The sequence below is a fragment of the Rhinolophus sinicus genome, chromosome 17, assembly GCF_057876585.1.
Source record: "Rhinolophus sinicus isolate RSI-liver-muscle chromosome 17, RSI-T2T, whole genome shotgun sequence".
Taxonomy (NCBI): Eukaryota; Metazoa; Chordata; class Mammalia; order Chiroptera; family Rhinolophidae; genus Rhinolophus; species Rhinolophus sinicus.
Window position 1 is genome coordinate 100,151,778 of NC_142517.1, and position 72,089 is coordinate 100,223,866.

At 37.7% G+C, this 72,089-nt stretch overlaps 2 protein-coding genes across 5 annotated transcripts; one reads left to right on the forward strand and one right to left on the reverse strand.

Moving 5' to 3' along the window:
• Window positions 1-2,818: 2,818 nt before the first annotated feature.
• EIF2A (eukaryotic translation initiation factor 2A) lies at window positions 2,819-40,180 on the reverse strand. 4 transcript variants are annotated; one of them, XM_019748894.3, is made up of 14 exons: window positions 40,040-40,180; window positions 30,987-31,056; window positions 26,078-26,152; window positions 23,446-23,564; window positions 22,297-22,396; window positions 21,844-21,926; window positions 19,050-19,123; window positions 18,761-18,905; window positions 18,436-18,552; window positions 13,266-13,837; window positions 9,822-9,935; window positions 4,718-4,849; window positions 3,825-3,890; window positions 2,819-3,216 (listed from the first exon to the last, which is right to left on the reverse strand). In XM_019748894.3, the coding sequence occupies exons 1-14, from the start codon at window positions 40,065-40,067 to the stop codon at window positions 3,151-3,153; spliced, it is 1,761 nt and encodes a 586-aa protein (XP_019604453.3). In that variant the 5' UTR covers window positions 40,068-40,180; the 3' UTR covers window positions 2,819-3,150. The 4 variants fall into 4 exon arrangements, with proteins under 4 accessions (XP_019604453.3, XP_019604456.3, XP_019604457.3 ...); XM_019748897.3 differs by lacking the exon at window positions 23,446-23,564 and having other exon boundaries at window positions 40,040-40,176; XM_019748898.3 differs by lacking the exons at window positions 23,446-23,564; window positions 40,040-40,180 and adding an exon at window positions 39,778-39,919.
• Window positions 40,181-40,303: 123 nt separating this feature from the next.
• SERP1 (stress associated endoplasmic reticulum protein 1) lies at window positions 40,304-44,905 on the forward strand. The gene is made up of 3 exons (XM_019748899.3): window positions 40,304-40,850; window positions 41,110-41,185; window positions 42,389-44,905. Exons 1-3 carry the CDS (start codon window positions 40,767-40,769, stop codon window positions 42,427-42,429), a joined length of 201 nt encoding a protein of 66 aa, XP_019604458.1. The 5' UTR covers window positions 40,304-40,766; the 3' UTR covers window positions 42,430-44,905.
• Window positions 44,906-72,089: the final 27,184 nt, after the last annotated feature.

Here is a 72,089-nt window from a genome sequence, read left to right on the forward strand (position 1 = left end):
GGGCCGTCATTTGCTGAGTCCTGGGCCACAGCATCCTCCGTTTTGAGGCGGCGCTGTATCCCATTCTATTGTTAAAATATTTCCCTATTACAAACATCACTAGGATGAACGTTATTTTTTTGTAGTAGTTTTATACAAATCTGTTTTCTTAGGACAAGTATCTAGAGGTGAATTATTGTGTTTCCCCAAAAATAAGACCTAGCCAATCAGCTCTAATGCATCTTTTGGAGCAAAAAGTAATATAATATAAATCTAATATAATATAAATCTAATATGATATAATATTATGTAATATATAATACCGGAGTCAAATACTGGGTCAAAAAGACATGCCAAATTCTAAGTAACACTTTCTTTGACTTTTCTTATCTCCCTTGTCTTTTCTTAACTTCCTCCACTTTTTATTTCATCCTCTTTCAGTTTCAGTTCTTTTGATTTACCTCTTTTAGCTTCTCTTTTTACATACCAGGCCAGTGGACGTGTGATTGACCCAAATGATTTTGTCCCACCTACTCAACTGAAGCTGAGAAGGCCTGTAAAGTTGATGGTGTTGCTTTCCCTACTTTCACTGAGTTTACAATGAAAGATGAATTGCTCTACTCAGTGTGAGTGCACTGGATTGGCAGAATACAGATGTTATAATGACACACAAATGAAAGAGCAAACAACAGGATTGTAAATCTTTCCATCACCGTTTATATGGAAGGAAAGCTTAAATGTTAGATTCTGTCTGGACTGGGCTTGTCCTCTACTTAGCTGCCAACCATGATAAACATGACAAACCACAAACAAAGTAAATTACTTCCTATATAGAGCACCCCAAACAGATCCACATTAAATCTTAGTTTTGTTTTGTTTTTTTCCCCATGAAAACTTCCCTGATTAATTGGTCGTCCTTGAAAACAACCTGAAATGTACACACCCACCCTGTATTAGTCTGCCTAGGCTGCTGTAACAAAACACCACAGGCTGGGTGTCTTAAACAATAGAAATTCTTTTCTCACAGTTCTCAAGGCTGGAAGTCCAAGATCAGGGTGCCAGAACAGTGAGGTTCTGGGGAGACATCTCTTTCTGGCTAGAAGACAATGGCCTTCTGAGTGGTCACATGGCAGAGAGAGATAGAGAGCAAGCTTTCTCATGTCTCCACTTATAAGCACAAATCCCCCTGATGGGGGCCCCATCTTCATGACCTCATCTAACCCTAATTACCTCTCAAAAAAGCCTTGGTATATAAAATGCAGACCCAAAATGTGATTTTATGTTATACATGTATAGCATATTTCTGCTACATAAAGTCAGTTAGATGGAAGACAAGAATCATATTATTTCACTCACATGTGGGATATAAAACAAAGCAACATATGAACAAACAAAACAAACAAAAAACCCTTATAGATACAAACAGAATGATGGTTACGAGGGGGTGGGGGATGGGGGGAGGATGAAGAGAATAAAAGAAGTCAAATAAATAAATGGTGACCAGATTTCGGGTGGTGAGCATACAACAGAGTACATAGATATTATATTATAGTTGTACACCTGAAATTTATATGTTATTAACCAATGTTACCCCAATAAATTTAAAAAGAAACCAACTTAACACTAAGAAAAGATGGAATTTATTAGGTGTGCCAAAAGTGGAAAATACTTAGCATCAGATGCCCACAGATTTGTTGATTTGTTCAAATGTAAATAAAAAAGTACATGAAAAGCATATGAAATATTATATAGTGAGTAGTATGTCATTGGGTAAGATGTAAAACATATTTTAAGCTCTACAGAGATGAACACACCTTAAACAGGAAAAAAAAATCACTTGACTTTCACACATATTTTCAAGAATGTATTAATACTGAATAGCACAGGCTAGGTCTGTGGTTCCCAAACTTTGCTAACACTCTGGAATCACATGGGAAATCTTTAAAGAATACGGATGCTTGATTTCCACGACCAGACATTGTTATTTAATTGGCACGAAGGGGGACTTGATCTTTGGGGGTTGTAAAAGCTCCCCAGATGATTCTAATGTGCAACAAAATTTGGGAGTCACTGGGTTAAGTTATCCTGGGGGATAAAAAGCATCTCCAAACTCTCAGTGGCTTAGAAAAAAGAAAGTTTCTCAACCCCAGGCCCCAGGGTCCATCACAGCAGGGGGAGGCATGAAGAATCATGCATTGGCTCTTACACGTTTTTGCTCAGAAATGACACACTTCACTTCTCCTAACATTTCATTGGCCAAAGCAAGTCACTTAGCCATGCCTTACTTCAAGAACATGGGTTAGTACAATTCTCCCACATGCCCAGGAAATGGAAACAAAAATATCAGAGTAGTATCTCCCATCTTTTTAAAATCTATATTGAATACTTAATGATTTCCCTTGGTGCTAAAGACTGAATGTTTCTGTCATGCCAAAATTTATGTTGAAACTTAATTTCCAAGATGATGGTATTTGGAGGTGGGGCCTCTGGGAGGTGATTAGGTCATCAGGGCCGAGCCCTAATGAAAGGGACTAGTGCCCTTTATAAGAGAACCCAGGGAGTTCCCTGCCCCTTCTTGCTGGCACAGCAAGATGGCCCTCTATGAACCAGGAAGTGGGCTCTCACCAGACACCAAATCTGCAGGTGTCTTGATCTTGGACTTCCCAGCCTCCACAACTGTGAGAAATAAATCTCTGCTGTTAATAAGCCACTCAGTCTATGGTATTTTGTTGCAGTTGCCTGAATGAACTAAGCACTCAAAGGACAATTTTCCCAAACTTGCCTTGTAAATTAATAAAGGATTCCTTGAGTGAGGAACTCGTAACAAAACCAAAATCGATTAAATTTAAAAAGTCTTTATTCATTTATATGGTAAATACCGTCCCTTACTAAAAAATAATGACATCTGTCTTTCAATAGATCAAGCTTAGCTAGAAAAATCCATGTGTCTCTTTTTTATACCATATGTTGAAATGGTAGAGGATGCAGGATGCAAAAATCAATATAATAGGCATCATTAAATAATTTCATACATACGCAGAATCTTAGATAAATGGTTAAAATTATAGGTGAACATTAAATGTGGGCACATGGATATTCCGTATATGCCAATGAACTTAACAGAAGATGTCTGCAGTGATTTCTGGTAACCAACTTGCTTCCTGTGAATCTTTAAATACCCAATTCCAAATTTTCCAGCTCCTGGAGAAGGGCTTTCTCTTTCTGAATTTTCTCCAACTAGAAAAGTTTAAGACAATAAAGTTATTCAACAGGAAATAAAATAATTATTGGATCTATAGTCAAATAGCAAAGAAAAAAACATTTAGAGAGTATTTCTGACACTTTATCAGACCCACTAGTAAACACAAATTTAAAAATGCATATTAGAAACAAGTTCTAAATTGTTATCTGGTATGAATCAAGGGGGCAAAGGACAGAAGCTGTCTTACTGCATTCCTTTAGGTCCAGTAAATTTTCCATTCTACACTTGGGCTTAAAAGTGCTGAGGAAAGGAGGAGGAAAAGGTGCAAACAGGGCAGTGCAATCTGAGATACAGGAAGGAAGGAAATCTTGTATTTGTTTAACATAATAAATTGCCTTAATTTTCAGCAGCAATAGCATTAATGCGCCTGTTTGGAATAGCAACTGTGTCATTAACCATGATCTACATTATGTCTCCTCCTATCCATCCCTGTTTAAGAGTAAAAACTTTACAATATATATGGCACGTGATTTTCAAAAGAAGTTTAAATCTATGTGCTCCCTTACCCAATTAAACAATTGCTTATAAGAAAAAGGGAAGGGTAGTCGTGATTATGAGCCCAAATGAAAAATGCAGAAGAGACCTGATTTTTTTCCAGCTGTTTTCCAGTTGCTGCTTGTTCTTTCAGCTGTTCGATTGCTTTCAGTTTCTGCAAACATCAAATATGTTATGAGTCAAGAGGAAGGAAGAATGTTATTTTGGAATGCAAATTTTCTTATTAACAACTCAATCATCTGAATAAGGAGAATCAATTATCTTACATTTGTATCAAAAATAGTTTGTTAAAATGCTAAGGTGAATTATTTTGTAAGATTAATTGAAAATTTTAAAAATAAATAAATAAAATATGCTCCAACTCTGAAAATTAAAAAAATATGGGATTTAGTAAAATATTTTTCAAGCTTGTAATTGTTATGAGTATATGTATACATATGTGTATATACATATATGTGTCAATATGTGTGTTTATATATATGTAAATATATCACCAATTTCACCATTTATTTTAGCACCTCATTGTACCTGGATGATACTTTGGCTTTAAAAGAAACTTCATAGTGCAGCCCAGGGAAAGCTCCAGAGACCTGGTTTTACCTCCACAAACTGGTTGTAATTTGACAAGTTAATAAACTTCTTTTTGTCTCTGTTTAAAAGTGGGATAAAGATCTGTTCCCACCTATCTCACACTGTTTAATGAAATACTGAGTATAAAAGTGTTCAGCATATTTCTGTACAAATGTACATTATTTCTTATTACTCCAAAAATCAGTAATAAAAAGACTAAGAGCCACTAAACATTTTGTCAATAGAAATTAAATCAGCACCATTCCTGAGTTAAAGTATTTTGTAGAAAGCAACGATGAGAGCTGCTACAAACGTCTTAGATTCCTGTCTTTAGGCATTTAAATATTGCTTTATAGGATTCTCACGTATTTTTTTCAATAAACATGTCTTATTTTCATTTAAATCACTCACCTTCTTTAGGTTCTTGATTTTTTTGTCTCTCTCAGGGTCTCCAGAAGTTGACTGAGACACAGTCTTTTGTGCTGAGCTCTGTGGGGCAGGGGTAGGTGCTGAATCTGGTGAGCTCTTGTCACTTCTTGCTTCCTACAGAAAATATTTTCAAACATTCAATTTTCTAAAATGAAAACATTAAAGTACTTCTACCAAAAAAGCCTTGGTATATAAAATGCAGACCCAAAATGTCATTTTATGTTTTATACTACAATTTATATAAAGAAAGGATCTAAACTGAAGGTCTCATAAAGTATGCTACATTGTTCCATAATAAATACAATGCGGTTTAAAAAACAAAATCACAGTATGAGACAAAAGGTTTTTACTATATAATCGTTATTGAGAACACTTTGTTAGATCTAGAATTTAAAGTAACCTAACAATAAAATTTTAAAAAATAGTATGTTAGTAGTATAATGAAAATACAAATGAAAAGAAGTGAAATGACCTTAGCAGAGTAAACTAGGAGATTTCTGTATCAGCCAACGAGCATTCAAAATTTCTGGATCTTTTGGGAGATTATATGGATGTTTTGGAAATGTGAGAGGCTTTTTTTTTTTTAAAGATTGGGGGAGGGGAACAGGACTTTTATTGGGGAACAGTGTGTACTTCCAGGACTTTTTTCCAGGTCAAGTTGTTGTTCTTTCAATCTTAGTTATGGAGGGTGCAGCTCAGCTCCAGGTCCAGCTGCTGTTGTTTAATGCAAGGGGCACAGCCCACCATCCCTTGAGGGACTCGAGGAGTTGAACTGGCAACCCTGGGGTTGAGAGCCCACTGGCCCATGTGGGAATCGAACCGGCAGCCTTCGGAGTTAGGAGCACGAAGCTCCAACTGCCTGAGCCACCGGGCCGGCCTGTGAGAAGCTCTTCCGATTAAGGTATGTGAAGTTTCACTCCTCTGATATCCTTCCAAACTACAAGTGTGTATGGCCAAGTCCATGTAACCGATGATGCCACAGGATAAGTCCTACAGAGACTTATTTATAACCAGATCAATTCCACTCTGCAAAGTTCCATGGAAAACTTTTGTCCTGAAAGTACATTGCTCTCCATGTGATCAGACCTCTGATGAACCTTTCTAGTCTCATCCCTCCTCACTGAGGAACCATTGATTCTGAACCACTCTGATTTCCGCTAAGGTGCTGTGAACTCTTGTTACCCGGCCTTTGCACTTACAACTCTTGTTTACTGTTCCTTGTGCCTTGAATCCCTTCAGGTCACCTGGCTGACCCTACTTATCCTTTAGGCCTCCCAGCAAATGACCCCACCTCCCAAGAGACCAGATTAGTTGTACATGTGGTATGTATCCCTATTGCAACACCACACTGCACTAGCCCCCATTATTCAGTACCTGAGGTTTCCTTATTCCTGTTCTACTTGTGCCCCCAGCATAATACATGCTTTACTGCACATGCTAAATAAATGAAAGAGCAAAGACTGACTCTCCTTTTGTAATTATGACAAGATGTATGTTTTGACAAGGCGGGGGGGGGGTCGAAGTTAAGTCTTTATTGGCCTAGAGATAGAGCTCCTGCCTCTTCTTCATAGAGTTCCCAGTGGAATACACGGAACCCCGAGAATTCAAAAAACCTCTTACTCAGAATTCTGGGTGGAATACTCTGAATTCCCAAAGCATCGCAGGGGAACATGGTACAGGGTATCGCTCCTAGATAATCTGACTCTAAAAATGTCTGCTTCAGAGTGTTTAGAGAGTTTAAATTAGAGTCACCTTTTCTTTTTAAAGTCATGTTGGTTATACTTTTTTTTGTATACTCCAATGCAACAAACCTTAATTCTATGTGAAAGCATACTACTGAGTGCTTTAACAGAGTATTCAGAAAGAAACTATTTAGTTTCTACTCTTAAGGAGCTTATAAGTACTGATAATGTGCAGTTTTGTATTCTTCATAAAATTAAAGAAGAGTGGATAAAAGAAGAAGAGATACTTTACCTATCAAAATTTACTTTTGACATCAGATTCAAAAATTTTTTAATTTAGTTGTTTGTAATGAATTGGGAATCTTAATTTTTCTATTAGGAAGGAAGAAGGTTAATGTTACAAATGTGAAAAACTATTAAAGTTAAGTGAAGTATAAAATTTAATTTTCTTTCTTTTTTTTTTAAGGAGGGCGCAACTCAAAGTGGACCATGCGGGAACCGAACCGGCAACCTTGGTGTTATTAGCACCATGCTCTAACCAACTGAGCTAACCAGCCACCCCCAAAATTAATTTTCTACCATATTTTAAATAACCGAGAATAAGTAAAAATGTCTGCATTATTATACGTAAATTCTGGCCGTTCTCTGGAAAGAATATGTATATGGTAAGATTAAATTCTTAGTTTCAGTTCTTTTTGGTACAGTTGACAAGCTTATAAAACCATCACCAGTTTATAAAAGTACTTGGTTAGATTATGCACATCTGACTTCTTTATCCTTGGTTACTTAATTGAGAGTCAGGGCCGAGAAGGTGTGGTCAAGGTGAGATACTGTCATGGACCCTTTACCTGTGTTCTATCACACAACAAAAATTTTTACTAATTCCAGCCAGTTGTCTCAAAGTGCACAGTGAAAGGATTATCTTGCAAGTAGAAAACCTTTGCCACCACTGGGAAAACATGAAAAGAGCAACTCCATAAATTACAGATCAGTAGTATCATCTTTAGTAAATAACACACGTGGGTAATTGCATGGTTGGTTGTTTTTGTAATTATTATGTTTTACATTAATGGCACTGATTATTTTTTCCAAACAACCATAAGGGTGGCCGGGTGGCTCAGTTGGGTAGAGCACGAGCTCTGAACAACAGGGTTGCCGGTTTGACTCCCACACGGGCCAGTGAGCGCTCCCTACACAACTAGATTGAAGACAACGAGCTGCTGGTGGGGCGGCAGGATGGCTCAGTTGGTTAGAGCGCGAGCTCTGAACAACAAGGTTGCCGGTTTAAATTCCCTCATGGGATGGTGGGCTGTGCCCCCTGCAACTAAAGATTGAAAAACAGCGACAGGACTTGGAGCTGAGCTGCGCCCTCCACAACCAGATTGAAGGACAACAACTTGGAGCTGATGGGCCCTGGAGAAACACACTGTTCCCCAATATTTCACAGTAAAATATTAAAAAAAGCAAAACAAAAAAAGAAACCAACCATAAGGGCTCTCTCTAAGTCCATATATTTTAATATTGATTTTTCTAAATAAGAAATACTAATTCTATGAACACTGACCCAAATTTTATGTGCTCAAATACCAGAAAAACATACAAAATAAACAACTAATATTTTATTACAAAGGGACCTTAGCTCAGTACCAGTGATGGTCATACTAAAAAGATCTGATAAAAGGAAGAATTATCACTTATAAACAGGATTCTAAGATGAATGGGTTTTATAGAAGGCCCTTAAATCTCTATTAGAAGGAATTTTGTACAGCCACCTGGAAAACAGTATGAAGGTTCCTCAAGATATTAAAAATAGAGCTACCATATGGCCCACCAACCCACTTTTGGGCATATACCCAAAGGAAACAAAATTATAATCTCAGAGATATCTGAACTCCCATGTTCATTGCAGTATTATTCATAATAGCCCAAGTATGGAAACAGCCTAAGTGTTCATCAACGGATGAATGAAGATAATATATCTATACACACAGTGGAATATTATTCAACTATTAAAAAAGGAGAAATCCTGCCATTTGCATCAACATAGATGAACCAGGGGCATTATCCTAAAGGAAACAAGCCAAAGAGAGAAAGATAAAATATGGCATGGTATCATTTTCTATGTGGAATCTAAATAAAAGAAGGCAAACTCATAGAAACAGAGTAGAACGGTGTTGCAAGGGGCTGGGGGGTGGGTGAAGTGGGGAGAAGTTAATACAAACTTTCAGTTATAAGATGAATAAAGTCTGAGTATATAGTGTATAACACGGTGACTATAGTTGATAGTACTGCAGTGTATCAACGAAATTTGCTGAGAGTAGAACTTAAGTGCTCTCAGCCCCCAAAAAAGATAAATATGTGAGGTGATGGATGTATTACCCTGGTTGGGGGAATCCTTTCACAATGTATATGTGTATCAAATCATCACATTGTACACGTTAAAATTTTTCTTTGTTAATTATATTAGAAAAAATATCAGCTATAAAAAAATAGCTAGGAAAAAAAACAACGGACTCTTACCTACTAGTAATTATAAGGTAACACTCAGGGCCCACAGAGGTCTCTAACCACAATGAGGAAAGGACAAGTTCTACTTTTACACAGGTGTAATACATGGAGTGGATCATTTTACTCAGAATGACCTAACTTGAGCTATTTAAAGATATTTCTGGAGATGAAATATATGAACTACAAAAGAGCATACTGATTTTTTTAAGCCCAGATTTTAGCACAATATGGTTACATAATGCAATTCTACACCTTAAAACAATTGTCCACCAAAACACATAAGCAACCTAAACTATCAGAATCAAGCATTACCAGCACAACCACACTGTTTGAACCTCAAATATGTCGTCACTGCTAATCAGATATTCCCAGCCCAGCTAATCTCACTATCACACCATCACAATTTGTCAACTATTACACTAGTGTGGTTTTTCAACTACAAAATCATATAAAAATCAGTTTAGAACAATTCCATTGTTTGGGTACTTCTGGTGCTTAGATTTCTAATTGAATAATTTCTTATAGTACCACAATATTGCGTGACAAAATGGCTTTATAGTCATGTACTTTTTGTTCTCTCTTAACAAAAACATGTTTTCAAGAAAGCAAACACTTCACAAAGTCTCCACCAAAAAGGTCTATATAAAGTAACATACTATATAATCCCATTAGGGTTTCAGGTTTTAAGGTCAGATCCAATTTCCTTAATTCCACATTATATACACAGGAATACTTAAAAAGTCATAGGCAAACACAAAAGAAAGACATTCTGACTAAGTCTAATTCCAACTACATTTTATAACAGTCAAGTCTTTCGGACGTCAAAACCTTCAGCCTTAAAGCTAATTTAACTGATTTTCTTTGTTTTGTTTTGAAGGGATTAGTGCCCCAAATACCTGTTTTGCAGCTTTCTTAGCCTCATGCTTCCTTTGATTTTTAAGGGCTGTTTTTGATAACGGCTTATCATTTCCTGGTTGTGGTTTCATATTCTGAGGTGGTTCCTCCTCGTGCTACGGAAAATGTAAAATAAACGATTTTGAAATAGTCCATGTTTTCAAAAACATATACTACAAAGTATACAATTTTGCTAGCATGAGATAAACTTATTTTAACATCACTGGCAAATATTTCAAAACTCTGATTAGTAGTAGACACACTCCAACTGTCAGCCTGGATTTAATGATGTACTTCCTATTAGTTGATAGTTACCTTTCAGATTATTTATCTGGCAAATAAGAGCTGGCAAAATTCACTTTGGTTTTGTTGAAACAATGGAACTTTTCTTAGTATTACCACTGACAGATGATTCTTATAAAATTAGACATCAACAACAGCTTCTTCTGAAATCTTTTTGGATCTGACTACTGCCAACAGAAACCCAGTTCCCTCATTTGTTTTCTTTGCCCAAAGAATTATTTGCTAGACCTTGACTTGCAAAATCAGATACTAGAATTTAAAAACAAAAGCACATAGAAACACTAAAACAGACTATTAGAAAATAGATGAAACAGGGATAACTGCATAATTATAAATCCAAGAGGCCTACAAAAACCTAAGTAACTTGTCAGACTTTATGAAACCAGACAATTGATTCCATCATCTGATATTTATACAACCATCTATCAACTATGTTCCACAACAGAAAGAGGGTGAATTAAGTACAGGATCAAGGAGGATCTAATACAGAACATGGGAATTATACTGTATTGAATAACTGAAATTTGCTGAGAGTAGAATGCAAATGTTCTCATAAAAAAAAATTCATCTACTGATTCTGTCTACACTGCTATTATGCTAGTGTTCAGGGTCTCGTAGACTCTACCACACTCAGCACATCAAAAGGACGAGATCTCCATGAAGTTTCTTGAGTACTAGATCTGTGTTGTGCTTGTAAGTGCTATGAGGAAACGGGCAAGGCTCAAACATTTAAGATACGGAGGAATAAATAAGAAACCATAGAGTGACTTTATCTTCGCAGCTGCATTAACTAGTTCAGGTCATTAAAATTCTGTGTGTGTACATAGCCTACTTGAAGCAACTGAATATATGAGAACGCACATTTGTAGAACAAATTTGGAGCTCAAGACTCTTTTACTTATTTTTTATGTCTACTACACACAATGTTAGTTAAGATATACTACTCTTTGCTGAACATTTGTTTTACACATCAGAATTCTTTCAATAGTGGGCTATTCTACAGCTCCTTGCTTTGGCTGAAAGTTTCTACTCCTGAGAACTTCAAAAAAGGACAAAGCAATAAAAAATGATGCAAGAAGAAAGGATAAGCTACATATCTCTTCCACACTAGAAGCATCATGTAGCTACTGACAGACATTCATTTTAGACATAAATAAATAAATAATCCCACACAGCTTCTACAGATCATGAGCTATATACTTTTTTAAACATAATTTATATATGAATTTTTACTTATAAAAAAAGTAACGTTTTTCTTCAAGGGAAAATCTCAACACCTTTTTTTCCCTTCTGCTGTGTAACCCTCCTTCTTTGTATACTGTGTTTCCCCGAAAATAAGACCTAGCCGGACCATCAGCTCTGATGAGTCTTTTGAAGCAAAAATTAATATAAGACCCGGTCTTATATTATATTATATATTATATAAGACTGAGTCTTATATTATAATTATATATTATATTATATAAGACCGGATCTTATATTCAAATAAGACCAGGTATTATATTATATATTATATTATATTATATTATATTATATTATATTATATTATATTATATTATATTATATTATATGACCTGGTCTTATGTTAAAATAAGACCAGGTGTTAAATTAATTTTTGCTCTAAAAGACTCATTAGAGCTGATGGTCCAGCTAGGTCTTATTTTCGGGGAAACACTGTAGTTATCAACTAGAACATTTGTGTTTCTAAGTAATTTCTTGACAGTATTTTCTTTGCCATTTACCTAATTTCTGGAATTAGATAGAAACAAATTTTTTTTATTAGTGGTTACTTCAACTAAAATCATTTGTTAAGATCCCATAATCACCACGTCCCATACAAAAGCAAAAATTAAGTGGAAATCTTAAATGTTAAAAAGTTCTGGTTTTAAGAAGTTCTCACCTAGTTTTATTATCATTTTCAAACTATTATCTTTCTATATTAATTTCTCTACCTCCTTTCACCAAAACAAATTAGTTTTATGGATCAGAGAATTAAAATATACACCAATTCAGAGTTTCTTTCTTTTGTGCTAATTTACACATATTTAGACGGCAGGATAGGCTGAGGTAAGTTACTGTTTTTATCTTAGGTAAAGAAAATTTCAGTACACTGATGGGACAAATCTAAAGAATACAATATGCTTTCTTTTATGAACTAATACAAATATCATAAATAGGGCTTAATTTATTATATAAGTTTATATATATTTACAAAATAGCTTAATATGACAAAAATGTTTAAACAGAACATTTCAGTGAAGTCAAGAAGTTAGAGATCACCGCTACATTTTATGAGGACAGGTTGTTCTTTTGTTTTTTCGAGAGGGTTAGAAGTGGTATTGTACAAGGGAGGCACAGGAGTATCTGTACCTTGGAAAAGTATTTACTTTCCCGAGAGCCTAATAATTAAGGAACTACATATCCCCATTTACTTGGAAGCCCCAGTTTACGCCTACAATACTGTCACTTTTCTAATAACAGAAAGACTTACAGAGCTAACTTTATTTCTTAACATCATCACGGAAACTCAGGTCATTTATAAATATTTTCTCCTGAGCTCTGAAATGCTACCATTTTAAAGCAGATAAGAATCTGACCAATATTCTGGTCATAACTTTACAATAGAGGTGGGCTGATGGCCTATGGAAAACAAGTGTGTTTTCTTTGAACAACAGCGTTTTTAGAAATTGATAACTTTCACATAAGCATCCAGACTTCTTGTCTTAAAAAAAAAAAATCAAACATTTTGGCAAACTGGGCCTCAAATCTCCTACGGAAACAAGCAGCTACTGCTGTGGGGTGGCCATGGCCTTCAAAGATGGCACATTTTCTCCCTGTCACCATTCTCTCCCAGACATCATTGCCTTAGATCACCAACCTTGCCTGACAGGCATTTCAATTTGAGCCAACGATCTACAAACCAATATGACATATTCAGTTAATTGTTTTAAACTAACTACTTTTACAACTTAGCAATATGAGCTGCCCGCCCTTTTCAGCAATAGGTTCTCCACTGTTTCTACCCCTAGAGTATATATTCTGATCAGGTGCCAAATAACACAAGAACATGCATGAGGAAACAATCTAGAGAACTCCACACACTGAAAAAGCTTTTCCTACCAAAGTACTAAGACTTTACTTACCAGTTTGGAATTGGTGATTGGTTTATTTCTCAAAGCTGGGGGTCTATAAGCTGTTGCAGTTTTAGGTTCTTCACTGGGTAAGTCACTTGGAACTGCTTGGTAAGTTATTGTTTTTTTGGGAAATATTCCATCTAAAAATGGCTGCCAAGAAATCTGCCATAATTCTGCATTTGATGGCACATCATACTTGTGTAAGACAGAGCCGGTATAATGCCAAATCTTGTACCCATTATTAACTCGTAGCCTGGGAGCACATGTGGCTGTTAAAATATGCTCACCATCTGGGCACCAAGCAAAAAATGTAGAATCAGAGGCCACTGGTTTAGAAATAAGTTTGTAGTTTTTAACATCCCACACTTCCATTTGTCCCCTCAGATTTCCAAATCCAGCTAGAACTAATATATGTCCATGAGGGCTATAGTAGGCTGCATTACGAGGACCAGTTCCAAAGTCAAACACAGGGTCACATTTCAAGTTGAAAATTGTCGCTTTGGCGGGCATAAAACCATAAACAGCACAGAACTCAGTAGAATTAGAATTCCAAACTACATCATAAATGGGGCCGTTTTTTGCTAGAAAAAGAATATAAAACCCAAATTAGCAATAAACAATTGCATGAATATAATATTTATTAGCACAAACTATAATCATATGACACTCATAAACATGTCAAACAATAAAAAAATCAAAAAATTTCATGGTGTGTCAAAAATTAAAATATTTTTCTGTGATATTCTATAGAGATTACTGTATTTCCCCGAAAATAAGACCTAACCGGAAAGTAAGCCCTAGCATGATCTTTCAGGATGCTCATAATATAAGCTCTACCCCAAAAATAAGCCCCAGTTAAGATCATCAGCCAGACAGATGCATTTAGTACGTCCGTTGCAACACATGACGGACGTACTGAATTATAAAATAATAATATTAATATATAAATATAAATAATATTGACATTAATACTTAAAATAAATGATAACATACATTATAATTAAGTATTTGTAAATACCCAAGCGGGCGCCTTTGGACGCCTATGTAAACAGATGAACTCGAGACTTATTGCTGAATGACCAATCAGAGTACAGACACAAGGCATGAGTAATGTGCACACTTGATAACGAACTGACGTGGTTGTGTCTCACATGAATTTTCATAATTCAATACGTCGTGCGTTGTAACGGATGTACTTAATGCACTCGTGTGAAATAAAAAAATGTTTTCTGAATTTTGGTGCCTGCAATTTTTCGTCACTTTTGTGTGGACCATCATTCTTAATTGTCATCATTTTTGTTGCCACTACTGTCTCCTACATCTTCAATTAACACCTGATTTAACGGCAGATTTAAAGGGAATACTATTTGACCCCCAGACAAGATGAGTGCAAAAAGAAAAAGCTATTCCGTCAAGTACAAGAAAGGAATTGTGGAGGACTCCAGGGGCAAGAATCTTATGGCTTTCTGCAAAGAGAAGAAGTTGGATCTCCAAATAGTCTGAAAATGGCAAGCAGAGTATGATAACCTCAGTCAACAGGTGGAAGAGGGAAATGCTAAGAAGCCCAAGTGTGGATCAGGTCGGCAACCATTATTTCCTGACTGGAAGAAATCATCTGGGAATGGACTGCTCACAGGAGCGCAAAGGCTTTGGTTGTGCGCAGGGCTGATATTCAAGCATTTGCTCTTGCAATGGCACTATAGTTAGAGATATCCCCAAAAGAACTCAAAGCATCACAACACTGGCTAGATGGCTTCCTTCAGCGATATGAACTGTCTCTAAGATCGACAGCACTGTCCAAGCTGGAAGATACTGAAGTTATTAAACGTGCACTTGCATTCAAGTCCTTTGTTGAAGGACTTTTCTAAATATCAACTCTCCAACGTGATTGCTATGGGTGAAACTGCAGTGTTTATGGGCCAAGGATCTCAAATGACAATTGATCAGAGGGGTGCCTTGTCAATCTACATTCCCTCCACTGGTTACAAAAGTGCATGTGTTACCTGTATTTTGGCAATTCGTCTGGATGGAACGACTCATCTCTAATCATCACTAAGGGCAAGAAAGATAAGGTTGAACGTGTTTCAGGCTTTTATGTTCTTGAAAACAAAAAAGCGTGGTGCACACAAGCAGTTATAAGCAAGTGGGTCAATTTAATGCTGCCACTTGTTTTGCGAGGTGGCCAAAGAGGTCTGCTAGTCTGGGATTCAGCCAGCCCTCACCGCGCTAAAGACATGAAGAACTTCCTTGCAGAGAGAAAAATAGATCAAATAATGATTCCTGCAGGAATGACTGCCTGTCTCCAGACTCTTGATATGGCAATAAACGAGCCATTTAAGGACCACTTGCGCATGGAAATCAATGACTACACTGAAAATAGAATGGAGAGAAATCAGCGTGGAAACTTTGTGAAGCCTAGCCTGCAAGAGGTCATGACTTGGGCGAAGAATTCATGGGATAAAATCACTGACAGCTGTGTTGCCAATGCACTACAGGCAGGCTACATGGACAAAACGTGCTCCTTTAAGGAGAGCTCTATTGCTGAACATGAGTGACTGGGGACAATGGTTCTACAGGAAATGGAGTCACAAGAAATTCAAGCCAGAATTTGGGGTTTGGAGAGTTATGACGATGTTCCAGAAAAAGATGACATGACTGTATTTGAATAAATGTAGATTTTTTTACATGAATAGATGTAGATTGTTATGCTTGAATAAATGTAGGTTGTTGTACATGAAAAAATAAGACATCCCTGAAAATAAGCCCTAATGCATCTTTTGGAGCAAAAATTAATATAAGACCCAGTCTTATTTTCGGGGAAATACGGTAATATGTAATCATAAATTTACTTAAGAACTGGAAATGAATCTTAATTATTTCTTTTACACTTTGGCAATGTGGGTTCATAGCAGCATAAGTTATTACTACTATTAATAAATAGTTTTTATTCAAAGAGATGGTAATATATGCACATAGTAGTAAAAACATAAACTATATAAAAAGACAAGCCACAAAAATAAGTCCCTCTACACAAAGGCCAGATTAGATTTCTTGGATGTCCTTTCAGAATGTTATCGTTGAAATTAAGTATCTCTCGCTGAACGCGCGTGCACACACACACAAACCTCCAAAGTTCTAAACCTTGTTGTTGCATTTAATACTCTATCTTAGAGATTTTTTCATATAAGCACATTAAGATCTGCCTCCTTAATTCATTCATTCATTCAATCATTTATTTATACCTCATTCTTTTTCAGTTGCACTGTATTCTATTACTAACCTTGCTGCATATACTCCACTGTGAGTGTTCAAATACATCTTTAGGAGTGAAACTGCCTGGTCAAAGGGCGTATCCACTTACTTGAAAACATACCATCAAGAGGCCCTTCAAAGAAATTGTACCAATTTACACTATTAATAGTGTTTCATAGTACAGATTTCCCCCTCACTCTTCCTCATGCTGTGTAGTTTCATATTTTATCTTTGCCAGCCTACTAAGGTGAAAAACTGTGTCTTGTTTTTCTTCCTATTTCTTTTATTATAAGCTAAGTACCTTTTAATATATTTACACATAATTTCATTTCTTTTTCTGTGGACTACTTTTTACTGTCTCATGCCTATTTTTTCTCTCCAGTTATTGGACTTTTATTGATTTACTTGATATAGTAACAGAGTTCACCTTTTCTCATACTTACTCTTTGCCTGTCTAAAAAACGTTTTCCCCAATTTTTTGTTTGTTTTGCTTAATTTTCTTTTCTTCTCTCAAGCAGAAATCTATAATTTTTATACATGCAAATTTATCACATTTCCCTTATGACTTATGCCTTGTTTAGAAAGTCTTTCTCTACTTTAAAATTAGAAAAAACAAATTCTCAAATATTTTTTTCTAGTTCTATAGTTTTAAGTATAATTTTTTGGTCCAATTGAAATTTACTTTGGCGAAGAGGCAGCATTATTAACTTTTTATTCCAAACAGCTAGCCAGCTGTCCCCATACCATATATTAAATAATCAATATTTTCCCCCACTGATTCAAATGCTGACTTTATTATGTATCAGCAGTTACACAACTCTGGATCTATTTCTGGATTCTGTTCTGTTCCACTGATTTATCTGTCTATCCATAAGCCAGAGCCAAACTGTCTTAATTACAACTGTCTTATATTTTAATATCTAGTTGTGTCAGAACTCCCCCTGCCCTACTCTTCTTTTGCAATTTTCAAAACATTCTTGCATGTTTATTTTTCAATATCAACTTTAGAACAAGCCTACCCAGTCAAAAAAAAATTTTAAAAAACAACAATCTGCTGGCATTTTAATTTAATTTTAGATCAATTTGGAGAGAAATGACATGTTTATAAAATTCTTATTAAAGGTCACAGTTTGTCCCTCAGTTTAAGTTTTCTTCCCATCAGCTCTACATATTTCTTGTTTTTGTTGCTGCAATATGGAATCTTTCCTTACACTATGGTTTTTAAGTGGCTGTAGTTTATACTGTGACTTCATCTAGATGAGCAGGGATGATTTTGATTTCTCACTGTACAACTATATACTTTATCTTTTGATCAGTTACATTGACTAGGTCTTTCAAAATGTTAAATAATAGTAGAACGGGGAGTCAGCCTTGTTTTGTTTCTAACTTCAATGGAATACATAGTTTTTTGTAAGGAAGGTTACCTTTTACACATTTTATTCAAAATAAAAAAATTAGGAAGTTGCCAGAATTTTAAGACTGTATTATTTTACAGTTATTAGGTTGGTGCAAAATTGTGGTTTAAAAGGTTAAAAATAATTGCAAAACCTGCAATTACTTTTGCACCAACCTAATCATTTAGCTCATCAAAACAAAAAATGCAGTACTAATATTCTTCAGTTGTGAAGATAGCACTAACCTTACTAGATGAATTTACTGCCCTAACAAGTTAAATAAGTCCCAAGAGAACAACTATAATGGAATCACCTCACTCAGCAAGCTCTCTAATTAAGTGCTAGCAGAACTAAATCCTGTCAAAATAAGGTCTGTTTGGAGATGATTTTAAGTTTCTTAAGTGGAAGTTTATCTCAAAGGTTATAAGATATGTGCGTTTTAGCACTTGATCAAGAATTTCGGTGACCTCACTTTTATGGCACAGTATTTCTTACCATCATTTTTATCACAGGAAGACTGTTGAAATACTCACGTAATTGCACTACAGCACTCTCCCCATTGGTTGCAATGTAGTGCAGCGTTTGTTCCCCATAGTAGGAAGCTCCTGTCTTGTCAACTTCCGTACTGGCTATTACCAACACAGCAGTAGCTGTAACAGAAAAAACTTTAATTAGATTTAAAACACAAATTACCCTAATGGTGATTAAAAAAAATAACATGAAAAAATGTAACAGAATCATGTAAGTTTTCATTACATAAGCACTGGTACTTTTTTTCTATACACACAGGAATACAGGAATACAAGTCTAAATCAATACTTGATTAACAAAATGAGAGATAAAATATATTTATCATACCTTTTTTGTTCCACAGCATTGTAACCTTATCTGCCTTAAAGAAACTTTTATTGGCTAAAGCTGCATGGGGTCCATCAAAGTTGGGGTACTGATATAATCTAACAAATGAAGGTGCACCCTTACTTCCTGGAACATAGACGGCCACCTAAGATACACAGATGTAAATCGTTATTTAATTTCTTGAAGCATTTAAACTAAGATGGACATGTTTTTTTTACAGTCACTAAAGACTAAAAAAAGGTTTAATCTCATACTATTCCACATGAGCAGACAAAAACATAGCGATTACCTTGTATGGTTGGGGTCCAGGTGATAACACAAAATCATTAATCTTTTGCAAATGCAATTTATTTGTAATTGTATCTAGAAAAAAAGTAAATGGTTTTAGATTAATGAGAGAAGTTAATAGTATTATGTTAAATTCTGAATGCGTTATAAAAGGTTAATATAACTATACACTAATACTGCTCATTGTAGCCTCATGTAGGTGAGAAAGAGCAACATACTGGGAAAAGCACGGGCTGGAAGCAAGACAGACCTACACTTCAATTCCTACTCAGTCACTTCCTAGCTGAGTGACCCTGGGCAAGTAGTGGGATTATATACCTAACTCTCAGTGATTGATGTTTAAGAGCACAGTGCCAGGCACACAGTAGGTATTCAATAAACGCCTGTTCTCTTCAACCTCTGAAATAAAGTAGTTTTAGAGCCCATTAGATGAGAATGAGGACTCTAGCCTGATACTACAGAATGTGGCTATGGAAGTTCTGTAACTAATTACATGATAATGATGATCACAAGAGTAAAAATGGTTGGTATTTGAGTGCTAACTCTGTGCCAGGCAGTCAGAACCCGTGTTATAAACAATACTGCTCCCCTTGTTAATGGGATCAACAGCTACTACTCTTTCTTTCTTCAAAGTCAGAGATCCACAGCTGTTCAAAGCAGCATACCAAACTGCCCAAATAGCAGTTTCCCTCCTTTGGCCATGCTCACAAAGGGGCAAGTAAGATAAGCAAGCAAGCGAGCACAAAATCAATGGGGTAGAAACGAGTCTCAAAACCAGGAAAACGAAGTGTACGGCTATAATGATTGAACAATACTTCAAATCAGCCAGTATGCCATCTTTGGTACAAGTGAACAGAGTTATCAACTCCTATTCTACTTTAATATACTCAAAAGTGTACAGTCATTAATGGGCTAAGAACAAAAGGAGCTGCCAAACTTTTTCTTTCAATCATTTTCAGTAATCATGTTATTGGTATTGTCATTCTCAGAACACCGTGTGGTTCATGTGGAACAAAGCAAATGAGAAATTATGTGAATGTGATATTCTCAAACTCTCACCCCTGGTATCCGAGAGAACCAGGTTTCTGGTGTTGGCAAAAAGCAATACAGAGATTAAGATAAAAAAACAAAAGAAAAAAAGGCCTAGAAACAATGATTAACCCAGTAGCAATAAGAACCTCTTACACCCAGACTGTGGTCTTTAAATGCCATTTTTCACTAAAAGGAATCAGAGTATCTTGAAGAATTGGCTGATTCTAGGTGTACAGTGGGAAATATACAAGATAATCCTAGAACACCTTAGGTTACCATATAGCAAAGGAGTCATTAAAGACTAATTGACCACGGATAGGATAATTTGAGCATCAATAAGAATAATAATTGCAATGGATTGAAACATATCATATATGTTTAAATCTACAGTTCATGATAATGGGGGTGTAGGGAAACTAATTGGTTGCAATGAAGATTGCTAGAGAAAGAACTCATCACATTAAAAGTGATAAAGGGAAAGAATATTATCCTGCCTTTCCTATGTAAATGGTACCACTAGGTAACCAAACAGTAGATGGGGGAATTTCTCTTTGTAGAAGTAGTACACCTAATAAGCGAGAGGGGAGGAGGGTAATCAGAATATCACCAATTTGCAACCACTCATGAAATAATGAATCGAGGCATAATGTCAGCTAATCCTAAAAAATTAAAGACAGTAAGACAAAATGTGCTTCTTGATAAAAGAATTGAATACTGGCTCATGATACAGCCTTGCCCTCATCTTCCCAAAAAAGAACTTGAAGCTGACCAATTCTAGATTCAAATTAGCTACTGACAGGGGACAGATGAACATTTTAAGTTATAAGATGGAATACAATAGCAAAATTCAAACTATGAGAAGATGTATCGCATAAGTAATCTTGTTTAACTAATAAACTGCAAGGGGAGGAGATGGAGAGGTAACCTATAGCTTAAAAAAAACCTTAAAAGATGTTATCAATCAATTGCAAAGTGAGGAACTTGTTTTGGATCCTGAGTTTTTTTTGTTGTTTTTTAAATTTTTATTTATTTATTTAAGTGTGTTTTTCCAGGACCCATCAGCTCCAAGTCAAGTAGTTGTTTCAATCTACTTGTGGAGGGCGCAGCTCACAGTGGCCCATGCAGGGATCGAACTGGCAACCTCATTAAGAGCTCGCGCTCTAACCAATTGAGCTAACTGGCCATCCCCTGGATCCTGAATTTTAAAAATATATATAATATTTACAATTATTAGCAATTTAAAAACACTGAACAGGTAATTTATAATCTGTGATAATGGTCTTCTGTCTAAATTTTAAAAATTAAAGAGTCCTAACCTTCAGAGATACTGAAATATTTACAGGTAAAATTATATGATCTTTAGAATTTGCTATAGCAGAATAAGAGAGATGGAAGATAGATGGACAAAGTAGGATCGCTTTGATGGTTATTGGGACTAGGTGTCTACTTTTGTGTTTGAAATTCCACACAGTAAAACATCAAAAAATTTGTATCACAGAATTTCAATAGCAAATAAATTCAGAAAGAGATACTAAATGTTTTAATTTAATAGAAATTATTAGATACTAAAAAGTTATTATAAAAGAAAATCGTCGTGTTATAAAATTTCACTAGCAGTTAGATTGACAAGTTATTCAAATGAATTAATATAACAATTATTTATATTATATATTAATATATAGCACTGTATTAATATTAAGAGTATTTTGGAAAATTCTATGTTTATAGTAAATAATAAAATTATTTCATAAATCTTTCCATACTGAAATTGTTGTTTTCAAAGAAGTGGACTTCATTGTTAACATTTCGGGCACAAATAATTTCATCGTCTGACCAGGATGGACACCTACATTGAAAGAAAGAATATAAAAAAACATGTAGACAGATTGTAACATCACATGTTATCATGTAAAAGTTTGCGATATTGTTTACTATTTAAGGAACAATACTTATGATGTTAAGTCAATTATTTATGATGTTAAGTCAATTACTAAGTTTTAGTTACCACATGTAATAAGAAAAATAGTGTTCTTTTTCAATCAAATACTAAACAAAAGAAAGATTAAGTGTTTATTACATTCCTACATACAAAATCCTCGGATCTAGATTTTGATCTGACAAGTTACATTCTAAACCAATACCAAAGAAATAAACATTATGCAATGAAGATATTGAAAATATTTTCTAAATAATTAATATTTAAAGCATTTATTTACCAATTTTGCCCTTTTTTCTGGATGAAAGACTTTAAACATGTCCCAGTTTTCACATCATAAAGTTGTAGGTTGGGAGTCCCAGCTGTGCCATCTTTAGAAGCTGCAATAAAAACAATTTTTTCTTTTTACAATAATTGTCTCCTAACACTAGTAATAAAAGTTTCATTCTTTGAAAAAATTTAACAAGATCATAAACTATCAAGTATGAGAATTGCTTTAAATCAACTTTCCCCATTAGCTTTAATTATGGATTTAATTTCCCATTCCTAAAGCCATGACAGTATGGCAGCTGTCTGAGCAAAAGTTCAGCATTTCTAAAATGAGTTAATTACTACAGATTTTAAGAATACTTAAGAGATTTTTTATTAAGTTAGACATGGTTTGCTGTTAAATGGATTAATTTGTCTTACTATGAAAGCTTGTATGTATAAGACATACACACACACACACACACACACACACACACACACACACACTAAGTTATATGAAACCACTCAAGATTCTCAGCTGCTTTTCAATTTCCCTTTTATTTATTTGGAAAAATAAGATTATTAGAGTCCATGCCTACGAGAAGAACAAACCCAGGTTTATAACCCAACAAGGAATAATGATCATATATTTACTCAACAATATCCATACATAATTTGAAAATGTAATCCCCAATATTTCATTACTCATTTATGAAGCACAGCTATATAAAATGTTCATATAACGTATTATTATATCTCTAAATGTGTTAGAAAATGACACACCACTTCTGATTTTTTGTCATACCATACACATTTTTTAGATGTTGTGTCTACTGTACTTCCTCTTTCATTTATGATGATTATTTAAAATGTTTTTTATTTTAAAGGTTATTATTACTCTTAATATTTGAGATCTTCTCTATTCAGTGGTTATTTACTTCCTAAATTTTGGCTTTTTCTTTTCCTCTATCTCATGATGGATCTTTTTACTTACTATACTTTGAAATTATTTCAAGTCCATTGTATTTGGGGAATACAAGATTCATTGTCAGTTTAAAATATTCACATACTATTTACTATCATAAAGATTAGAATACTTTCCTATAAGGTTGTAAACTGTTTTCTCCCACTGAATTGAACTGGTCCTGTTCGAATGTTGTTATAATTGGAAAATACTTACTAGTATAAGGCTGCCACGTTGCCAGGACAGTGTTTTTTGGCGAGAACTCAAGGCAAACTGCCTTTGGGAGGTCGAAGGAGTGCAGCAGTCCCTTGTTAGTGACATTGAAAATATTTATTCTGGTTTCAAAAGAAATTACTTCAGCAACGGAATACTGTTTTACAATAGCCAGCACTACCCAAGACATTCATACCCCTTTTTAAATACAGATCACTCTTATGTGTTCATTTTTCATGAAAATCAATTTTCAGTTAGTTCTAGAAAATATCCAATAAACACCTTAATGAAAAAAAAACAGTGTACATTTTACCAAAAGGCCCCTATATAAGGCTGGTGTTGAGAAATAATATCAAATAGTAGAAAGACACAATAGATAATTCTACCTTGAGCTGAAAGGGAAACAATAGGCTTTTAAGTGAACAGAGCTAACCTACAGACAAGCTGAGGTATATCAAACCAGAGAAAAGACGTGCTAAAACAAAAGTATATTTTAAAATTTGAGTAAATGGAAGCTGTAGTAGCTGAGGAAGTCAGCAAAGAGACTTTTGACGTCTATTAAAATCTCAGAAGCAGTCTCCAAAAGATGGAACTGTAAGAATCATTGTGGTATGATAATAACATAATTACAATTGTGTAATAAAAGCAATTTCCATTTTTTTGGATGCTTTCTATGTACCATGGTCTAACCACTTTATGTACGTTTCCTGATTTAAGCCTCACAACAGTCTTATAAATGGGCATCATCATCTCCATTTTACAAATGGTGAAACTGAGGCTTAGGAAAATGAAATGATTTGATGATTTACCCAAGATCATATTATGGATAAACGCCAGAGTCAAGCTTTAAAACTAGCTTGGCTGACTTGCTCTTATGGACTCTTTGGGGTTAAAGAAAAATAAGAGATTCCACCTTATTCCAAAAATTGCTTAAACTTACTTTGTTCTACTAAAGTTTGAGGACACTGGGTTAGGATAAGCAGAAATTGGTAACAAATGATTACTGCTTGCTGTTTTAACACATACACACACACACGAGATTTTTTTACAATTTACTGTAAATTACACACTTTAGAATTACATGAAGTTTTCTTTTTTGTTTTTGATAACTTTTAAGAGTTACTGTTAGTTTAATGAAGGGTACTTATTTTAATTAAAAAACACACATATTTAATGAAAAATCAGTTATAGTTTCTGGCTTAGTTAACCATGAACTCAGCAGAGATCACAATCAATACATTACAACTGTTTCTCTTGCCCCAGGAACATTATGTATCATTGTGGCCACAGCACTTTAAGGAAATAAATGCTAGAACCAGGTATAGAAAACATGTATTAAAAAGATACAGCATTTGCGGACATCTTAGAAGGATTCAGAGTTGAATCCAAGTGGGGATATGAATAAAGTATACAAAATAATTAATAATAATTGCCAAGGTAAAAACAGACTTACTCAACAAATCTTAGCTAGTAGAATAGGGATACCTCAAAAAGGTAAGAGGCAATGAAAAGAAGTATGGTATGTCCCATTAGACAGTAAATTTCTATTAACTCGTTACTCAAATAGTATAAACTAAAATATGGATTTAAAAAAATAAAACCCAAATACCCACAATAGGTTACCCTCCACACACACACACACAAAGAAAATTTGAGTACATCCTTTCTTTTCGGCTGAGATTAAGACGGTCAACATGGATAAGCCCCAATATGATTATCTACTTAGTAATTTAAGAGTACTAGTTTATTGGTTGGATTTAATAACTTAAAAAAATAAAAAAAAATATATTTAACCATAAAAGCTAATCTGCCAGCTATTTATAGTCACAAAGTAAATCAATTCAATGTAATCTTTTTAGTACTAATTTTAAAAAATCATGTGTTTGAGCCAATCTGACCTGACAGTTGAAAGACTTCAGAATACATTACCACAGTGGGTGAAAAACACTGGGTAAAAACAACAATAAAAATAACTTTAAATCAAGCAATAAATATTCGGGCATTTTCCTGGTTCTGTGAAATGAAATGTTATAGTGACTATGGAAAGATTAACAAGGATTGGATTTGTTGGTAAAATTATAAGCATTTAATCAAAACTTATTGTTTTGCAGACCAATTGTGTAATCTGATTATTTTATGTAATATACACTATACTAAACATACTTTTGAATAACTTACAGATACTTAGATGATATACTTTTATATACAATAAAACTAATAACTGCAGATAACTGTTATTAGTTTAACATCAAAGCTATAAAGTATTTAAATCCAAAGTATACAAGCAAAGAATTATTCTCTAAATGTTAGTGCAGAACTTAAGTAACCCTAACCAATAACTTAGAACACTATTTAAAACAACCTCTCAGCTTCTTCAGCATTAAATTAATGCCCTTTATCATATATTACTTTTTAATTTGAAGTAACTAGATAACTCAAACAAGTCATGACACACAAATAGAAACTAACAACTTTGGAGGTATTCTATGGAAACTATGTTGGAGATAATACCTAACTGCATCATGACATTAAAAGATGAACTTTATTAATAAGACCCAAATACATATTCAAACAATGCCAGTTATGCTTTATACTCATGACACATACATAAACTGTTACATAAACAGACACTAACTTTTCTCCGTTGCCCCAGGCAAACAAGGTCCCATCCTTACTAAAGGTATAGACTTTGCAATTTTTCCCAGATTCCCTGAAAAGGACAAGAAAAAAAAGTTAAATTAATAAGCATTAATGCTTCTCTAAAAATCCACAATTTTACTACAATTTAATGACTAAGAACTTACATAAACTTTAGAAAATAATTCAAAATATTTTAGTCTACCAAAATACTTTCTCTCTTAAAATGCAACTACTGGAAAGTAAACTAGAAATTGATTTTATGCCAACAGATCAATCTTAAGAAAGAAAACCAGCCCTTTGGGTGAATATCTAGTTTGTGTGACAACCCAAAAATGTAAGTGAAAGAATGTGCAAGTTACCAGCCTTCAGCCTGGGTACTGAGAGGGCTGAAGGATTTGAAAATGGATACTTTGTGAAGAATGACCTGAACCATCTGCATAACAAAACAATGGTGGCCAAGAAGTGCTCCTGGATTTGAAGGGCAAACACCTTCCATCAGTTTCTCATGTGTAGACAGAACGTATAACAAGAGGATCTTCCCATTAAACAATTATGCAGATGCAGGATTCTGTATAAAAACAGACGTGAAAATCGGACTTCTTGGCAATATTCTATCAAATGATCAAAACTCTAAGTACTGTTTCTCTGAATTGGCGATAACTAATGAAGAGCCAAACAGAAATGTGTATGTGTGTATATGTAGTGTCCATATGTATAGTTACAACATTAGATCAGAACTTCATGGCTAATAAATATTTGAATTATTAAATAACAGTGCTTGAGAACTGACCAGTAAACCCCTCTTAGACTAGATACTTGCTATCTTTGCATTAATTCATCTGAAGATGACATTTGTGTTTCTGCAATCACGCAAAAATGGTGGCTTATACTCAGTTTCTGGTTACTGCAATATTATTATTCTCTTTCATATTTGGTTGGTACAAAAGTAACTGTGGTTTAAAAGGTTAAAAATAATTGCAAAAACCGCCATTATTTTGCACCACCCTAATAATAAACAGCCATGAGCAAGATGCCCTCCACCCTATACTTGTGCAACTCATGGTTTGTTTGTTTTTTTATTAAAAAAATTTTTTTTTTTAATTCGGGAATATTGGGGAACAGTGTGTTTCTCCAGGGCCCATCAGTTCCAAGTCATTGTCTTTCAATCTAGTTGTGGAGGGCGCAACTCAGCTCCAACTCCAGTCGCCATTTTCAATCTTTAGTTGCAGGGGGCGCAGCCCACTATCCCATATGGGAATTGAACCGGCAACCTTGTTGTTGAGAGCTCATGCTCTAACCAACTCAGCCATCCGGCTGCCCCAACTCATTTTTGAACCTTAAAGCAGAATTTTACAATTATCATATTAAATTCCACCCAGGTTTTGGCTCATTGTTCCAGCCTACTGAGATCTATTTACATCTTGATTTTCTCTTTTGAAACATTAGTCATTCCCCCAGAAAATAAACAAATAAATAAACAAAATAAAACAATAGTCATTTCTTACAGATTTATGGACTGTACACATTATAAAACATCACCGTAAGCTATCATCTAAATAAATTATGAGAGTGTTGAATGAGCTCTGGACAAGATCCTGTGGCTCACCAATAGTCCGTGTCTCAAACTACAATCAACTCATTAATCAGCTGATTTCACAGCTCTTAACCAATGACAACTCTGTCATTATCGTCATCCAACCAAAAGACGTTGTCATTTCTCAGTACTTTGTTAAAATCATGTTCGTAGTTCTATTCTGATGTGTCTGGAAATTCTACTAAGAAAGGAAATGAGATAAGCTTAAAATAATTTGTTCTTAGCAAGTTCATTTTGATTCCAATAATCACTCCTTTATCTCAATGATTTTAAATTGTCCTTTCAGTAACTCATTCGAGAATTGTGTTTAAGATTGAAGGTAAGCTGACTAGACTATAGTATCCAGAATTTAATTCTTTTCTTACTCTTGGCAATGGGAAGTTTTGTCTATTTCCTTGTGGTACAATCTTTTAAACGAAATATTTCAAATATAGACAAAAATAGACAAAAAGAATGATAAGCCACGTATGAACCATTACCAAGCTTAAACAATTATTAACTCATGGCCAAATTTGTTTAATCTACTCCCTTCTTTTAATTTAATGCTAGAATATTTCAGAGCAAAACAAGATCGCATATCATTTTACTCTCTACTTCAGTATGCATCGCTAACTGATGAGGACATTTTAGAAAAACAATCACCACTATGCCACTTAATTTCATAAAATTACCAATAATTCCTTACTATCTTTTAACACCCAGTACTTGGATGTGTGGGTTTTTAAAAGCTCCCCGGGTCATTCTAATGTGCAGCCAAATATGAGAACCATTCATCTAAAAGCTTGATTAGAACCAGTTTTTGTTTTTGTTTTTTTTAAATCTTCATAGACGGTAAGTACCATGTAGCTCCTACTGCCAACTCACCAGGAGACACAGAATGAATGTCTCCTTGTTCTACTCTTGTGATGCTTAGATTGCACTGGACTCATTATGTGCCTCCTCCGAGTCCCTGGGCCTCCCTATCCCACATGTCAGCTATCAGTGAAGAGGCCTGGCTACCTCATCTCCCACCAACCACTGTTGTCTCAGACTCTCCAGGAGTGAGGACCCCATTTCAGCATGGCTCCCACTATGCCTACCGCAGCAGCAGGAAGAAGCTCTGGCATTCAGATTCAACCCGAGCAGACCAAGAAGCACTGGGGCAGGACATAAATGTCTTACCCTTCCTCTCCACCACAGACTGTTTGGAGACACAGTGGTTCCATATAGCCTCTCTGAGACATTCTGCATCACCCAGCAACCTGGAGCCTGGCTGTATTCCAGGAATCTACGGGCAGCTCAGTGCATCTCATGCTATATTCACTTTCATTTCTTTGCCTCATTCCCTTTTCTCTTCTTTCTTACTGTCTTGGGATTGCACACCTCAATGAAGTGCAGCACAAAAGCTTTGACACCCTTCTTGTTTTCTAGAGCAGTACTTTTCAAACATTAATGTACATACAAATCACCTGAGTGTCTGGTTAATATTCTGATTCTGGGTATGGACTGAGATGCTACATTCTGCACTGGCTCAAGGTGATACCAGTATGGTTAGTCTTAGGCCTACACCTCCTGAAACAAGGTTTTAGAGAACTGGGTCTAATAAGAAATTGGTCCATAGATTCAGGTGACGTCAGCCTGATTACAAAGCTCCTACCAACAGTTCACTCCCAGTTTCAGTAGCTTTTAATGATCATTAGCCTAGGTCAGTGCTTCTCAAAGTGGGGTCCCCAGACTCACAGCATTAGCATTACCTGGGAATTTGTTAAAAATTCCAATTCTTGGGCCCACCCCAGATTTAGTGAATCAGAAAATCTGGGGAGAGAACAGCAACCTGTGTTTTAAAAAGCGTTTCAGATGATTGTGACGCATGCTGAAGTTTGAGAACCACTGATACGTGTCTTCTCGAGGATCATAAAATAAGCATTATCTAGTCCCATCATTCCTTCTCTTTTGTTAACTGGAATTCCATAAAACAGTTTTCCTCACCAACAATTTGGTTACGCTGAAAAAGTTTGTATGGAAAAGGCAAGATAAATGCTGATTCCTCCTTTTTATTGATCAATTTTCAAGGAAATGACCAAGGACCACATCAACTTTTAATAGTGACCAATAAGATTTAGAAGAAGGGGGATTTTGGGGGGAGTGTTTATATACTTGCCATATCTTAATCCTTTTATTCATAATTCTTTCTAATGCTCAGACTTTCCCATTAAGTTGGTGTGAACCCTTCAAGTTGACTCCTGTGACCCCTTAACAAAACTGTTAGTCTTTTATAGCTTCCTTGTTTTCTGCCATCACATGTCTGTCTCTAGCTCAACTTGTACATTTTCTGTCCCAGACCTGGAATTGACCACTTCTCTAAGAAACTGGTTCCTGTTAGTGAAGAATGGTGTTCAGAGATCACAATCTGTGAGGCAGAGGTATTCACTATTATTAGGTTATCACTGCTTCTAGACCTTTTCAATGGACAGAACTAGGAAGTAGTAGTGATTTTATGATAACAACAACAACAAAAAAACCCCCACAAAAAACAAAAACATGAGTTCATATTGACATATGTAAGTCTATCCCTTCACTGTTATGCTGAAAATCTTGGTTCCTAATGACATTATTATAATTATTTATTTGTTTTATCCTAAAGTAGATTTAAAAATGACAGTATCAATTTTCTGTTAACAATAAAATTATTGAATGCATTTAAGAATTTTGCAGGTCATCATATGGTTATGCCTTCAACTTAATATAAAGCTAGGTTCACCTGCTTCCATTTTGTTTTAAAATTTAAAATAACATGGTCAAAAGTCAAAACTATATACACCAACGTTCATTCATAGACAGGTCCCCTGCATTCTGTAACTCTCTCTCCCTCTATAACTTTGATTCATTTTTGGTTTACCAATTCATTGATTCTTTTTGAGAAAAATATATCTGTCTAGCTTTATATTTTATATATTTTTCCCATATTTCCTTCCTTTTTTGTACCCTTTTCACTTCGTGATTTCATGAAAATTAGAGGCAGTGGTTTGGCTATCATATTTGCAAGTTTTTCATTTCCTAAAGATAAAATTCTTCCAAGCTAGAGGCTTGAACTCAATTACACTATTGTCTATACATTTTCTTCTAAACATGCTTATTTAAGCTATTATTTTCAAATCTAAGGCTTATTTTTCTTGATAGAGAATATGCATTCTTTCCACCTTCTATTAATTATTCAATATGTTCCTAGAACCTACCCAATCTTTTTCTTTCTTGTTCTGTAACAACAACAAAATAATTTACAACGTATTACATAGTCCCCTATAACATCACTCAACAAAACAAACCGTACCTCGGAAACACTGTGCTTTCTGTAAAATGTGGTGGTCCATTCACCATGTACAGGCCTTCTGATCCTCGGACTAAAGAAATAAAATGGAAAGAACCACGACTTTGTTAATACTCAGTTATCACATCTGTCTTAAAAAGCTTTCAGTCAAAATATTCATGAAATTATTAAACATGTCTTAGAATTACAGGATATTAGCGTTAAAAAGGCAACTTTTTTTACCCTTTTACATGATATCATATAACTGCTGAGAAATAAATCTTCCCCAAATCCTTATGTTGAAACCCGAATCCCAATGGGATACTATTTTGGAGGTAATTAGATGTGAGAATGGACCGCCCACGAATGGGCTTAGTGCCCTTACAAGAGCTCAGAGAACTAGCTCGCTCTCTCTGCCCTGTGAAGATCCAGTAAGAAGCTGGCAATCTGCAACGTGGCAGAGGGCCCTCACCGGAGCCTGACCAGGCTGGCACCCTGATCTCAGCCCTCCAGCCTCCAGAACTGTGAGAAATAAAGTTCTGTTGTTTATATGCTATGGTACTTTGTTATAGCAGCCCAAACTAAAACAGGTAATACCCCTTATTTCTTTTCCAATAAAGCACATTCATTTAGTCTATAGGGAGACTACTTCAATATACCCACGTTTATCTATTTTACAAGAAATCTATGTGTGTGCACTGAGATATAACATTCATACTTACATTCCTTCATTCAAATGGAAAAACAAAGTGATCTCAGTACTATGTTTTCACGTTATTTTAACCTCATTTTCAGAATGTGTGGATGTTGGAAACAGATTTAAAAGCTGAGCCTAAATTCAATCTTGGTTGCATCTGCTTACTCTCTCAAGCAACTTTTATAAATAAAAACTCAAAATGTTAACGGCCATCAGTGAAAGGTAGTTGGTGCTGCAATAGAAAGGACGTGAACTCCAAGGCAGACTTGCATTCCTATCCGGCTGCGGAACCCTGCCTGCGTCACTGTGTCTGTGCCCTAATCTGTAAAATGGAAACATTAGAACACAGGGTGGCTGTGTGCTTCATATAAAATAATGACATGAAAATGTAGTATGTATTCCAAATTCTTAAAAAATGCAGCGCATTATTAATATATTTATAATTTCTCAAACTAAGAGAGCAAGTGGGTTTCAACGCATTCATTTCCAAAGCCCCCAATGACACTAATATCCTGAAATATTAAATGGGAATAAAATTCAAGATTAAATAAGCAAAAATATCTATACAACTAGATTACACTTTTTAATTTTTTTTTAAATTTTTATCGTTTTAACTAAATTTATTGGGGTGACAGTGCTTAGTAAGATTACATAGGTTTTACGCGTACAATTCTATATCATCTATATATCACTCGTGTGCTTATCACCCAGAGTATACTTTTGAAAGTGGCTGAATTAGAAGCTTCTAAGGCTGAACCAACTCAATTCATCTAGTCAACAAATACGTAGTTGGAAAAACTACCTCCCAGATCCTACGTTGAGTAATGGAGACACAACAGGGAGGAAAATTCGCCTTGTCCCTGACTTGATTAATCAAATAATTAGTCAAATATATGGAATTCTCTGTGTTTAGTGCTACAAAGGAAAGATATAGGGGGCTAACAGAGTGAATAACAGAGTTTTGATCTAAAAGTGGAAGGTTATGGAATGTGTCCTTGAGTAAGTCATTTGTGTGCTAAGATCTGAATGATGAACAGGAGTTACCAAGCGAAGAGAACAGTAACAAGTGCAAAAACTCCACGGCAAGAGAGGTGAGGAAGCATCAGAAGAATGGAAAGAAGGCCTGTGTGGCTGGAAGGCGACGCAGCTAGAAAAGAAAACAGGGCACAGACCACGCAGAATTTCATGGCCTAAGTTAGGCAACACTGGTCTGTCGCCTAAGAATGGTGGGAAACTTCAAAAGGGTTTTAAGCAGATTTCTAAAACTAGATTTGCATTTTGAAAAGGTCAATCTGATACACTGTAGAGAATGACCTGAAAGGGAGTAAGAGTGGATGTGAAGTGACTATTCAAGATGATTCTGCTGTAGTCCCTCAGGAGAGATGAAGGAAACGGACTAAGGCGGGGCAGTGAACACAGAAAGTGGAGAAGGAGTGTTCAGTACTTAGGAGATAAAACTGACAGGACTAGGTGACAAGTTACTATTTTATCAGCTAGAATTCTTGCTAGTAGCAATAAGAGCTGAAAAGAAGAAAAATTGTACGGAGGTCCACGGTCATGATTATAGCTGCTTTCTGCCAGCTGTTCACAAATCTACCCTTCTTCTCTTGGTTCCTGGGAAAACAGCAAACCTGGTAGACAGGGGCCACTCTGGGCTCCAACTCTGATCCACATTTTCTTTCCTTTCTCCAGGGACAGTTCTCAGAACACTAACATTCCACCTGAGAATTAACTCGTGCAGCTTTCAGAGACTGAAAGTAATATAATGTACAGTCTCAAAGTAAGTATTTTAAGGTTAGAATGAAAATAAAAGAGCCACTGATGAACGAGATGTGCCCTCATGGAGCTTCCAATCTAGTGGAGAGATGGAAGATAAGTAAACACATAATTGAACGGTGACTTTCTTGTTAGACATCCACAAATAAATTATACAACTGGATACGGTATTTCCTCATCTGCAAAGCACTGGGCTGAGTGGCCAAACCTTTGAGGGTAGTTTGCCCTTGAGCAGAATGGAGCCTAGCAAAGTATTCTGCATATATCAAAATCTAAATTCCTGCCACCACGGCTTACAAGGCTCTCTCTATACAATCTGGCCCCTGCATAGCTCCACGTGATAGGCATTGGATTTAAAAAAAAAAAAAAGAATCCATCACTGCACTCAAGATAATGACTTCAAAGGAGCTAAGTTTATTGCTGCACCTTAAATGAAACACTAAAAATATCTATTCTAAAAATATAATGACATTTAGAAAATGTTTTGTGCCAGAAAATGTTTTTTAGAAGATTTTAAAACTATGAAGTTTAATTCGTTAGCATGTAAATTCTCAATCGCTTCTTGGCCTTCTGACTATTCTCCAGTACAGGCAAAACAGTACTATTTTTCATCACCAAGTAAATCACCTGCTGCAATACCATGTACGATACATTATGATTTAGAAGAGGCCATTCTTTTCTTCATACTGTAATTGAAATTTTAACAAACATGTACTTTGAGGGATTATTAAAAGATGAATTTCCCAAACTAGGGAGTAGTTACAGGATTTCACTTTATTCCTAGGTTACACAAAATTTTGTCAGCTTAATGAGGTCCCTCCCACAAGCTACAGTGGCAACTGAACACACAAAGAGCTCTCTTTCAATATTCACATAGAAGCGCAGGAAAGCAGAACGGCGCATTGTCAGCACAGTCCCAATGAAGCTGCAGTGTATTAGAAAACGTGCCGTAGGATGACACAACCCAACCACGTTCTCCTGCCATAACTGTTAGCCCATGAACATATGCTTGAGGTGACTGCAAAAAAGAAAAAGAAGAAAGTTTCCTCCAACTCATCTCAGCTTCTTGCATTTTCATGACACTTGTACCTAGTGACCTTGTTCCTCTACACTTGATTTTGCCATCATCACCGCCACGATGCTTACTTGGGGAAAATTCAGTTTTTGTACAATACATGAAAGTGGCAGCCGTACCTCAGAACCCATGAAGATAAGCCTCCTGGCCACAGCAGTGGGAACTTTCAGGGTATCCGGGGCAACCACTACAAGCATTTCCTTTTCTAAAATCTCTGATTCATACCTACATCCCAAACTAAGATAGGTGAAAGACCGCAAAGGAGTTGCTAGACTGACGTTTGTTTATCCCACCCCCCAAATTCATATGTTGAAACTTAATCCCCAAGGTGATGGTATTTGGAGGTGGGGTCTTTGAGAGGTGATTAGGTCATGAGGGCAGAGCCCTCATGAATGGGACTGGTGCCCTTATAAGAGAGACTCTCGGGGAGCTCCCTTATGCCATGTGAGGATACAGAGGAAGACAGCTGTGTATGAAAACAGGAAGCGGGTGCTTACCGGACACTGAATCTGTCAGTGCCTTGATCTTGGGCTTCTCAGCCTCCAGAACTGTGAGAAATAAATTTCTGTTGTTTGTAAGCCACCTAGCCTGTGGTATTTTGTTATAGGAACCCGAATGGACTAAGACAGAAGTGTGTGTGTGGGAAATCCCGTTTAACCCACACTCTTTCATGTAGATTATCAACCCAAAATCTTAGAAGGCAACACTTGACCGAAAACTGAGTTTGAAAAGTGTCATGTCTTTCCTGCTCAAGTAGATTCAGTCTCATGTGGTTTTCAATTCCTGATTTTAGTATGTTTTGGAGAAACAAAAATCTTGATTCAAATTAACAACTGCTTTTCAACATGCACATGTTTACATTCTAAATAAAGAACACTTTAAAAACAAAAACCCAAAGGTTACATATTCTGATTCCATTTGTATAACACTCTTGAAACGACAAAATTATCATTGCGGAGGACTGATTGGTGGTTGCCAAAGGTTAGAATTGGAAAGAGGGTAACATACGAGTACAGTTGGAAGGTTAGTGTCTTCTTTGTGGTGATGAAGCAGTTCTACGCTCTGATAGTGGTGATTACATGAATCTACTCATGTGATACATTTTCTTAGTCACACACACACACACACACACACACACACACGAAATCCAAATAAGGATTGTAATTTAGTACCATATTTTGCTGTGTATAACACGCACCCACATTTTGGGCCCAAACTTTCAGGGAAAAAAATCTTTTGTTTCAATTTTTTAATTCAAATTTTTATTTGTTTATATTTAGGTACTTGTTTTTTGTATTATAAAGGAATTTTAGTGTTTATTTTTAGACATATTATGGAATAAATTTTATGCAACAAATAATTACAAAACCCAAGAAATTTTATGTACTAGTAACAAATTCACGATCTTTAGCCATCATAGAAGGCCAAGAACTCTTCATCGTTGCAAGTTCGTCGTAAGTTCAACAAAACTGATTATCATATTCCAGGGTATTTTTGCATACGGATATCGCTATCGATTTCTAGAGTTACACTTTTAACTCATAAGTATAAATAAAAGAATTAAAAACATTTATATAGATACGGATTAGTACTACCCATGTATAACGCACATCCTTATTTTTCCCTCATAAATTTGGGTAAAAAAATGGGCATTATACAGGGCAAAATACAGTCAATACTACTGTACTAGTGTCAATTTCTTAGTTTTAATAATGTATATGTCATCTGGGAAAGCTAGGTAAAGGGTACATGGAAATTCTCCACAGTTTTTGCAACTTCTTACAGTCTTAAATTATATCAAAATTAAGGGCCTTTAAAAAGCCTATCATTTTGTGTAATGCTTTGTTCACAATGTGGCAAAAAATTAAACCAATTTAGTTGGTTTAAAATTTTTTCAACATTTCTCAAGAATGGGAATACTGGACAAAAGTGGTAAATAAAAACCAAAAGTTGAATAGAACAACATTTTTGTACAAAGGAAAACACATCCCACAAGAGAAAAGTACACATCATAGCTACTTTAAAGACTGATACTGTTGGTTTCTAGTAAATTAGACAACCGTTTTTGAATATGATGTTTTACAAATGATACGCCTATTTTAGGGAACCAACAATTGAATTTATCGTAAAAATAATATTAAGTCATTATAGTATTGTTCATACATATAGACTACTATTTAAAACAAATATTTTACTTCATATCTCCCTTCATAGAAGCATAACTATTGAAAGACCTGCAAGACATTTTGGAACCAATCAAGATACTTTACTGGATTTAATCAGTTTGAGAAACTTTTTATACAAATTTGACTAAATACATATACAAAGTTTATTAGAAGAAACACCAAATCAGGTTCGTAACACAACAGAGACTGTATTACAAGTTAAAAGCAAAAATAAATATGGACTCAAAACAAATTCTTTTCAATAACTGAAATAATTTTTTCTACATAGGACTTTGTAATGAGGAATTCATTTTAATTAGAAGTGACTGAATGTGAAACAGTGAATAGAACGTGAAGCTAGCTTAATACAGTGTATTGAGACGTGATATGATTCTTTGTTTTTAATGATTTCTCTTTTTAATCAAAGGGGATCTGGCAACATGTTCTATTAGAAAGAAAAATCTAGAATGCAAATAATTATTTTCATTAAAGCAACAAACAAATGCCAGAGTTTCACACAGAATAACTGTTTGAAAACAGTAATTACATTATATATTGTACATATGTAATATCTTTTTAAAACTTAGCCTTTCCACATATTCACAATTTATTGCTGTAGGCCTGAAATTATGAGTTAATTTGAGAAAACTACTAGGCTTCAACAAACAAGGGTCCTATGCTAGGGATATGGTGATCATCATGATACTCTTTCCAAATTTTATATCCACTGACATACATATCAATTTAGGAAAATGATTCAACTTTGAATAAATTATCTCAATGGCTTCAACTAGGCCAGCTGATTAGACAATATGGATTTCATGTAAGGCCATTGTTGTTTTACATGCCCAGCATCCAAGCCCCTTTTTTAAGGGGACTCTAATTTTCCTTTGGGAACTATCCAAGGGTGAGAGTATATTTTTAGTCCTGGTGATGTGATTAAAATTTGACTGATTCAAAGATGAGCTAGAGCCAAGCCAAGTCAATGACAGCAAGCCTTGAGACGGGCAAAAATGTGCTCTTTCCTTTGCAGCTGCTGAACTGGTTGAATGCAAACCTGGAGCTCCCATGCAGAATGTTAGCTTGAGAATGAATTTAATCAAGAGGAAAGCAAGAGCCTGGGGAGGGAAAAAAACAGATTTTTGGAGTCATGTGAATACTTGCATGCAGCCATACTGAAGCTTTAAGGTTAAATGAAGTTTCCTATAAAAATTCCATTTTCACCTGCTTTGGGTTTTTGTCATTTCTAATTAAAAGTCGTGACTAATAAAATTTACTGGATTATCTCCAAATTTTTACAACTCCAAAATCCCATGAGTCTAAGTTTAAAAAAGATTCTGGAAGTAAAATAATCTATTGTTAACTAAAATATCTATACTAAGAACGCATAAAAGATGAATCAGTATGTTCCAGTGGGGGGAAAATGAAGGACCATGAAGTGGGAAGACTGGACGTAATCCCAACTCTGCCAATTTGCCATATGAATCTGACGACTTAATCTTTCTGGGCACCTATGAATATAAGGATATTCATAGGTAGATTTACTAGATAACCTGTAAGCTCTTACAAAGTCCTTGATTTTAAGCATTGTAAGAAAATTGTCATTATTGATTAATTTGACTATAAATGAAGTGATTATTTTTCATTAATTTATTCCTCCATTAAACACGTAAGAGTGTCTACTGTTTACCAGGCACTGTACTTACACTGAAAAGAGGAATGAATAAGACTTCACCCCACAATCAAGGAGTTCACACAGTCTAGCAAGGGAGAAAAGCATCTAAATAACTAGATAATTTTCTTAAATGATAAGTGAGAAAAAAAATCCAAATAATTTATGAGGTACAAAAATGGCCTGGGAGAAAAATATCCGGGAAGAGTGAGAAAAGTCCTTACCAAGCAATGATGCCTGAACTGAATTTTAAAAGACTAAAAGAAGTTAGCCAAATAAAGAGAAACAGGATAGTCCTAGACTGAAGAAATAGTTTGTTCAAGAATTTTATAAACAGTTCAAGACAGAAGGAGTACAAAATAGGATGGAGTGGCAAGGAAATAAATGTCAAGAGCTATTCAAGGATTATAAAGCGTTCCACAGGCTAAAATCTGTAAGCAGTGAGGAGCCATTGTACAGATTTTAAAAGGGGAGAACATTTATTAGATTTTAAATATACTGTTTTTTAATTAAAGTTCAAATATGCATTTAGTATTCCAAAACTGTAAATAGCATACAAGTGACCTTTATGAAGCTAGAGAAAAACGTTCACTTAATTATATGATTATGCCTTTTAAACAGTATCTGCCTGGCATATTATCTAACAAATTATAGTCAATATTTGATAAAATGTTTGATGAATAAACTGTGGTAGTCAGACTGAATGTGAGTGGGCATGGTGCTTAATAACAAAGATCTTAAAATGTAGAATGACAAAAGTGCAAAGCTAAAAGTTCATTTCAAGTTGCAGGGGTTGGGGGGGAATAACCTCTTTCCTGAAAAAAGTAAACAATCTTTCTTAATGATTTCTTTTTTCCTTCTACATAAGTTATTAAGTTACCAGTGACTTAATCAAAGCCTTCTTTTCCCTCCCAACTTCCCCCTCCTTACTCACTATATATGAGACTCCCAGGCATTACCCTAGTCCAGAGTCTTCCCTGACATTGTCCAAGACTAAGGTAATTAATTGTCTTCTCTAACATTATAAACTCTGACTCAGTTTCAAAATCTCAGGAATCCTCTAATGTTCTAATTCTAAAATGCTCATAACCATTTCAACATCGAACGTTCCTAGATTATCTCAATGATGTTCACTACTACCATCCCAGACCACTTTCATCACTTGAAACCTACACTGCCAAAGCTCTATGCTTTCTATTCAGTCCTACAAATTTCATTAAAGCAAGAAGTACAGAATTTAGTAATACTTAAACTCAGGTGTTTTTATTGTGTGGTCATTCTAATTGACTGAGTCAGGTTTATGTTTTTTCCTTATTACAGAGCTAAATGACTTCACACTGTCAACAAGGTCTGTCAAAACATAAGGGTTCATGCAACACTAGTATTGCAAACCCAGGGTAACAAATTCAACTAGCACTTTCTGTTCTTACCTCCCTTCCTTATTTCTGTAGAACTTGAAGCGGCAGGGAAGAATGATGGATGGCAAAAGGGAGGGGAAATGCAGGCTCGGAGGCGGGGGGCCTCACTTCCGATTGCCACGCTACACCAAGAAACCCGAAAGGCCCTCCGGCTCTTCCGCAATCAACAAGAAAAGGCCGATCAGACTCCAAGGCTTCTCGGGTAGTCCCCAAAGACAAAGACACAAAAAGAAACTGCTCTTAAGAAACAGTCCCTTGCTCGTTCAGAACTCACCTGTCAGGAGCGGCGTGGACGGCGCCATGTTGTCCCGGAAAAAGAAACCCGTGTACTCGGGTCAGAGTTCACAAGGGCCAACCCGGCCCCTACACGTATCCTCAGGCGTGGAGACCGCGACTTGGCGTTTCCGGAGCCACCAGCCTCGGGGCCAATTCACTTCCGGTTAGAGAGCGCGGCAGTAAAGGAGCCCGCACGCGCACGCGCAGCTCTGGGGTCACACTTAATAGAGCTTGGGAGGGTTGGGCTACAGCCCGTGAGCCCGCCTTGCCCTCTCTCTCCCTCTTCTTAAGCAGGCGGAGCCCGCACTTCCGCGGGGTGGAGTCGGCTCAGTGCTGACGTTGGCAGCCGAACCCGAGGTAGTTCGAGGCGAAGGGCTGCACGGTTCGCTTGTTGCGTTGCGTTTCCATCCTCTTTCACTCCACGCTTCCAGCGGCGGCGGCGGCGGTCTGAGGAGTATCCCGGCGGCCTGCTCTCTTCCTTGAGCGCCCGCCTCCCTCGGCCGGTCAGTCCGGCGTCCTCAGTTCAATCGGCGGCCCGCGCCCCGCTAGCGCTCAGCCCCCGCGCTCGCCGCGCCCAGGCCCAGCGACCGGAGCTAGCGCCCCGTCTGAGAACCACCTCGCTCCGGCGACACGGGCACCGGGAGCGGAGCGTTGCAGCGGCCGGAGGAGAAGCGAGCGAGCGAGCGAGTCCAAGGGGTGGCTGGGCAGGTGGTAGCGTCGCGAAGATGGTCGCCAAGCAGCGGATCCGTATGGCCAACGAGAAGCACAGCAAGAACATCACCCAGCGCGGCAACGTCGCCAAGACCTCGGTAAGGAAAGAGCGGACCCTCCTCTGTTCTGCAGCCGGGGCTGAGGTCCGAGCCCTAGGGCCGCGTCGAGTTCTCCTCCCCAGACCCGCCGACTCTGGGGGCCCGAGGCCGCGAGCTGGACGCACAGTTGGGGGGAGGTGGGTGCCGGAGCTGGGCGGCTCGGGAACAGAGGGGAGACTTGGCCCGGAGTGCAGTCTGTGGGAGCCCTGGTTCGGAGGGGTTTTTTTGCATTTGAAACGGTGGATTTTCCTTTTTGCAGAGAAATGCTCCCGAAGAGAAGGCGTCTGTAGGACCCTGGTTATTGGCTCTCTTCATTTTTGTTGTTTGTGGTTCTGGTAAGTGTTTTGGGGGCGACCGTCGAGTAGGGTGTTGGATGACGGGTTCGGGATGACGTGGTAACCCATCAATGGTGAATCTTAACCGCGTAGTTCTCAGCCCACCTGCCGGGAGCTCCACTTAATTCTGTTCATTTGAACCAATTTGCTTGTCCCACATATGCACAGAGGGTGGTGCTCCAGAAACTTCTCCCAGTTTGATTTGTGCGCACAGGAGATCAGAAAAGGAGGTCAGGTCCTTAGTAATTATCAAGTTGGAAGAAATTTAAACCAAAACAAAAAACAAAAACACCTCACGGAAGGAGATAGACTGTTTTTGCAACCGCATTATCAATTCCTTTGCAAAATAGAAGCGTATGAACATCTTGTGCATATGGACGTTCGAACTTAATTTAACGTGTCCCAGAATCTAACTTCTTATGTCAAAACTGGGTATATTTTACAAAGTAAAGTAGTACAAGGAATTGATTCACTATAGAGAAAACGTACTTGATTGGCAATTTAATATGTGACAAATGTTTTTTAGATTAATAAAAGAAATGTTTGACATATGGTAAGAAAAATTAGTTATCAGAGCAGCCTGCTGTTAGAGTAATAGACTCTTGCCTCTGCAAATGGATTACAGAATGCCTTTCCTCTCTTCATTTATTATAGAAGCTGTTGATATTGAAGTACATGTTTCAGTTTTCCACATTCTGACCTTCCAGTTATTGAGGTTTCTCATAAACATTTCGCTTTGCCTGTCTCCTGAATGTACCAGTTGGAAGCTTTCCTGATAAATGGCAAAGAGCCAAGCAATTTATATAAGCTAAAGATTACTGAATTTCAGCTTTGTGAGAATGAGGAAACATGCATATGTTGTAGGCCAGGCCTTCAAAGGACATTTAATATTTAGTGACAAACCTAACTAATTCTGTGCTCGAAAAACTAGTTTTGGCACCGTTAGTTCTTTCTAAAATGATTACATATTTTCAAACAGACATTTAGACATAAAACTCAGAAGCTGAGATTTTAAAAAACAACAATGGATATTTACTCATTTTATTAAGGTGGGCCTGTCTTCATTTCTTGTTACAATGAAGTTACATAGCGTTTGCAAGCAATTGTCTAAGGGTAGTCTTGGGCTCTAATTACTTAATATCTATCACTTACCAGACCTATTTTATTCAAAACATGTTTTAATATTTGCTCTTTCTCTTACAGCAATTTTCCAGATTATTCAAAGTATCAGGATGGGCATGTGAAGTGACTGACCTTAAGATGTTTTCATTCACCTGTGAATTTTAACTTGAACTCATTCCTGATGTTTGATACCCTGGTTAAAAACAATTCAGTAATGCATCCTGCCTCAGAATGACTTTTCATATCATCCTTCATGTGTCATTCCAAGGTTTCTTCACGAGTCATTCCAAGTTTTCTAGTCCATACCACAGTGCCTTGCAAAAGCACCACATGAATAAAGCAATAAAATTTGATTCTTAAGCTACAGTAGTGGACCCTACTTATTCAGTCATTTAAGAGTAAGTTTTTTAATGTGGTTATTAACACAGTGTACCGTATAGATAATTAGACTAAGTCTGTGTAGGCAGGGTCTAGATTTTGTTAACCCTCGTGAAAATGCAATTAGCTTAATTTAAAATTCAAAATCTTACGGTTTTTATATAGCTAGGCACTTTATTACAGTATCTTGAAAGCACACTCCCATATAGGGTCATGTAACTGTCCTGTAAGAAGGTGCTTGTAAATGGAACAACTACACAGCCTAGTTTTCCCACAATCTTTAGCACCTGAAAAAATGTTAAAGCTTCTGAGTGCTTAATGTAAAGGGAGACACTTACAGCCACAATGTCTATTTTAACATTATTTCTGTTATAGTACCTTGGGTTTTGCATGAGTGAATATACTAACCTAATATGCCATAAGAAGACAACTTGTTTGAGTATTTTATAACTTAGTCACTTCAGTTTCACTGAAAGCTATCATGGTGGAGTAAAGTCAGGGAAGTTTTGTTTATGTCACCATTGATTTCACCAGAATTACTTTAATATATCAAAGGGGTCTACTATGCTAGACAACATTTTAGGGAAAAATACTACTAAAAATGGATGCCTCATTGGGACATATTGTTGTGTCCAATGTGCCATAAGACAGCATGTGAGTAGCACTTTTAATACCAAAAATGGCACATCAACTTAAAAAGTTACACTTAGTTTGGAAATGCTTTTTCTAGGTTTATGACTAAAATTCTGTTAGGGTTCTAGATATGTCATAGTAAAGTGTCATCTGGAATTAAATGGTTTTACTGATAAGGATCAGTCTTTAGTCTTCCCTTTGTTACATGATTTTATAGGTTATGGTTGATCAGACTTTCTTTTTACTAATGGTAAGGGTGAGTGAGAAGGCAGATTTTGGGTTTTCTGGTACTGTTGAAAATTGCAAGTATTGGCTATTTTGAAATATTGAATCATAACTTGATGAAAAAAGCCTGAGCGGCGTCTATGTGTTAATGAATTGGAAAGAAAGCTGCTTGTTTGCTTTGTTAATTGCCTCAGGATATTTCTTTTTAAAATAAGCTGTTTTAAGAGGAACAGAAGGGAAATCTGCTACCTAGTCTATACACAGTGTGAACCTCAGAGTTTCTGATACCCCAAAGTATGGGGGAGAGTGAGGGAGAGGAGTGGTTTAGGACACTTAGGAATCTGACTACTTTAGAATAGGAAAAGAATCAGCCAACCTGGGCCCAGCAGGTTTTTGTCTTCATTGTTACCTGCTTTCTCACCCAGGAAATGAATCTCTATACTTGTTTCCCTTTTTGAAACAAGTGGCATGTTTAACTAATTCTATTTTATTGTAACTTTAAAAATGAAAGTTATTGTTCTAAATTCATAGCAGGTGCCTTATTCCTTACTTTGAGTCAAACCATTCCATATCGGTTTCCGTTGGTGTACTATAGATAATTGGCTTTAAGATGTTGGGTATTTTTTAATATACAATGTCTATTAATTTGACTGTTAAGTTGCCATAGCTAACAATCGTTTTACATATGTAAAGTTGCATTCCCTTTGTATTTCATGTGTAATTTTCCAGTTGAGAGCATTTTATGTTAAGGATGGATTATGCATGTTTGGGTCAGTGAAAGCTATGTCTTATTTGATTTATCCTTTAAAAATAAATTTCCCTGAATATTTGATGCCTTCTAAAAGAAAATGATTTTACAGAGTTCTTATCTGAGTGTACCTCTTACAGTTAATAGAAAATGATTTTAAAGAATGCCTAGTATTATGATGTACTTGAGATAAATAGTACCCAGACGCACAGATGTAAGGTTTTTAACTGGGAATAGGTAGCAAGAAAAATATATAAAGCACAATGAATTGCATACTTCCCCACTTAGGCTTTACCCTCATTTCATTATTATCTGAGTCTGGTTCAAGAAAGAAGCACAGTTCTTTTGATCTCCTTTTCCCAATTGAATTTTATCTCATCTAATGCACAGTATGAGAATAAATGCTTTATTGGGGTTGTCTACCTTATCCAATTACTCTTTGTAATTTAGCTATAATATTTCAATGAGTTGTCAGTGATTTCATTGTATGTGTTGGATTGTGAATAATGTTGCTCAAAATAATGGAGTGGGCTTCCAAAATAAGTAAAGATTTTCAATGTAACAGGATGCATTGTAATGGCTTTAACTTACATTAAAGAAATGTACATACTCGCTGCAGGGCCGTGGCTCTTCTCACTGAGGTTACTGGAGTTTTGTTGGCACAAAGGACTGCCGGGTAGGGCTGGATTATGTTCTTGGGAGGTTCAGCAACAGAATTTTATTGTGCTTTGGCATCTGTAAAATTTAGAACATCATCAAATTTTACACTTAGAAATTATTCTAAAGTTCGATTTCTCTTTACCTCCCTTTTTAGTTTTTTTACTTGGTTTAGACACAAACCACGACTTGAAGAGGTAGGAGTTGGGCTGAACAACACATTCTACATCACTCCCTCAGAGAATCCTTCTTTGTCAAACATAGTCTCACTCCAGCTGCTTTATCTTCAAGTTGAATTAGGACGAAAATGTCCTAATTTGGTAAAAGTACTAGTAAGCAGTAAAAGGCCAGAAATAAGCTGAAGGGAAAAATTAAACTGGACTTAGATAATTCAAAGTAAATTCATACATATCAGAATTATAAAGATGGAAAGGATATGGGAAATTTTGTCCAACTGCCTCAATTTACAGATAAATGTAAAAAACTCATTTATTCGGTGAAGATTGAGTAACGTATGCTGGATATGGAGATAGAGCTATGAATACAGCCTTCCAGCTCTCAAGTATCGTTCAGTCCAGTAGTGGGGGGAAAGATAATAGTGATCATAATTGTAATGAGTATTTCTAAGGAGTGAAACCAGATAAATGTTGTCTTTGCCCCCACAGAGCTAGTTGAGGTGAAGCAGAAACTAGAAACAAGGTTTCCCGACCCATTGTACCCTATAGAAATCTAGGAATGATTGCAAAGTGTCCTAAAATACAAAGATCAATAGTTTTATCCACTGTAGCATTGAAGAGGACATGTTAAAAAAGTATTTGCTGTCATTTTACTGTACTTTGTTTTAAATTGTTTCATCTGTAATGTTGAAAATTCTTATTTGATAGTGCAGTAGTCAAAAATAATGCAGTCATGTGTCCTCCATGATGCTTTTTATAACAGTTTCAGTGAGTAAATCATGTGTGACTTTGTGCAAATTTCTGCTTTGGAGTACAGATAGAACAAACCTACACATTTAAATAATTAAAACTGTGATTTCAGTATCATTAAGTGGCTTATAACAGGTTTTTCTTCTTTTCTCCCTGTTATGGAGAATGTCTCTCAAGACAATGAGAATAATTGATTTCAGAGCTGGAAGAAACTTTAGAAATGATCTTGATTAACTCCTTTAATTTACACTTGAGGGATTTATGCCCTGGAGAAGTCATCTTTCCCATCACCAATGAACCTGTGGCAGAGCAAGGATTAGAATAGTTTCATGATGACCAAACTGGCTCTTTGGTATGTTGAGTGCCAAGGAATTAGGATTCCGTAGGAATGTCTTCTTTTACTTCAGGAGATTACACATTAGTCTCATGAAACTCTACGAGGGTTGCTTGATAGTAAAATCTGAAGATTTCTTGAGCTTTGGTGGGTTCCCACTGCCTTTGGGATTGAAATTGAAATTGTGCTTTGATTTTCAGGGCATGTTACAACATGGCCCAACCTACCTTTTCAGCCTGGACTCCCACTGCTCCCCTCCATAGCCCTGCTCTAACCCAAAGAGTCTACTTTCATTTTTCGGATACCTTGTGCTTTCTTTAAGTGTTTTTGTTCGTTTTTCCCTACATTATAATACTACGTATCCTTCAAAGTACAGCTTATGTTTCACCTCCTCTGTGAAGTTTTCCCTTGCCGTGGGAAACACTCTCTTTGGGATTGTTGAGTAGCGTTTATTATGTTGTCATGTTTATTTGTTTTGTTTCTTAGTTTCTCAGCCAGTGTATGGAATCCTTATGAAGTAATGCCATATTTTTCTATTTCACTCTTTTTTTCATCTACTCTCAACCACCCCACAAGGCTAGTATGAAACTTTACACACGGGGAGCTCACCTTTTTGGTTGAGCTCACCATTTAGTTGAAAGAGTAATGAATGCCCCATCATATTAGAAAAATCTTTAAAGCAAGAACATGTCCTGTAAAATCTACCCTTGATACAACAGTCATCCCAACTTCTTCCAATCCTGGTAACCTCTGGTTAATGGCTGGGCTCTGCACCAGAATTCAGTCTGCCGTGGAAACAAACTCTCCCAGGACAGTTTTGACATTTAGAATATATCAACAGTGGTATTTGTCCTTCAGTCATATTTGAGAAACTTTCATAGTAAGTGTCATTGAGAAAACCAGAAAGTGCTTTATAAAGAAACCTGACAACTCACCACACCAGTCTGTCCAGTTATAAGGGAAAGGTTGAACAGCCATGCTTGTTTAGAACAGGTGCCTGTGGGCTGTCAGCTGCCCTCTGTCCCCAGTCCCATCCTAGGGCACAGGAAGGGGCACGGATGCCACATGCTGTGCCCTTCACACCAAACCACGAAACCAGAATGGCTCTGTGCTACCCAGACCAGATCCAGTCCATGGAAGGAATAGCTTGTTCTCTCTTCACAAAGGACATTTCTACAGCTAGGCCACAGAACATTGACTAGCATTTAGGATGTGGCGTGGTTACCAAACAAGATCTCATAATGTGCAAAGGAGATTCCCAGGGCCTGTCTGAGATAATGCCATCCATGCAGACATGCAGAGCTTGGGAAGGACGCTTAGGTCCTGGCACCCAGGAGCGCTCTTGGACTAGATTCCAAGGTGCAAATGCATTTGGGATTAAGACAGATTATAACTTCCGACAAAACCCAAATCATAAATAAACACTGGGAGTATCCAAGCATGTTTCCACCGAGTTCCAGCCTGGTGACTCCGGCACAACCCACCTGTTAATTACATAAGGAAGGTGACACAGAATGGAAACCATCCCGAAACCGTAAAGTCATTTCTGCTTGTTTGAGAACAACAGCAGGACGTTTTTTCAAGGCGAGATCTGTTTCTTTTGCTAAACCTAAAGTTCAAGTCCATCTGCACTGCCACGTGCACACGGGGAAAGTGGGCCATCGGGATTTAATGCCCAGCCCATGTCAATGGTTTAATCTATTACTCGGAGGACAGCCAGGGAACCAACAATTACCTGGAAATCTGTTAGGAATACAGAATCTCAGGCCTCTCACAAGGCTCACGGAATCAGAATTTGCATCGTCACAGGATCCCCAGGTGTTTCATAAGTAAATTAAACTCTCAGAAGTTTTCAAGAGGTCGCCTCACAGGGCCTTAAATCCCCAACCTCCCCAGCCTTCATTCTCTCATCTGAGAAAAGGAAACACCTACCCTCCTGTCTCATACAACTGTTATGAAACTCAAATGATGGTAAAAGCACATTGAAAGGTTAAAAATGCTCTATGCAAATAAGATTCCGCTAAATTTGTGAACCGCAAAAAACAAAGATCTCTGATAGGGTGAAAGGCCTTTCTCACTGAAAACAAATAGGAACAGTAGCCTCTATATTTGACTTAGCAGGAAATCACCAGCTTTCTTAGGATCACTTGCTATTTTTATACATCTTGAACTACAATTTTACCTTTCCAAAATTTTGCCGTCTGAATTGCTTCTCAAAACTTAACAGCACTGTGACTCATATTAGGCTAATTAGCCCCTACAATGGAATACTTTGCATATCCCAGGTTCTCAAGGAAAATCTGTTGTATTTGGAAAAGTGAGGTGGAACCAGGAGGTATATTGGTCTCAAAGGCTGCCTGTCACAGGAGCCTATCCCTGCTTCAGAGGCTCTTTTGACACCCTTTCTATTACCTCACATCAAAATTTACAATGCTGGTGAAGTGCCGTGATCGCACATACAGATAATCCTTCTTCAGACATGAAAAGGGTACTAGGTAAATACATAGGCTCATAAAACTTACTTGTGAAAAGGCTTGAATTCCTGTTAAAAAAAACACCAAAACATTTAGAGACAATATATGAAATTTGATTTGATACTACCATCACTCATTTTAAAAATAAGCTTATTAGATTTAGAGCAAAGTTGCAAAGACAATACAAAAAGTTCCTTTATACCCTTCACTCAGCTTCCCCTAATGTAAACATCTTCCACAATCACGGTACATTTGTCAAAACCAAGACATTAACATCACAGCAATACCATCAACTAAATTAGGAGTTCATTTGGATTTCACCAGTTTTTCCACTAATATCTTTCTGTTTTAGGATCCGATCCAAGCTACCACATTGCAATTTAGTCTTCACTTTAAAAAATAATAATAAGAAGAAATTGTACCTAATATAAGCTATTGTGTTAAACATTTTAATTACAAAAAATTTCAAATATACACAAAATAACATGAGATTTCTACATGCTATCATCAGTATGCCATAGTTGTTAAAATTTTGCCATATTTGCCTTATATCTCTTTTTTAAAAATGTAAATAAAATATTAATGATATGACAGAACATCCCTTTCAGCCTTCTGAAGTAAATGTAGGCCATTGGTACACATTTTTTTACTGTGCATACAGAAGTTAATAAACAATACATATGCGTATTTTGTGAACTTTTAAGATTTGCATAGGTAGTGTCAAATTACACATTTCATAGGAAATTTTACTTTTCACTCAACATTACTTTGAGGTTTCTCCAGTGGATCTAATTCATTCATTTGAATTGCCATGTAGAGTACACCCTTTATGAATAGGCACATTTATGTATCTAAACTTCTGAGAGATGCTGAAGCTGTTTCTACTTGTTCACTGTGGTAATCTGAAATGTAATGAATGTGGATGTTTATACATTGTTTCATTGTATAGATGTATATAGAATTTCTCTAGTCTAGAAGTGGAACTGCTGGGCATGAGATGTATGCATTTTCAAATGTATTAAGTATGGTGAAATCATGATCCAAAAATGTTCTAAGAAAATTAAGTTTCCACCAACAATGTGTAAGAGTTCCAATTTTAAGTGCTCACCAAAGTATCATTTATCAGCCATTACTTCTGCCCTTCAAATAAAAAAGTAAAGTTGTCTCATTTTTTTCACTATGCATTTCTGTGGTTACTAGCAAGGTTGAGCAACTTTGCAAGTGCTAGCCTTGAAGCCTGGGTTTGTATTTGCTTTTTGTCACTCTGTATCTATGTGACCTTGGGCAATCTATTTAATTCTGTTTTCTCAGCTATAAAATGAAATAAATGAGTGAATACAAGTAAAGCATATAGAAAGGAAACTAGCATAACAAAATGCCCCAGATTTAACTGAGATATTTTCTCCCCTAGACTTGGATTCAGCCATTTTTTCCAAGGAGCCGTGGTTCTTTTTACCAGGATGTGGACTTTGTAGAGATCTTAGTCTGAACTCTAAGGGAGCTCATTGCAACTGTGTTCTCATTGCTTCTAAGACTTTTGGTGATTAAAATTAGAAAATAAATATTTTTAAGAGAAAATACATCAAATTAATATTGATACTTCAAGTTTGAAATTACAGATTTTCACTTATTGAACTTTATATTTGAGTCCTTTTTTCTTAAATTGAAAATTTTGGTTCCTAACAACATTAATGTGATTACTTAGTTGCTTTATCCTTCCAAGCATATAATAGTTTTGAAATACAACAACTTTATTAACAATATGATTACTGAAAATAGTTTTTTTAAAAAAATCCTTTGCTGTTCCTTTTGTCTTTAGGCAGTATTTCGTGAGGGATATAAAGTTATTATTACTTAGCAAAAATTACTGGCTTTTACTTTTTAAAATTTTTATTGGGGAGTATTGGGGAACAGTGTGTTTTTCTAGGACCTATCAGCTCCAAGTCAAGTTGTTGTCTTTCACTCTAGTTGTGGAGAGCACTGCTCACTGGCCCATGTGGGAATCGAACCAGTGACCTTGGTGTTATGAGCACCATGCTCTAACCAACTGAGCCAACTGGCTGCCTGATTACTGGCTTTTAAATCACTGGAAATTTCTGTCTGTGATCATGCCACTAACTTGAATCACAGTTACGTTCATTTGTTCCATTTGACTTTGATTTTTAGGATTTGCTTTAAAAAAACAAAACAGCTTTATTGAGATATAATACACATACCATACAATTCATTCACTTAGTGTGTACATCTCAGAAAGAAACATAGTTTCTTTGACTATGACCACACAATTATCTGCCACCACCCACCACCACTCCATAGCCTAAAGCAACCACTAATTTACTTTTTGTCTCAATATATTTGCCTGTTATGGACATTTCATGTAGGTGGAATAATTTAATATGTAGTATTTTGTAATTTGCTTCATCCATGTAGCATGTATCAGCACGTCATTCCTTTTCATGGCTGAACAATATTCCATTATATGGATATACCACATTTTGTGGATCTATTCATCAGTTGGTGGAGATTTGGGTTGTTTCCACCTTTCACTATTATTAATGCTGCTGCTATGAACCATCAACAAAATGAAAAGACAACCTACTGAATGAGAGAAGGTATTTGCAAATGATACATCCAATAAGGGGTTAATATCCAAAATATATAAGGAACTCACACAACTTAACACACACACATTAAAAAAAAGTGCAATTAAAAAATGAGCAAAGGAACTGAATAGTCCTTTCCTCAAAGAGGACATACATGCAGATGCCAACAGACATATGAAAACATGTTCAACATCACTAATCATCAGGAAAATGTAAATTAAAACCACAATGCGATATCACCTCACACCTGTCAGAATAGCTATCATCAATAAATCAACAAATAAGTGCTGGAGAGGCTGTAGAGAAAAGGGAACCCTCCTACACCATTGGTGGGATTGCAAATTAGTGCATCTACTCTGGAAAACAGTATGGAGATTTCTCAAAAATTTCAAAATAAAGCTGTCATACAACCCAGCAATACCACTTCTGTGTGTTTATTCGAAGATAAAAAAACTAATTTGAAAAGACATATGCAGCCCTATGTTTATTGCAGCATTACTAGTAATAGCCCAGATATAAAAGCAACCTGGATTTCCATCAATAGATGAATGGATAAAGATGTGGATATATATATATATATATATATATATATATATATATATATACACACACAATAAAATATTATTCAGCAATAAACAATGAAATCTTGCCATTTGTGACAACATGGATGATTCTAGAAGATATTATGCTCAGTGAACTAAATCAGGCAGAGAAAGACAAATACTGTATGATTTCACATATATGTGGAACCTACAAAAACAAAACATGAATAAACACAACAAATAGAAACAAATACATAGATCTAGAGAACAAGCTGATGATTGCTGAAGGGGAGGGGGTGGGTATGGGAATAAAAAATGGTGGAGGGACAAAAAAAATAAAATTGATTAAAAAAAAAAAAATGCTGGTATGAACATTTGTGTAGAAGTTTTTGTTTTGACGTATGTTTCCATTTCTCTTGGATCTATGCCTAGGAGTAGAACTGCTTGGTCAAATGGTAACTCTATGTTTAATTTTCTGAGGACTGCCAGATTGTTTTCCAAAGTGGCTGTACTTTCTCATCAGCAGTGTATGAGGGTTCCAACTTCTCTACAACCTTATCAACATTTGTTATTATTGTCTTTTTGATTCTAGTTATCCTAGTGGATGTGAAGTGGTATCTCACTGTGGTTTTCATTTGCATTTCCCTGATGGCTAATGATTTTCATGGGCTTATTGGACTGTGTACATCTTCTTTGGTGAAATATCTGTGCAGATCCCTTGCTTATTTTTATTTTATTTTGGTAAGATCTCTTTTAGTAAGATCTCTTTATTTTTATAAGATCTCTTTTGTCTGTTAAAAAATTGAGTTATTTAATTTTATTATTGAGTTGTAAGAGCTCTTTATATAATTCTAGATATGAGTTCTTTATCAGAAATATGATTTGCAAATATTTTCTCCCAGTCTGTGTGTTGTTTTTTTAACTCTCTTTTTTTAAACTTTTTTTTGTATTAGTTTCAGGTGTACAAAGCAACGTAATAGACATTTAAACCCCTCATAAAGTGATAACCCAACCCCCCCCCAGCTACTACCCCTCTGACATCTTATATAGCTGTTACAATACCATTGACTGTCTTCCCTATGCTGTACTCCACATCCCGTGACTATATATACCTATATATTTACTTATAGTTGACATTCAGTATTATTCTACTTCAACTCTTCAGGTGTACAGCTTATTGGTCAGACATCTGCAGTCTATGACGTGATCTCCCTGATAAGTCCAGTGCCCATCTGGCACCTTACATGATCTTTACAACACTGTTGATTATATTCCCCATACTGTATTAATTATCAATTTATATTTCTTAATGACTTCACCTTTTTCACCCTGACATCAACCCCATTCCCATCTATCACCTGAGAGATCTAGCACCTATCTGGCACCATCCCTCGTTATTACAGTATTGTTGACTACATTCCTTATGCTGTAACCTACATCCCCATGACCACTGTACTTCTTAATCCCTTCCCCTTTCACCCATCCTTAATCCCCCTCCCATTTTAAAGAAGTCCCTCTAAGAGTCCCTGTAATACTGGTTTGGTGGTGATGAACTCCTTTAGCTTTTTCTTCTCTTGGAAGCTCCTTATCTGTCCTATAATTCTAAATGACAGCCTAGCTGGGTAGAGCAATCTTGGTTGTATGTCCTTGCTTTTCATCACTTGGAATATTTCCTGCCACACCTTTCTTGTCTGCAAAGTTTCTGTTGAGAAATCAGCAGTCTTATGGGGGCTCCCTTGTAGGTAACTAACTGCTTTTCTCTTGCTGCTTTTAAGATTCTCTCTTTGTATTTAAACTTTGGCATTTTAATTATGATGTGTCTTGGTGTGGGCCTCTTTGGGTTTATCTTTTTTTGGGATTCTCTCTGTTTCCTGTGCTTGTATGTCCATGTCCTTCACCAGGTTAGGGAAATTTTCTGTCATTATTTCTTCAAATAGGTTTTCAATTTTTGCTCTCTCTTTTCTCCCATATAATGTGAATGTTGATACGCTTGATATTGTCCTGGAGGCCCCTTAACCTCTCCTCAATTTTTTGGATTCTTTTTTCTTTTTGCTGTCCTGGTTGGGTATCTTCTGCTGCCTTATCTTCTACATCGCTGATTGGATCTTCTGCTTTATCTAATCTACTGTTGATTCCCTGTAATATATTTTCCCTTTCCATTATTATATCCTTTATTTCTGACTGGTTCTTTTTCATGGTTTCCATCTCCATTTTTATGAGATCATTGAGCATTCTTATAACCAGTGTTTGGAACTCTGCATCTGATAGATTGTTTATCTCCATTTTGCTTAGTTCTTTTTCTGGAGCTCTGTTCTCTTCTTTCATTTGGGACATGTTTCTTTGTCTCCCCATTTTGGCTGCCTCCCTGTGTTTGTTTCTATGTATTAGGTAGGGTTGCTATGTCTTCTGGTCTTAGCAGGGTGGCCTTATGTAGTAGGTGTGTTGTGGGGTTCAGTGGCACAGTCTTCTTTCTGTTCATCTGAGACACGTGCTCCAGGTGTGTCCCTTGTGTGGGTTGTGTGTGCCCTCCTCTTATAGTTGAGCCTTGGTTGATGTTTGCACATCAGTGTGAGGGACTGACCCTTGGGCTCACTGGTTGTGAGGACTGGCTGTGACTACAGTGGAAGGGTGGCTGTGCAGGGGCTGATCCTACAGTGCAGGATCTGCCTCAGCAGGACTCTGATGTCTGCCCAATCCGCCCCTTGGGTTTGTTATACTTGGCGACAGCTAGGTAATGCCCCAGCTCATTTTGAAGCTGGCCACTAGGATGCCAGCCCCAGGACCACCTTGGAGGGGATCCGCTGTAGGTCTACTTCAGCCACAGCCCGTGCTCCACCCAAGGCCACCTAACGGGAGCCAGAAAGAAATCCGCAGATGGCTGCCACCCGTGCTGTGTTTGGAAGGGCATTTGAGAGGCCAAGCCCACAAACCAAGGCCATCTGCCACTAGTGCCAGCTTTGGGCTGCTCAGCAAGAAGTACAGGACACGCTCAAGTCAGATGCTGCTTGTCTGGGTTCGCAAACCTTTGAGAGACCATAGGAAAGTGCAGCTTGAGCCAAGGCAAGTGGCCACTGGAAGCAGTCTGGATGTGCCCGAAAGTTGGGCAGGACCAGGTCTCAAATTGCCAGGGTAGGATGAACAAATGGTGGAAACTCAGAAATGGTGGCTGCCTGTGTTTGCATGCTGGGAAGGAGGAGGGTTCAACAAAGAAACAATGGCCTCCACCAGCTCCCCTGTCCAGGAGAAAGCTGCCTCTCCAGCCCCTATCCCAAGCCAGACAACTCAATTTCCCACCACATGTCCCTGCCACCTTTCCAGCTGCTGCTCCAGTGCTGGAGCTCAGAGAGAGTGATTCCACTGGTGGGTAAGTCCACACGCACAGTTCCTTTAAGGAGAGCCCCTGGGAGTACAGCCACACTGTCTCACTCAGTCACAACTCCGCTGTTTTTCACAACCAAAAATTATGGGGACTTCTGTCCCCAGCACTGGAAACCTGGGCTGGGGTGAAGCTGGGATCTTTCGCCAATTTAGGGGGTTGGGGGGCCCCTATAGCTAAAATAGCCCTCCTGATCTTTAATGGTCACACGTGGGTGTGGGGCCAGCCTGTTCCATATCTCTGACCTTCCTACCAGTCTGGAGGTGGCTTCTTCTGCAAGTCCCTAGTTGAAAGGCTCCAGTTCAGCTTGATTTTAGACAATTCTCAACAATGGTTGTTTTGTAGATTAGTTGTAATTTTGATGTGGTTGTGAGAAAAGGTAAGCAGAGTGTTTACCTACTGTGCCATCTTGATTGTCCTCCTTAACTTTCTTGATAGTGTCTTTTGAAGTACAAAATTTGTAAATTTAGATGAAGCCCAATTTATCTATTTCTTTTGTTGTTTGTGCTTTTGGTGTCATGTCTGAGACTCCATTGCCAAATCAAGGTCATGAAGATTTACCCCTATGTTTTATTCTAAGGGTATTGTAGTTTTGGCTCTTACATTAAATCTTTCATCAATTTTGAGTTAATTTTTGTATATGATATGAGGTAAAGATCCAACTTTATTCTTTTGTGTGTGGCTATTCAGTTGTCCCACCACCATTTGTTGAAAAGACTTTTGTTTCCTCATTGAATTGTTTTGGCCTCCTGTTTAAAACTCCATTGACCATGTATACATGGGTTTATTTCTGGACTTTCCATTGATCTACATGACTAGCTTTATGCCAGCAACACAATGTCTTGATTTCTCTTGCTTTGTGGTAAGTTTTGAAATCAGGAGGTGTGAGTCATCCAACTTTGTTCTTCTTTTTCAAGATTATTTTGGCTATTCTGTGTCCCTGGAGTTTCCATATGAATTTTAGGATCTGTTTGTCAATTTCTACAGAAAATTCAGCTGGCATTCTGGTAGGGATGGTGTTGAATCTGTAGATTAATTTGGGGAGCATTTCCATTTTAACAATATTAAGTCTTCCAATTCAAGAGCGTGGGTTATCTTTTCATTTATTTAGGTTTTCCTTCATTTCTTTCAAGAGTGTTTTCAATTTCTGGAGTATGTATTTTGCATTTTGTTAAAATTATTGTTAAGTAACTTTTTATTCCATTGTAAATGGAATTATGTTCTGAATTTCATGTTTTTGTTTGCTCAGTGCTACTATATGGAAATATTTGTTTCTGTATATTGAGCTTCTGTCCTGCAACCTTGCTGAGCTCATTCATTAGTACTAATAGTTTTTTAGTGGATTCCTTATTATTATTATTATTTTTAGGATTTTCAACATAACAAGATTATGTTACTTGCAGATAGTGATGGCTTTACTTCTTTCCTTTGCAATCTGAATGTTATTTATTTATTTGTTTGTTTATTTATTTATTTACCTAAGAACCGCCAGTGCAATATCGACAGCAGTGGCAGCAGTGGACATCTTAGGAGGACGTCCTACATGGATGATCTTAGGAGGAAGGCATTCAATCTTTCACCACTGAGTATGACGTTAGCTGTGGGTTTTTTGTAGATGTCTTTTTTTTTTTCAGATAGAGGTTTTGGTTTACTAGTATTTGTTGAGGATTCCTGCATTTACATTCATAAGAGATGTCGGTGTAGTTTTTATTTCTTGAGATGTATTTGTCTGGTTTTGGTATCAGTGTAATATTGGCTTCAGAGAATAAAATGGGGAGAGTTCTCTTCTATTTCCTGGAAGAACTTATGAAGAGTTGGTGTTAATTCTTCTTTAAATATTTGGTAGAATTCACCAGTGAATGGTAATAATTTCACAATATATACATATATGATATCATTATGTTGTATATCTTAAACTTATACAGTGTTACATGTAAATTACATCTCAGTAAAACTGCAGGGTGGAATTCATCACTGAAGCCATTTGGGTATGGACTTTCTGGATCGTTTTTTAAATTACAGATTCAGTCTCTTTGCTTGTTTAGGTCTATTCAGATTTTCTGTTTTTTCTTGGCTCAGTTAGTTTGTGTCTTTTAAGGAATTTGTCCATTTTATCTAAGTTGCCTAATTTATTGGCATATAATTGTTCATAATATTCCTTTATAATCCTTTTTATTTCTGTAAGGTAAGTAGTAGTGTCCCTTCTTACATTTGAGCCTTCTCTCTCTTTCTTGATAAGTCTAGCTAAATGTTTTTCAACTTTGTTGCTTTTTTTTCAAAGAACCAACTTTTGAGTTTATTTTCTCTATTGTTTTTCTATTCTCTAGTTCTTTAGTTTCTTCTTTATAGCCACTGGTATTCTTGGCTTGCTTGTCTGGGCATAGAACCTCTGCTCTATAAATGAGTTGGGGTGCGAGGAATCAGATTCCAGTATTCTCAGTGTGCCAAACCCAAGGTAAAGCCTCTGTCCCATGAGTGGGAAATGGGTGGAAGATGGGAGCCCTGTGTTGTTGGCTGCATCTGTCTGGAGTGGCATTTCCATCACTGAGTTTCCATCCCATATTTACATGGGATACGGAGCAGGTCTTTCATGTTCAGATGCCACAGAATCTCACTGTTCCTACTGAGTTTCAGTAGGTTTTTCTTGAATAAATGTTTCTTTATTTGCTATATGGTCTAAAGATTAATTATAAAGAACTGAATATTTTAAAGTGATTTCACCAGTTTCACACTGGAGTGGGACCATGGAGATCTTCAAATTGCCATGCCAGAAATAGACTTTTAAGGTTGCTTTTTAAGTTTTAAATTTGATTTTATAACTGTAATATGTTTACATGATTCTAAACTCAAATCTATTAAGCAATATATATTCAGAGAAATCCAGTTCTTATTCCTATCCTTTCTACTCTGTTGCCTCTCCCTATTGATAAGGTTAAATTTTTTTTATTGAGATATAATTAATACACCATAACTTTCACTTTTTAAAGTGTGTAATTCAGTGGTTTTTAAAATTTTTATAAAGTTGTGCAAACATTATCACTACCTAATTTCAGAATATTTCATTTCCCCACAAAGAAACCCCATATTTGTTAGTAGTGACTCCCCATTTCCCCATCCCCCCGCCCGTGACAATCACTAATCTATTTTCTTTCTTTTTGGATTTGCCCATTTTGGACTTTTCGTATCAATAGAATAATACAACATGTGGATTTTTATAACTGACTTCTTTCACTTACCATAATGCAGTCAAGGTTTATTCATTTTGTAGCATGAATCAATAGGTCATTCTTTTTTATGGCTGAATAACATTCCGTTTTATGGCTATAACACACTTTCCTTCTCCCTAACCTGGAGAAGGAAATAGATATACAAGCCCAGGAAACACCAAGAGTCCCAAACAAGATGAAACCAAACAGGCCCTGTCCTGCGGAGCGGCCTTGGGGGTCTCTGCTCCCGCTCCCCACATAACACAGGATATGATGAGGCCAAAAAGGAACACCCACGGAGCCATAGGTAGGGGAGTCATACCACTATATTCTCTCTGGCGGCACTATACTCTCACTGGAGGCTGGATCCACACTGTCCGCAAACCGCCATCCACACTTGCCAGCCCAGCCGCCATCTTCTTGCTAGCCCCCATTCTTTTTCTCTTCTCCCTAGTGTAGCCACAGCAGTTATATTAGTGGCCAATGGCTCACTGGTTACAGCTGACGGCCAACTAGCCACAGCTGATGGCCATGCAATCACAGTTGATGGCCATTTACTACCTGAGCCAGGCACCTGTCTATGTGAGGCCGAGAGCCTGGAAACTACTTTCTGGGGCTCTGCCCCCACAAGCCCACATCAAGACACATCATAATTAAAATGCCAAAGGTTAAAGACAAAGAGAGATTCTTAAAAGCAGCAAGAGAAAAAGCAGTTAGTTACTGTGGGGGCAGAGCCCCAGAAAGTAGTTTCCAGGCTCTCGGCCTCACATAGACAGGTGCTGGCTCAGGTAGTAAATGGCCATCAACTGTGATTGCATGGCCATCAGCTGTGGCTAGTTGGCCGTCAGCTGTAACCAGTGAACCATTGGCCACTAATATAACTGCTGTGGCTACGCTAGCAGAGAGAGAAAGAATGGGGGCTAGCAAGAAGATGGCGGCTGGGCTGGCAAGCGTGGATGGAGGTTTGCGGACAGTGTGGATGCAGCCTCCAGTGAGAGTATAGTGCCGCCAGAGAGAATATAGTGGTATGACTCCCCTACCTATGGCTCCGTGGGTGTTCCTTTTTGGCCTCACCATATCCTGCGTTCTTGTATGGGGAGCGGGAGCAGAGACCCTGCAGGCCGCCCTGCACGACAAATGGCCCAGCGAGCAGGGTATGGTGTCGGCCAAGGCTCTCCCAAGAGTGGTGGGGCAGTTTGTGCGTGTGAACACCCAGTCTGAGGAAGACCAGGAGGAGCAGCTGCCGGAGAGCTGGACCCCTGTGGAGGGGTGGGAGGACGTGGACGGTTCTCCCACCAGCACAGGAAAAGCCATGCAGCTGCTGGAGAGATGGAGCCCCGTGGAGAGGTGGAAAGATGTGGACGGTTCCCCAACCAGCACAGGCCGGAGAAAGCGAAGGTCGTTGCAGCCCTGTGGGCCGGGAAGTTCCTGTTCAGGCAGCCCGGATGCAGGACTTGTAGTCCCAGGAGGTAACGCTTGCTGAGTCCTCTGTGGGAGATAAGGGTGAGGTCAAGGTCATCCTTCACCCCAGGACAGCCCTGGAGAAATGACTATGTACTATGGGGAATTGCCTTCCATCCCTAATTTAATGGACAGCTTGACTGTTTGTTTGGGAACTTACCACCTTGTAGTGGAACTGGGGGATATTTGCTTTTGTGTCTTGACTGGCCGCCATTGAGAATATGTAAGCACCTTGATTGTGAGTCGCTGTTGTTCCAGCAGGGTACCCTGAGAGGCACAGAGAGAGTGGCAGTGCCCTGAGAGCCCTGGCTGAGTCCAGGAAGTCTGGCTGAGCCCTGAAGGTACCCTGGCTGTGCCCAGGAAGTCGGGCTGTTCCCAGAGAGAGTGGCAGTGCCCTGAGAGCCCTGGCTGTGTCCAGGAAGTCTGGCTGTGACCAGAGAGAGTGGCGGTGCCCTGAGAGCCCTGGCTGTGTCCAGGAAGTGTGGCTGTGCCCACAGAGAGTGGTAGTGCCCTGAGAGCCCTGGCTGAGTCCAGGAAGTCGGGCTGTTCCCAGAGAGAGTGGCAGTGCCCTGAGAAATCCTAGCTGTGCCCGGGGAAACTAGTGGTACCCTAAGAAGTCCAGGAAGTCTGGCCGTGCCCAGAAGCACTGGTGGTGCCCTGAGAAACCCTGGCTGTGCCCAGAGAGCCTGGCTGTGTCCAGGATATTGCATTCACCTCCAGGCTCCTCGCACAGGTCCCCTCGCGGAAGACGCTTGTCGCGTAGATTGTGAGGCGAGAGCCTGTAGGGGTGGAGTGTGGGGGCAGAGCCCCAGAAAGTAGTTTCCAGGCTCTCGGCCTCACATAGACAGGTGCCTGGCTCAGGTAGTAAATGGCCATCAGCTGTGGCTAGTTGGCCGTCAGCTGTAACCAGTGAGCCATTGGCCACTAATATAACTGCTGTGGCTACGCTAGGGAGAAGAGAAAAAGAATGGGGGCTAGCAAGAAGATGGCGGCTGGGCTGGCAAGCGTGGATGGCGGTTTGCGGACAGTGTGGATCCAGCCTCCAGTGAGAGTATAGTGCCGCCAGAGAGAATATAGTGGTATGACTCCCCTACCTATGGCTCCGTGGGTGTTCCTTTTTGGCCTCACCATATCCTGCGTTCTTGTATGGGGAGCGGGAGCAGAGACCCCGCAGGCCTCCCTGCATGACAAATGGCGCAGCGAGCAGGGTCTCCTGCACGACAGTTACTTATAAGGGAACTCCCATAAGACAGTTGATTTCTCAACAGAAACTTATAGACCAGAAAGGACTGGCACAGAATATTGAAAGTTTTGAAAAGCAAGTTCCTACAACCAAAATTACTGTCATGTGTGGAGTCATGCGGGAGACCCTGCTCGCTGCGCCATTTGTCGTGCAGGGTGACAGGCAGGGTCTCTGCTCCCGCTCCCTGCATAAGAATGCAGGACATGGTGAGGCCAAAAAGGAACACCCACGGAGCCATAGGTAGGGGAGTCATACCACTATATTCACGCTGGCGGCTGGGTTGGAGACACAGGAAGCAGGAGCCACACTGTTTGTAACCCTCACTGCACCGCTTGCAGGCTCAGCCACCATCTTCTTGTTAACCCCCATTTTCCTGCTAGCGTAGCCACAACAGTTATATTAGTGGCCAGTGGCTCACTGGTTACAGCTGACAGCCAACTAGCCACAGCTGATGGCCATCTGATCACAGTTGATGGCCATTTACTACCTGAGTCAGCACCTTTCTATGTGAGGCCGAGAGCCTGGAAACTGCTTTCTGGGTTCTGTCCCCACAATTACCCAGCAAAGCTATCATGTAGAATGAAAGGACAGATAAATGAGCTTCCCAGACAAGAAAACTCTAAAGGAGTTCATCACCACCAAACCAGAACTACAAGGGATGTTAGAGGGACTTCCTTAAGACAATAATATAAATAATAAAATGGTAATAACTACATATCTATCAACAATTACTTTCAAGGTAAATGGATTAAATGCTCCAATTAAAAGATACGGTAGTTGAATGGATAAGAAAACAAAACAAAATCTTTACATATGCTGCCTACAAGAGACTCATTTCAGATGAAAAGACACACACAGACTGAAAATAAAGTGATAGAAAAAGATATTTCATGAAAATGGAAACAAAAGAAAAAACGTTGGGGTCGCCATACTTTTTTTTGGTAATTTTATTGGGGAATGTTGGGGAACAGTGTGTTTCTCCAGGGCCTATCAGTTCCAAGTCATTGTCCTTCAATCTAGTTGTGGAGGGCGCAGCTCAGCTCCAAGTCCAGTCTCTGTTTTCAGTCTTTAGTTGCAGGGATTGCAGAGCCCGCCATCCCATGAGGGAATTGAACCAGCAACCTTGTTTTTGAGAGCTTGCGCTCTAACCAACTGAGCCATCCGGCCACCCCAAGGAATAATTATACCAGACAAAATAGACTTTAAAACAAAGACTATAACATGAGACAAAGAAGGATCTAGTAGTAATCCCACTTCTGGGTATTTACCTGAAGAAACCCAAAATGCTACTTCGAGGGAATGTGTGCATCCATATGTTCATTGCAGCATTGTTTACAATGGCCAAGATGTGGGGCAGCCTGGGTGTCTGTCAATGGAAGAATGGATAAAGAGGAGGTGGCACATATATACAATGGAATATTGCTTGGCCAGGGAAGGGAGTGGTCTCTTGCCATCTGCGGCAGCATGGATGGACCCGGAGAGTATAGTGCTGAGTGGAGTATGTCAGACAGAGAAAGACAGATGAGATGTGATTTTGCTTATATGTGGTGTGGGGACAGAGCCAGGAGTGGTTTCCAGGCTCTCGGCCTCACATAGACAGGTGCTGGCTCAGGTAGTAAATGGCCATCAACTGTGATTGCATGGCCATCAGCTGTGGCTAGTTGGCCGTCAGCTATAACCAGTGAGCCATTGGCCACTAATGTAACTGCTATGGCTACGCTAGCAGGAAATGGGGGCTAGCAAGAAGATGGTGGCTGAGCTGGCAAGAGCGGATTGCAGAGAGGCGGATGCCGCCAGTGAGAATATAGTGATATGACTCCTCTACTTATGGCTCTGTGGGTGTTCCTTTTTGGCCTCACCGTGTCCTGCGTTCTTATGTGGGGAGCGGGACCAGAGACCCCGCAGGCCGCCCCGCACGACACATGGCGCAGCGAGCAGGGTCTCCCGCACGACATGTGGAATCTAAAGAACAAAATAAACAAACAAAACAGAAAAACTCATATATAAAGAGAACATTTTGATGGTTGCCAGACAGGTGGGGGATTGGGAGTGGATGAAAAAGGGGAAGGGATTAAGAAGTACAAATTGGTTGTTACAAAGTAGTTATGGGGATGTAGGGTATAGTATAAGGAATATAGTCAATAATATTGTAATAACTATGTATAGTGCCAGGTGGGTGCTAGACTAGTTAGGGGGATCGCTTCTTAAATTAGATAAATATATAGCCACTATGCTTGTACACCTGAAATTAATATAAAATAATATTGAATGTCAACTGTAATTGAAAAATTTAAAAAGTGTGTGTGTGTGTGTGTGTGTGTGTGTGTGTGTGTGTGTGTGAAGGTGAATAAGAGGTCCAAATCTCCAGGTATAAAATAAATAAGTCATGGGGGCGTAATGTACAGCATGGGGAATATAGTCAATAATATTGTGATAGCGTGGTACAGTGTCAGATGGTTGCTGGACTTAACCATGGCGATCACTTGTTTAGGTATATGAATGTTGAATAACTATGGTGTACTCCTGAGATTTATATAATATTGTTTGTTAGCTATATTTTAACAAAAATCTTTTTAAAAAGACTCATAGTGTATGTAACGTCTCTGCAAATGGTTCAGGAAAATAATTATAGATAGAGAATGATAAAAGTGCGTGGTATAAAATGTTAACAATATATAAATCAGGATTTAAAAGCATATGACTATTTTGGTACTATTTTTATATTTGCAACATTTTATAACTTTGAAATTATTTCCAAAGTTTTAAAACTCAACATTTAGCAAAATATTTAAAAGACTGTTTCTTTTGTTTGTGAAAATTTCCATTCGCAATAAGTCGAAAAAGCATAGTACATTAATACAGAGGGTGCCAAAAAAAATGTATACACGTTTTAAGAAAGGAAAAAACTGTATTAAAAGTGTAATACTTATATATTGATAACAAAAGATGAATTCAAGTCATGTGTATACATTTTTTTGGCACCCCCGCTATTTTGATGATGATTGGGTGCCACCCAGTGTTCAATTTCTGCAACGACTATTAAACCCAAACTCAAAACTATTTGGAAAGGGCTTTTTGTTTATTTCTGTACGGTGGCAACATAAGATTATGAAAATGATGTATGTGATCAAAATTAGTAAAAAAGAAAAAGTCACAAGCTACTAAAACATGAAAAAAGAACCATGCATTTTAATATCAAATTCAGGTTTCTGTTTCCCTTAAATTTTATCAAAATCTTAAGAAGACGTCAAAGTAGCTAGAGCATAAAGAAAGATTGATCAGTGCACACACAGACTAGTCAAAACTAGGGATTTTACACATAATGCATGATAATTATAGCGCATAGAATTTATTCAAAACATTCATATACTTCCGGTGAAGTGGTCACAGCAGGAAAACTAGTAACACTTGTTTATTTTTCTAAACAGTAGATGTTATGTGTTTTTTTTTTTTTTTTACCCAGGTAAATTTCATTACAGAAAATGAACTAAGTGGATTTAAATCTGACTTAAAATAATTCAGGATCATAAGTTTTCCAGGAAACATGATACCTTAGAACAAACATTGACAATGTGCTTAACAAACTGCACTCATGCTAACGATGTTTTATTCTTCTTTGTGGATTGTGGCAAATTGTGCAACGATCCTTAGAAAACTCAGAGTGTAAAATGCTGAGTTCAATTAAGGTATCTTCAGTGTCTTCACCATCATCTCCATCATCAATCTGGATTTTGCATCATCCTTGGGAACAAATGTAACTTGCCTTGACTGTAGCTTTTTCTGGAAGCTCAAAATATACCTTCAGATGTCTAGCCTCATTAGCAATGTAATGAAAAATTATGTAACTTTACTATCCAGTAGTCTGCAACCCCACAATATAATATCTGAAGTTCTAATCCAAACCTTTTTTTTTCTCTCTCTCTGAATTGCTCCTGATCGTCAAAACACAGTGCTTCTCACTGTCCATTTTGTAACATTTACTTAGTTGGGTCAAGTGGTCCATTTCCCTTGAATACTACTTATCTTATTTCAGATTCATTCTCATTCTTACCTCTGCACCTATTTTTACTTCTAGTCTTGGGCGTGACCGCGATGGAAATCTAGGTCTCCATCTCCCTTCCTGCTGTGTGGGGCTCAGCAGCCATGGGAGGCTGGGTGCCGTGTGTGGGAGAAGATCGACTGAGGTTTCCTTATTTTCCTTTTTCCCATCGCTGTTTCATACGAGGTTGAACAATTAAGTTCGTGAACTCATCCTAGAAAAAGTGCTACATACCTCACTGCTGAACATCACTATGGTCACCTTCAAACTACTCCCCTTGGGAAGCTATGTACCGACGCCAGTGCCTAGTCCACCCTTCAAAGCAATTTTGGAACTCTTTTTCTGGGATGGCCATCAGAGCTGTCATCAAATTACCCTGGATGTCCTGACTGTCATCCAAATGTCTTCCTTTCAATATTTCGTTTATCTTTGGGTAAACAAAGAAGTCATTGGGGGCCAGATCAGGTGAGGAGGGAGGGTGTTCCAATACAATTGTTTCCTGGCTAAAAACTCCCACACAGTCAGTGCCCTGTGAGCTGGCGTATTGTCGTGATGCAAGAGCCATGAATTGTTGGCAAAAAGTGCAGGTCGTCCAACTTTTAAAAAAATTATTATTAGTTTCAGGTGTACAAAACAATGTAATAGACATTTCACCTCTCACAAAGTGGTAACTCCCCTCTCCCAATCTATTGCTCCTTTGACATCGTATAAATCTATTACAATTCTGTTAACTCTCTTCCTTATGCTGTACTCCATATCCTGTGACTATATATATATATTAAATTATAGTTGACATTCAATATTATTCAGCTTCAGCATCAGGTGTGCACTGCAGTGGTCAGGCACCTACAGTCCATGAAGTGGTCTCCCTAATAAGACAAGTGTCCATCTGACACCCTACAAAATCTTTACAGCATTATTGATTATATCCCCCAAACTGTCTTTCGTATCCCTGTGGCAATATTGTAGTTACCAATTTGTGCTTTCTAATCCCCTCCCCTTCACCCTCATCCCTACCCCTCTCCCATCTAGCAACCATCAGTTTTTCCTCTATATCTCTGAGACTATTTCTGTTTACTTTGCTCATTTATTCAGTTCTTTAGATTCCACATAAGTGAGATCATATGGTATTTGTCTTTCTCTGTCTGACTTATTTCACTTAGCATAATGTTCTCTAGGTCCATCCATATTGTTGCACATGGTAAGATTTCTTTCTTCTTTGTGGCCGAGTAATACTCCATTGTATAAATGTACCACAGTTTCTTTATCCGGTTGTCTACCGATGGGCATTTGGTTGTTTCCAAGTCTTGGCTATTGTGAATAGTGCTGCAATAAACGTAGGGGTGCATATATTTTTTCGAATTAGCATCTTAGATTTCTCTGGATAGATACCTAAGAGTGGAATTGTTGGGTCATAAGGTAGTTCCATTTCCAGTTTTTTGAGATACCTCCATACTGATTTCCATAGTGGCTGAACCAATCTCAATCCCACCAGCAGCGCATGAGGGTTCCCTTTTCTCCACATCCGCACCAGCACTCGTTTGTTGATTTATTGATGATAGCCATTCTGACCGGAGTGAGGTGTTATCTCATTGTGGTTTTTATTTGCATTTCTCTAATGATTTTGTCTAACTTTTTCATGCAGCCTTTTCAGCACTCCCAAATAGTCAACTTGGTTAAGTGTTTGTCCAGTTGGTACAAATTCATAATGAATAATTCCTCTGATATCAAAAAAGGTTGCAACATTGTTGCAACAAGTTTGCAAACTTAATTGTCAGACTTTGTGTGTTGTTTAATCCACCCAGTCTATGGTATTTTTGTTGTAATAGCCAAACTAAGACATCATTTTTCAACTAGGCTCTGACTTTTGGACTTCCATGTTCACCTTTTCATCGTCCAATTTTAGTAAGAATCCTGCCTAGTTAGTTTAGCCAGAATCCTCCATCCTCAATATCTGATCGGGGTCCTTATCTGTCACCCTCCCCCAGATGATGTCTGGTCACCCTAACCTGCCTTTTGGAAGAATCCTATCAGGTCAATTTAGCTAGAATTCCCCCTTACCGCTGATGTTTCTTCTCACCGTAGTAGCTGTCCATTCACTGACCCCCCCCCCCCAAAAAAACTCTCACCCTGCTCCTTGGCTATAAATTTCCACTTTTCCTTCTTGCTTTTGAAGTTGAGCCCAATCTCTGTCGCCCACTGTGAGACCCCATTGCGTGGTCCCTACCCCTACAGAAATGGTCCTCAATAAAGTCTGCTTTACTATTTTATAATTAATGTTGTGAATAATTTTTTAAACACAATTTTGGATTTTACAGTAATTTTTCAGAGAAGACTTTACCTTTGTATTGATTTCTTTATCTTCTAATAGGAAATACCAGCATTTATCTTTTATCTTTTGCTGGGTTGATGGAGCCTAATTTGGGGGTGGGAGTAGGGGATTAAGAAAGAGAAGGAATTACTTTAATATCATTTGCCCCATTTTCTCTTGAAATTTCTGAGAAAATGTAAGGGGCCGTAAATGAACATTGGGATCTTAGTGTATTAGTTTCTTTATTTATGGAAGAGGGGGTGATAGATAGATGGCAGGGGGCCATGGTTGGTTTGTAGACTATGCACAGGATATAAATACTTTGGGTTCTGGGGACAGAAAATCCATTCTCCGTCCACCTACCCCAAACCACTCCTTGTGAAGCATATTTTGAAAACCACTACATGAGTTTGAAAGATGAAGTTGCAGTTAGGATTTTCCCTTATATTTTGGACCTTGCACTTTTGTTTCTAGGAAGATGATCAAACAGATTTTGCTCATATGTTTTCATAGGGCTGAAAGCACTTTGGGGACAGCCCTGCATGTCCAGCCTTGGTCACTAAAGAAGTTAGAGGGATGAAACGGCATCTTCAGGTGGGATAAAAGGTGGCAAAGATGACTTCTTCCTCCAGCAATGGCTGGTAGGCAGCTGGCTCTTCAATCCACTGATTTTATACCTTTATCTTTGAGGCACCAACAGCGTCTCCTATATAGAGGCACTTGACTGAGGCAGTTGCTATTTCAAGCAGAAGAGATTGAGTGATGGGGTAAAATGCAGTCTGTCATTGATCAAAATGTTGTTATGAGCACATGACTGTATTCGTATACCTCTACATTCGTGTACCTATACAAAACCCAGAAGGAAACAATCGGCACATATACTCGAACATCCATAAAATTAAAAAAACTCCAAAATAAACGGTAATTTTGGAAAAACAATATTTTAAAAATGGAAATATTACAGGTAATGAGACAACGTCTTTATTGATAAAAAGGGCTTAAATCTAATTAAAAAATGAAATATCTGATGTTTTTAAAGGGACATGAGAGGAAAAAATCACACACTAGAAATGACCAATAAAGCTATGAAAATTGATTTTATATTATTAATAGTAAAAGAAACAGAAAATAAAAATAAGTTGTTATTTTTCACATGTTGTGTTGGCAGCTATGAAAATCCTCCTCTTCTACCCTACAAACTGAATTCCCACCAACGCCGACGTGGGAGTGGTGGATTAGGGCAGTCACTGCACAGCCATGGTACTAGGCACACAGGGTGATCGGGGAGAACCAGTTTTGATAGCAAAGGTGAGGGAGGGGTTCTCTTTGCACATGTGCAGCCTCACACATATGTGTACTGCGTCTTGTAATTGCATCATTTTCTCTTGTGCTTGATTTAATCTTGTGTTGTATGAATTTATCGCAGCTTATAGCGTACAGTGCTTGTAAGTCTACAGTAATGTACAGTAACGTCCCAGGCCTCCACATTCACTCATCACTCATCACTCACTCACTCACTCACCCAGAGCAACTTCCAGTCCTGCAAGCTCCACTCATGCTAAGTGCCCTGTATAAGGGTACCATTTTTTACCTTTTAGACCCGATTTTTACTGTACTCATTCTATGTTTAGGTACACAGATGCCATTGTGTTGCAATTGCCTGCACTGTTCAGTACAGGAACGTGCTGTACAGGCTTGTTCCAGCCCAGGAGCAGTAGTCCGTACCACGTAGCCTAGGTGTGTAACAGGCTGTACCATCCAGGTTTCTGTAAGTGCGCTCTCTGATGTTTGCACAACAATGAAATTGCTTAACAGCACGTTGCTCAAAATGCATCCTTGTCCTTAAGCAACATGACTAGTTTATATTTTTACTAGTACAGATGGTCCCGACTTAGGAGTTTTCGACTTTACAATGGGGTGAAAGCGATACAAATTCAGTAGAAAGGGCACTTCAGAATTTGAATTTTGACCTTTGCTGGGCTAGTGGTATGTGGTATGATACTTTTTCACGGTGCTGGGTAGTGGTAGTGAGCAGCAGCTCCCAGGCAGGCTGCCATCATGAGGGTACACAACCGATATTCTGGGGTGCACTGTGTTGTCAGCGTTTTTGGATGTGTGTTCTGAGCGCGTTTGAAGTAGGATAACATAATCACTGATGTTCGCTAAGTTACGTGTATTAATTGCATTTCGACTTACAACCTTTCAACTTACAATGGGCTTATCGGGGTGTAACCCCCTCCTCCGCCTCCTCGGAAGTCAAGGATCACATGTGTGCCCCTCTGTGTGTGTTTGTAAATACTTATTCTTTAATGTAACAGAAATTTATTTTCATGCATGGTGTGAAGTAGAGATTTAGCTTTGTTTTTCTTTAACAGCGTGTTAAAATACAGTTTGGAAACGGAAAGAATCTACAACGTTTCATCAGCTTTGACAGGGGTCTTGTTAATCTCTGTTCTCATTAGTTACAAGAGAGCATTGCTATGGATTTGGAAGGAGTTTTTTGTTTTGTTTCTTCCTGATTAAAGCGGTCATACTTGTTCATTATAGGACGTTTGGAAACCATGGACGTGTCTGAAACCTAAAGTCAAAATGGGGAAATTATACTCACCTAGTCTATTGTTGGTCCTGGCTTCACTCCTGTGATCTCACACACACACACACACACACACACACACACACACACACACACACACACACGGACAGTTTTTCATGACCACAACTTCATCTCTTTGTTATCAGGGGAATGGTAACCACAGGAGCACCTGCTGACCTCAGCTCAAATTCCTGAGAATCCAAATACACTTAGTTAACAAAAGAATCACAGAATTCAAAAGAGACCCCGATGGGATTTTTTTTCCTCCTCATCTTCTTGATCTTGCACAGAAAGGATTGTACCAACAACATTTCAGAAAAACTCTGTTCCAAAGAATTCCACCATCTCCCTCCAGAAACCTTCACTTGCTATTTCTGCAGACAGAAATTTCTTGCAAACATTCACCCCACGTCTGTCTGTTGAAATGTAAGCTCACCCCTTCCTGCCCCTTTCTCAGACAGGAGGCAACTGCTCACCACCTCTCATGGATCTGCTCGCACACACTTGCATACCTCAGCCGTATTCAAGGGGTCAGAGGCACCGTTTCTCCCTAACTGCAGGACAGCAGTGGTGTCCTGGGATTGACAGGTCGCTTTTTCTTCTTAAAGTTGTCTCTTTTCCCATTGAAAGAGCACTGTTTAGTTTAGGATTTACAGCAAAGCAGATGTTGAGGCAGACTACCTATGTTATATGTTTGGGGCTCTTTCTGGGCTTCAGTTTTTTCTCAGCAAAAATAAAAACAGTATTTCACTAATAGCCACTGTCCAATAGGACTATTTTTGGACCCAAGTATAAAGAAAAAAGTGTAGGGTTCTCATGTGGCACTTTGGCTTTTGGATTATTTCTATTTTGTTTTTTTTTTACATTTATTTTTTATTTTTTAACTGTGGTAAAATATATGTAACGTAATTTACCATCTTAGCCATTTTTTAAAAGGGGAAACCAGTTTTCATTTTATTGTAGTAAAAAACATTGATTTACCATTGTGACCATTTTTAAGTGTATGGTTTAGTAGTGTTAAGTGTATTCACATTATTGTGAAACAGATCTCCAGTGCTTTTACCTCTTGCAAAACTGAAACTGTATACCTATCGCCAGTAACTTCACATTCCCACATCCCTCAGGTTCTGGCAACCGCCACTGTACATTCTGTTTCTATGAATTTGACTTTAGATGCCTCATAGAAGTATAATCACATAGCATTTGTCTTTTTGTGACTGGCTTTTTTCACTTAGCAGAAGGTCCTCCTGGTTCATCCATGTGGTAGCATGTGTCAGAATCTCCTTCCTTTTCAAGGCAGAGAAATGCTACATTGTATGAATATACCACGTCTTGTTTCTCCATTGATAGACACTTGGGTAGCTTCCACCTTTTTGGATTATTTTTGCTATAAGGAATATTTTTGTGATTTGAGGATGATATATACCTAAAAGAAAAGTAAATAGAATAGGGATTATAGGTCACTTCACGGTATTTGTGTATTTCTTCTAAGAGGCTATACAGTCCTAGAAGAAAGTCTTTGCTAGTACGTTGTGTTAGACTTTGTGACCCTCTGTTCCCTTCTTTTACCCTCCTTGTACAGTCTCCAGTTCTGTGCTTACTGTCTAACTACGTATGAATCGCTTGGCTAATTTGGGACAACTCAGCCGAGAACAGAGTAATGAGTTAGATGGCAGAATCATACATAGCTACTATTTCTTTCTAGTTGAGATTTTTCTTTTCTTTTTTCTTTTTTAAGGAGGACGCAAATCACAGTGACCCATGCGGGGATCGAACCGGCAACCTTGGTGTTATCAGCACCACGCTCCAACCAACTGAGCTAACCGGCCACCCTTCTAGTTGAGATTTTATGTAACACTACACGTTTGCAAAGTGTTGTGTGATCAATTTAATCACGCAAGCATCTTAAAAGCCATCTGAGGATTTATATTTTAGTCAGTTCAGGGCCCTGCATAGGACAGTGAAATCTCTAGATCTAACAGGCGATCAGGGGAGAGGGTGATTCCTGGCCTGGAGGCCATAGGAGGGGAAGA

Excerpts from the sequence above, each read along its gene's own strand:
- EIF2A (XM_019748894.3), bottom strand. The coding sequence starts at position 40,067 with ATGGCGCCGTCCACGCCGCTCCTGACAG. Across the intron at positions 9,936-13,265 it reads CAATCACCAATTCCAAACTG|CACGAGGAGGAACCACCTCA; the intron begins GTAAGTAAAGTC and ends CATTTTCCGTAG. Across the intron at positions 3,891-4,717 it reads AAATCAAGAACCTAAAGAAG|AAACTGAAAGCAATCGAACA; the intron begins GTGAGTGATTTA and ends TGATGTTTGCAG.
- SERP1 (XM_019748899.3), top strand. The coding sequence starts at position 40,767 with ATGGTCGCCAAGCAGCGGATCCGTATGGCCAACGAGAAGCACAGCAAG. Across the intron at positions 40,851-41,109 it reads GCAACGTCGCCAAGACCTCG|AGAAATGCTCCCGAAGAGAA; the intron begins GTAAGGAAAGAG and ends TCCTTTTTGCAG. Across the intron at positions 41,186-42,388 it reads TTTTGTTGTTTGTGGTTCTG|CAATTTTCCAGATTATTCAA; the intron begins GTAAGTGTTTTG and ends TTTCTCTTACAG.